The sequence below is a fragment of the Phaseolus vulgaris genome, chromosome 10 (genome assembly GCF_051622355.1).
Source record: "Phaseolus vulgaris cultivar YP4 chromosome 10, ASM5162235v1, whole genome shotgun sequence".
Taxonomy (NCBI): Eukaryota; Viridiplantae; Streptophyta; class Magnoliopsida; order Fabales; family Fabaceae; genus Phaseolus; species Phaseolus vulgaris.
In genome coordinates, this window is record NC_143507.1 from 21,461,969 (window position 1) to 21,534,057 (window position 72,089).

The 72,089-nt window shown below is 38.8% G+C and overlaps 3 protein-coding genes and 1 pseudogene across 4 annotated transcripts; 2 read left to right on the plus strand and 2 right to left on the minus strand.

Annotated features, from left to right (window-relative positions):
- Positions 1-11,668: 11,668 nt before the first annotated feature.
- LOC137817902 (uncharacterized) lies at positions 11,669-12,088 on the minus strand. Its single transcript, XM_068621127.1, has one exon. It carries the CDS (start codon positions 12,086-12,088, stop codon positions 11,669-11,671), a length of 420 nt encoding a protein of 139 aa, XP_068477228.1.
- Positions 12,089-26,855: 14,767 nt separating this feature from the next.
- LOC137817901 (uncharacterized) lies at positions 26,856-29,300 on the minus strand (annotated as a pseudogene).
- Positions 29,301-31,189: 1,889 nt separating this feature from the next.
- Positions 31,190-32,575, plus strand: LOC137818271 (protein transport protein Sec61 subunit beta). The gene is made up of 2 exons (XM_068621578.1): positions 31,190-31,340; positions 32,182-32,575. Exon 2 carries the CDS (start codon positions 32,185-32,187, stop codon positions 32,431-32,433), a length of 249 nt encoding a protein of 82 aa, XP_068477679.1. The 5' UTR covers positions 31,190-31,340; positions 32,182-32,184; the 3' UTR covers positions 32,434-32,575.
- Positions 32,576-38,985: 6,410 nt separating this feature from the next.
- Positions 38,986-43,365, plus strand: LOC137819020 (leucine-rich repeat receptor-like protein kinase PXC2). Of its 2 annotated transcripts, XM_068622717.2 has the most exons (4): positions 39,023-39,139; positions 39,260-39,378; positions 39,461-41,482; positions 41,662-43,365. In XM_068622717.2, exons 3-4 carry the CDS (start codon positions 39,984-39,986, stop codon positions 43,109-43,111), a joined length of 2,949 nt encoding a protein of 982 aa, XP_068478818.1. In that variant the 5' UTR covers positions 39,023-39,139; positions 39,260-39,378; positions 39,461-39,983; the 3' UTR covers positions 43,112-43,365. The 2 variants fall into 2 exon arrangements, with proteins under 2 accessions (XP_090152423.1, XP_068478818.1); XM_090296297.1 differs by having other exon boundaries at positions 38,986-40,491; positions 40,557-41,482.
- Positions 43,366-72,089: the final 28,724 nt, after the last annotated feature.

A 72,089-nucleotide genomic window follows, 5' to 3' on the forward strand; every position in this document is an offset into this window, starting at 1 on the left:
AGCCGCCTGGTGGAGCTATCCACAGCCCTCGTTATGATCGATGGGATATCCTCTGCTATGGTTTTGAGTTTGGCGGTCAGAGGTTCCCACATCCTTGTGACCTCGAGGGAAAGGTTCGCGGCTTGGAGAGGCGCCAGGGGGGCTTGTTGAGGGTTCTCGTCGCCACCTTCCTTAGCAACATTTTCAGTGTTTGTTTCCTGGCGTGGCGACGCAATCGGGGACTCGGTGATTAGGATTGGAGAGGTGTGAGCGACCTCATCCCCGATTGGAACGATTCCTGCAGCTGAAGTGTTGAAAGGAGGGCCCCCTCCTGCTGATATATGTGGTGTGGAGGCGCTCGGGGGGTCCTCCAAGAAATTTGGCTCTGGGGCCTCAGTTGCAGGTGGCGCAGTGGCCAATGGAACTGCTTGGACTGGTGGTGAAGGAACTTGTGGTGCTGGTGATGAGGGAGGAGGAGCGGGTGTTGATGGTGGTGTTGAAGCTGGAAGAGGGGGCGGGGCAGGTGGAGAAGATGGTGCCACCCTCTTCCTTTTCGTGACAAGGCCATCCTCTGTGACCTCGTCGTCCTCTTCCTCATCCTCTTGGACAACTTGGGGGGCTTTCCGCTTTGGCCTCTTAAGGACCAGTTTCTTTCGTTGGGTGGGCGCCTTAGGCGGTGATCGCCCCTGGATGATAGCCTTCTCGACCGCCGAGTTGGGAACCGTCTGGGAGCCGGTCGCCAACCCGTGGTTGCGGGCGAGCGCCTTTAAGTCGGCGAGCATGTTCTTACCCAACATGGTGTCTGCATGAAATGAAAGTGCATAAGTTAGCTCAAAGGAGAAAGGGGTAAGTGTACAAGACAATGAGACAGCAAAAGCAGGCATATGCAGAAAAGATAAAACCAAAGTCTTGTGTGTGTCGCACAAGACGCCCAGAAACAATATCAGAAGCAATGTCAAGACAAAGATGTAGCGTCCTAACCTATTTGGAATTCCAACTGGTCCTCAAAGAACTCGAAGGAAATCAAGGTGGGGATCAAGAATGTTATGTGGGCATCTGCCACCCTCTTCCAGAAGAGACAAAGGTCTCTGTCCAAAGCTCCCATGCTATCAGGACTTCTGGGCCTCCTGAAGCAGCTCTTGGACTCCTTTTTCCCCTTGTCCACCCAGTACAAGGGGAAACCGTCGAGAAGGGAAGTGTCTTTGTCATTTGCGCGAACCTGAATGAACTTCCCCTTCCAATCCTTGTACGACTGCTGGAAGATGGTGAAAATGGACCTCCCAGCAATGGCATTCAGGCTGACCCACAGGCGATCTCTTGGGTGTTTGGCCTCGAACAAGAATAAAAACACGTCCACTGACGCGGGCAACCCCAGGTGGGCGCACGTTATCTCGAAAGCTCGGACAAACGCCCAGCTGTTGGGGTGAAGCTGGGCAACAGCGATATTGAGCTCGGTTAAGAGTTCCCTCTCAAATCGAGTGAGAGGGAACCTGAGTTTGACCTTCTTGAAAAAAGTGGTGTAGGCGAAGCAGAAGGGCCCGTCGGCGCTCACTTTATCATCGGCGCACACTGGCAGAGTGGCGGGGCAAGGCAGCACCATCATTCTCTCATCGTGCTCCTTGTGGAACGATTGGTGGGCCTCGTCCCCATTGGTCAATCGCAGAACCGCTCCCGCGGTGTTCACCGATGACGTTTCCTTTAAGAGGGTTGAGTTAGCCCATGGGTATAACGTCTTGAAGTCTGGCAGTGGGATGGGGGCTCCTCCAGCGTTTGGTGGAGTCGCCTGGGCCAGAGCGGTTTGAGAAGACGCAGGCCTCACAGCCTGCGAAGAGGGAGCACCACGAACTTGCGTTGAGTCGTGTGCTTGTGAAGGAGGGTTTCACGCTGATGGAGGGGGGTTTGGGGTGATCTTCGTGCGAGTCATGATAGCAACTGCAAACGAAGAAGGAAGAAAAAATAATCAGGAGGGTTACAAAGGCTGACTCGATCATGAAAGGAAGGTGAAAGACGAACGAATGTGAGTTCGTTGCGACGATCGACAAAGCCCTAAGTTACGCAGAAGGAGAAATGGAAAAACAGCCCACAGCGTATGCACCAGACAGTTACAGGATGATGCAAATCGGTGAAAATGCAAGAAAACCCAGCAGATGAAGGAAAGTAGTTACCTTTCGATGATCGGGAGAATGTTGAAGGGAGGTGGTGATCTAGAGCGTCGAGGAACGTCGAGAGCTTTCGCAGAAGGAAATGAGAGCGTATGCAAGTGTGAAGAAAGTGATGGAACAGTAGGAGCGTAAGGGGTTTAAGGGTTTTTCGAAACGGTTTTGGGAAGCGCTAACGGCAGATGAAGATAGCCGTTGATGAGAGCCACGTGTCGAACGATGCGCGAAGGGTTTGGTGGAGCGTCAGAGCAGCAGAAAGTACTATCGCTTGGAATTCTGCGCCCATGCCACGTAGACCGGTGTTAACGAAGGCTTTTTCAGTCTTTTCGCTAGACAAGTCTTCGCTTAAGACTGGGGGGCTTGTGTACCGCCCTGGTAGTCGGGTGCGGTGACGTGGCATCCTGCTACAGTATAGGCGTGTTGACAAGGCGCCAGGTTGACAGTTGGGAAGGAAGTCGGGAGGCACGTGTAGTCGCTGATAGTTAAGTTAGCGTGTTCCGATCTCCAGCTTACCAAAATAGGCGATCGCCAGGTTGGGGATGAAGTCGCCAGATGCAGACTCAGGCGACCAGGCAGTCGGAGATCGCCAGAACAAGCACATCGCCGAAGATAAAGGAGAAGCAGATTATGAAGGCGGCCGGCGAGACCACAGGGAAGGTGTATGAAGGCCCTACCTCGCCAGTTTCAGTAGAGATCGCACTCCTGAGTTAGCTATGCACTGGGCAGTACCATGCATAGGTAACTTAGCCAAAATGAGAGTAGAAGCAGCGCCAAGTCAGGGAGCCTCCAGATGATGGCACGTGTACAGTTGGAAACGAGCCACGTGTCCAAGTCTGTAACTGCCAGGAGAGAGAAAACAACCAGGTATATAAGAGTTCCTAACAGATTTTCTAAGGTACGCACGTTCAGTTCATACACTTTACGCTTGCGAGTGACAGAGCTGTTTGTGAGAGAGATTTGCACGGTTCCAGTTCTTAGTATTTGGTGATACCGTCACTGACTTGAGCGTCGGAGTGCGATCGGCCGCAGCGGCGCCGTATCGTTTCTTTGCAGGTTCTTGAGATAGATCCAGAGGAGGAACAGAGGTGAGAAGCGGCGCGCACGTCGATCCTTTGACGAGGCATTCTCCAGCGCTCCGGTCAACAGGCAGGATCAAAACCGAAGCAACACAATTAAAATCTGAAAATACCGAACCAAAAACAACAAGGAAACAAGCTAAGACAAGGAAATAACAAAAGAAGAAAGGAAGGAGAAGAGAATGCTCATGAAGATGGATGTATGGTTGAATGATCACGCCACTAGAAGGATGGTTGCTCCTAGATGAGTGTGCTGCCGCCACTTGAGGACACCATGGATCCTTCAAGATAATACTAGAGAAGAAGGCTCAAAAGCTCTCCAATGATCACTCAAAATTTGAGTATAGTTTCTTTACTCTCAATTCCAATCTGAATTTTACAAAGGGAGCACCTCTATTTATAGCCTAAGGTGCTGAAATGCAAGCTACACAAATTCAAATTTCCCTCCTAAACTTGTTCTAGAACCGGTGCCAATTACAAGGCATGAGGAAGGTGTGACCTCTTCCTTCACTTTGGCACCTCCTATTCTACTCCTACACCTATCTACTAACGCACCCCCCTCCTAAAGCTCCTAATTAAATCCTACAAGATGCTATAACAAAAGAGGTTTCTAATGTTTCCCTCTAAGCACCTTCAACCAAAGAAATTACAAAAAGAGAAAATAATTGTCCCTTAGCTCCTAAAGCTTTGAACATGCTTCTTGTAAGCCTTTGAGGTGGGCTTTGACCTCCATGGGCGTCCTCTATTTGTGCCTCTACCTCTTCTTGATCTTGTTGATTGGCCTCCATGTCCACTTGAGCTTGATCTCCATCATACTCCCCGAGTTGGAGAGAATTCGACCACGAATTCTGGAGACCTACAGAAAAAGGAGTTAGATCGCTGACATTAAAAGTATGACTACCTAAGAATGTATCAGGCATGTCTAACTCATAAGCATTGTCATTAATCCTCTTGAGGATTTGGTAAGGTCCATCCCCTCGAGGCATTAGTTTGGACTTCCTTTGAGTAGGAAAGCGATCCTTCCTCAAGTGAAGCCAAACCCAATCGTCCTCATCAAACAACAATGCTTTTCTCCTTTTATTGGCAAGTTAAGCATACTTGCCAACCTTCTTCTCAATTCTCTTCTTGATGTCTTTATGCAAGGTTTTCACAAAAGAAGCCTTTTCATCCCCATCTTTGCACAAGACATCTTCAAGAAGGGGAATAAGAAGAAGATCAAGAGGTGTTAGGGGGTTAAACCCATAGACAACCTCAAAAGGAGAATGTGAGGTGGTAGAATTTACTACACGATTATATGAAAACTCAACATGGGGTAGTAAATTCTCCCACACTCTAGGATTCCCCGAAATAAAACATCTCAATAGTTGTCCCAAAGTTCTATTCACCACCTCGGTTTGACCACCAGTTTGTGGGTGGCAAGTGGTAGAAAATAAAAGCTTAGTCCCAAGCTTGCCCCACAAGGTCTTCCAAAAGTGACTCAAGAACTTGGGATCTCTATCGGACACTATAGACCTAGGAATCCCATGCAAGCGAACCACATCTTGGAAGAAGAGGTTTGCAATGTGGCATGAATCATCCACTTTGTGGCAAGGAATAAAGTGAGCCATCTTTGAAAAACGATCCACTATCACAAAAATGGAGTCCTTTCCCTTTGATGTCTTGGGTAAGCCTAAGATGAAATCCATAGATATATCTACCCAAGGCATTGAAGGGATAGGAAGAGGAGTATATAGACCATGGGGATGCATTTTAGACTTAGCTTTGCGGCAAGCTATGCATTTATCACACAAACTATGAACATGTTTATGCATATGAGGCCAAAAGAAATGCTCATGCAACACATCCAAAGTTTTAGCAACCCCAAAATGTCCCATTAAACCCCCCTCATGAGCTTCTCTAACAAGAGATAATCTAATAGAGCATTGAGGAACACAAAGACGTTTTCCTTTAAAAAGAAAGCCATCTTGTATAAAAAAGTCTTTCTATCCTCCCTTAAGACACTCTTGATAGATGAGAGAAAAATCAAAGTCATCATGATAAAGTTCCTTAATGTGATCAAAACCAAGATATTGAGAGCTTAAAAGATTTAGCAAAGTGTATCTTCTAGAAAGAGCATCTGCCACAATATTTACTTTGCCTTGCTTGTGTTTGATCACATAAGGAAATTGCTCAATGAATTCCACCCACTTAGCATGCCTCATGTTAAGTTTGTTTTGGCTTTTCAAATATTTAAGAGATTCATGATCACTATGTATCACAAACTCTTTGGGAAAAAGATAGTGTTGCCAAGTAAACAAAGCCCTAACAAGTGCATATAATTCCTTATCATAGGTGGAATAATTGAGATGACTTCCCTTTAATTTCTCACTAAAATAGGCTATGGGGTGGCCCTCTTGAAGGAGAACAGCCCCAATACCTATGCTTGAAGCATCACACTCAATCTCAAATGTCTTAGTGAAATTAGGAAGGGCCAAGATGGGAGCATTAGTCAATTTTTCTTTCAAAGTGTCAAAAGCATTTTGTTGTGCTTCTCCCCATTGAAAGACCACATCCTTTTTCACTATGTCATTGAGTGGTGCGGCAATGGTACCAAAGTTTGGGACAAATCTTCTATAGAAAGAAGCAAGTCCATGAAAACTTCGGACCTCATTCAAAGATTTCGGTGTAGGCCAATTTTGAATGGCCATCACCTTTGTTTTGTCCACATGGACCCCTTTGCACCAAAGAAATAATGTCCTTGCACCAATCTGATCTTGAGGTCTTGGAATCCTCAAATGAAAGATGTCAAAGCAAGCACACCAATCTCAAAAGCAACCACCACAAAACCAATGAAACAATAAAGACAAACAAGAAAAGGTATAAGCAAAGAGAGGTAATTGCAAAAGGAAAACTATATGTAAGACAAACTCAAAGAGTAAGGAATGAAAGACAATCAAGAAAAATAAAGAACTCAATGAGAAAGTAGGCACACAAAAGAATACTCAAGGAAAAGCACTAGAGTAGATGAAGAAAACAAAAAATTTAGCTACTAGAAATTTTATTTTTTTTATGCAAACTGTGCTTGATATTCACTGATTTAACTGGAATGATGTAGAGCGAACTGGATTATGAAATTTAAACCACAGAAACTTCAAGATGTTAACTCAATAATGGCACTGGAATCAATTAAAAACAGTAAGCCAATTAATTGAGATAAATTTTTCAAAATCGCTGCCAGATTACCGTATTCTTTTCGGCAGAATTGTACACTTTTTTTATTTTATTTATCATTTTTTGTGTACTTTGAATTTTTGAGTAATTCTTTTTTCTACTTTTTCTAACACTTTGAATATCACAAATCCAGAATTTTAGAATTTTCCAGTGAGTAAAACAATTGCAATAAGGAAAAACAGTAAGCACGTTTTCAGAAACAGAGGAATCCTAATAGGAATGAAAAACATAATTATGAACTAGCAAAGACATAATGGAAAATGATGTATAGGAGCTTGTATAGGTCTAGAATACAAGCATGAACTCAAACTAAAACAGAAAATGCACAAAGGATCAATATCAATTCAGAAAATTATATGACACCAAAGCAAGAAACAATAAAATCAACAAAAGTACTACTAGAAGTGATGACAATTATGGAAAAACAAGACTAAGACAAAACTTGTAAAGATTCAAAAAGGAAAATACTCAAACATATGATAGGCAAAAGAATTAAAACAGCAAGCAAACTCAAAATAAGCCTAAAACAGAAACTTAAATTGCAAGAAATTAAAAGAGCTCTTGAAATAAAGTGCTACACAACTCAACAATTAAACAAGAACACACCTAAACTCTTGATACCACATGATGTGATTCCACTAGCACAATTAGAATGATTCTTGACATTCTTAGGAATCATCTTGAGTTGGTTATGAGATAGGCACTTTATCATAGAATTGGTTCAAGGTTCTATGAACAAGAACTCACCAAAACTAGTGCCAAAACACAAACTCATATGGAAGTTCCAATTATAGTCAAATTGAACCGAACAAAAAGGAACAAAAGCTAAGCAAACTGAAATAGAATGCTGGAAAATAAGATGTACCGAACCAAAAGCTGGAAAATGAAGAAGAAAGATGAAGAACAACAAGAAACACAAAGGAACCGAAGCAACACAATTAAAATCTGAAAATACCGAACCAAAAACAACAAGGAAACAAGCTAAGACAAGGAAATAACAAAAGAAGAAAGGAAGGAGAAGAGAATGCTCATGAAGATGGATGTATGGTTGAATGATCACGCCACTAGAATGATGGTTGCTCCTAGATGAGTGTGCTGCCGCCACTTGAGGACACCATGGATCCTTCAAGATAATACTAGAGAAGAAGGCTCAAAAGCTCTCCAATGATCACTCAAAATTTGAGTATAGTTTCTTTACTCTCAATTCCAATCTGAATTTTACAAAGGGAGCACCTCTATTTATAGCCTAAGGTGCTGAAATGCAAGCTACACAAATTCAAATTTCCCTCCTAAACATGTTCTAGAACCGGTGCCAATTACAAGGCATGAGGAAGGTGTGACCTCTTCCTTCACTTTGGCACCTCCTATTCTACTCCTACACCTATCTACTAACGCACCTCCCCTCCTAAAGCTCCTAATTAAATCCTACAAGATGCTATAACAAAAGAGGTTTCTAATGTTTCCCTCTAAGCACCTTCAACCAAAGAAATTACAAAAAGAGAAAATAATTGTCCCCTAGCTCCTAAAGCTTTGAAAATGCTTCTTGTAAGCCTTTGAGGTGGGCTTTGACCTCCATGGGCATCCTCTATTTGTGCCTCTACCTCTTCTTGATCTTGTTGATTGGCCTCCATGTCCACTTGAGCTTGATCTCCATCATTTCTTCTTCCTCTTCTCAGTACATATTTATATTATTTAGTAAGAGAAACACACATGCTGACGTTTTCTCTCTCCACCACCATCGTTCTCTCCGACGAATGCAACGCCACCATCATCACCATTGATTTTGCTATTTTTTCATTATCCTTTCTCTGTTTCCATTGCCGATTTCTATTGTAGGCGTTGAATTAAAATTAAAAATCATTTTATTGATCAAAATATTGACTGTTATTTAAAATTGAATATAAATTACTTTTATTCTCAAAATATTGAAGCATATGATTAATTTCTTCTTGTGTAGATTTTATTAAATTATGATATAATCTCTTATGATACAATATTAAATTTATATTTATTTAACAACCATATTGATGATTTTATCCCCTTTTTAAATTATATCATGAAATGTATTTTACTTAATAATAACATTTTAAATTATTTATACGAGTTCTTGTCGATTGACTTTCTCGTCGGTTGGCCTTGGCGACAAGCTCTAGCCCTGGTCTGTCTCTTCTGGAATTTGCTCTGCGTTGTGTTGCACTGGAACGCGGCTCCGTTGAAACAGCTACCTGTTGATTACACTGTGACGATCAAGTCAGTAAAGGACTTACTAGAATTTAAGAAGTATTCGGTTGTGATTACTAGAAACAAGGCAAGGCTAGTTGCCAAAGGTTACAATCAAGAAGAAGGAATTGATAATGGTGAAACCTTTGCTCCTGTTGCAAGATTAGAAGTTGTAAGGTTGTTGGTGGTTTTTGCTTGTATGAGTGGATTCAAACTATTTCAAATGGATGTTAAGAGTGCTTTTCTCAATGGAATCATCAATGAAGAAGTCTATGTTGAGCAACCACCGGGCTTTGAAGATCATCAACATCCCAATCATGTTTATAAGCTGAAAAAGGCATTGTATGGGCTTAAGCAAGCTTCAAGGCAGTGGTATGAGAGGCTTAGTAACTTTCTTTTATCTAATGGCTATGAGAGAGGGATGATTGACAAAACTCTCTTCATCAAGAAGGCAAATTCTGAAATTATTTTGGTCCAAATTTATGTTGATGACATCATTTTTTGTGCTACCAAAGATAGTTTATGTGAGAAATTTGTGGCTGCCATGCAAGGTGAGTTTGAAATGTCCATGATGGGGGAGCTTTCATTCTTTCTTGGACTGCAGGTCAAGCAATCCAAAGATGGAATTTTCCTATGTCAATCAAAGTATTGCAAAGAAATTATCAAGAAATTTGAAATGGAAAGTTGAAAAGAAGCTAGCACACCTAGGCCTTCAAGTTGTTACATGGATGTTGAAGTTGCTGGAAGAGGGGTAGATCAAACAAAATATACATGATTAATTGGTTCCTTACTCTATCTCATAGCAAGTAGACCGAATATCATGTTTGTCGTGTGTCTATGTGCAAGATATCAAGCAAATCCAAAGGAATCTCATCCCAAGGCTAAAAAAAGAGTTCTCAAATATCTCAAAGAACAATCAATGTTGGTCTATGGTATCCTTCTCACTCTTCTATACACTTAATTAGATATTCAGATTCTGATTTTGTAGGATGTAAGCTAGAACGAAAAAGCACAAGTGGCACTTGTCATCTTCTTTGATCAAGTTTCATTTCTTGGCATAGCAAGAAACAAGCTTGTGTAGCTCTTTCCACTGTAAAAGTTGAATACATTGCTACTGGAAGTTGTTGTGCACAAATTCTTTGGCTTAAATAGCAGATAGCAGACTTTGGTTTGAAGATTAGCAAGGTTCCTTTGCTTTGTGACAATACAAGTGCTATAAATCTCACAAAATATCAGATTCAGCACTCAAGAACAAAGCACATTTAGATTCGTCATCACTTCATAAGAGATCATGTGAACAATGGAGATTGTGAGATGAAATTCATTTAAACAAGACTGCAACTTGCTGATATATTCACAAAACCTTTGCCAAAAGACACGTTTTTCTTTTTAAGAAATGAATTAGGCATTCTTGACTCTCAAAATCTTTCTTAAAATTGTTTTCTCTGCCTAAAGTCTATTTGTGAAGAAAAATAGGGGGAGAATATGGTTTATGTGTTATCCTACAAACTGCTATAACCTGCTATAACTCTGATTTAATGTTCTGTTGCAATCTGGTGTGTATGGTGTTATCGTTTGGTGTGTTTTAGATGAGTTTTTTGGCTGGTTTTTCTACTGTTATGATTGTGTAGAAAATTGATTTATGTGCCATCATAACCTACTATGAGAGATTCTCTGCATTGCATAGCTTTTTTTTTTTTTTTGCAGGTGTTGTTTTAGATTCAATCAAGATCAACACAAACAACCAGGGATTTGTCTTCATCAAATAGGGGGAGATTATTGATCAAGTGCTTTGAAGAATCCAAATCTAAGGTGTTTGATGAAAGGCTGGTAGAATAAAGTGTGATCCACTCCTTTGTTGAATCTATAACTGATGTGAATTAAAACCTTTTTTAAATTAAGTGTTTTTCCAACTAAGTGAAAAACAATCTGTTGTTTTGTCAAATCAACCGGTTGTTTTACTCTTAGGAGTTTTTGAAAAAGGTTGAAAGGTGTTTGGTTTGGTTGACTTAACTGTCAAGCCAAAACAATCGGTTGTTTCGTGATTTCAATCGATTGTTTCTTTGCAAATTCTAACATAATTCAATTTTGAATGGTGAATCTATTTTAAATGTTTTCTAACTGAATATGCTCCTTCATTAAATGCTCTGACCAATCTTTGGAAAATATAAATGGTTTGTTTATGTTTTCAAACATATAAGAAACAGCTTTGAGAAATTCAGTTAGACAAATTTGATTCTAAGATTTCAAGATTCACATTAAGCTTTGGATTTTCAAGAGAGAGTGGAATACGATTGCAATTGTATTCAATTCAGATTGTACTGTGATCATGTGTAATCCTTTCTAAACCTATTGTATTTCTGGTGTTGTGTTGCCAATGAGTATTGTGTGTTCTTGAGGTGTTCAAGATCAATACTTTTGGTGTGGTTTGCCAAAGGTAGTGTGTTTCTTTAAGGGTTCAAGGTATGACTTTGGTGGGTTGTGTTTTGTAATCTGGTTTGATTGCTTAGTGGATTACCCAGTGGTATTCTGGGGACTGGATGTAGCTCTTGGCTTAAGAGTGAACCAGTATAAGTTGTTTATGTGATTCTCTCTTACCCTGAACTCATTTTAATTCTGTTTTAAGGTTATTTGATACAAACAACTGAATGTGTCGAAGAAACAACCGATTGTTTTTCTATGTATTGCTGCATAATTGCTTGAGTTCTTGGCTAACTTGATTCCTGTTCTGGATTTATAAAAATAATTTTATTAAACCTAAAAAAGTTTTGAAAAACCCCCCTTTAAACAATTCAACCCCCCCCCCCCTCTTATTAAAGGTCATATATTCTTACATGATGCAGCAGTCATTGATGTTAAATCTTTCGATTCAGAGATGGCAGTGACCTTAGGCTGCCATGTTCTATCAAGACATTTTAATATCTTGATGTTCAGTTCCTCCTTGTCAAAATTCTTACCAAGACTCATCAAGTGATTCACTATGTGAGAGAACCTCTTATGCACATCACAAATGGTTTCTCCCTTCTACATTCTAAAAATTTCATACTCTTGTATAAGAGCATGCTTTCTAGCTCGCATGACATCGTTTGTCCCTTCATGTGTGACTTCAAGGATGTCCCACATTTCCTTTGCTGAGCTACACTGTGATACCCTGAAAAATTCATCACAACTCAAGGCAGAGGTTATTATATTCTTGGAAATCCAGTCAAATTTGGCTTTTTTACTTTCAACCTCAGTCCAATCAGATGAAGGTTTATCAATTAAAACCTCATCTCTTTTCACTTGAGGTATAAAGGGACCATTTTCAATTGTTTCCCATATACCCTTATCAGTTGAATGCATAAAGATTTTCATTCTCGCCTTCCTAAACTGGTAATTAACCCCAGAAAACAGTGGTGGCATGTTTATGGAAGCACCTTCCCCAAAAGGAAACTTGTCAGTCATGTAAAAAGATTTTACCAGAAAAAAACATAAACTTGAATATTTTTCAAGAACCTATCTCTTGATGCCAATTGTTAGAATAGATGGCTTAAACAAGAGGGGGGTGAATTGTTTATCAAAGATTTTCGCAAAACATGATTAAGATAGAACCTTTATCAAACAATCATAGATAAGCACTTAAGGAAAGCAATCCAACAATGATACAGAAAGTGTTACAGAATTTTAACCGATTGAAATTGCGTTTTAATCGGTTGTTTATACTAGCAACAGAAACAGAATTAACACAATCAGTTATAAGGTGTTAGAGAAAGAGAGATTTACACAAAAGTTTTATACTGGTTCACTCAACCTTGAGCTACATCCAGTTCTCAGAACAACCTCTGAGTTGCACTAGTAATCAAATCCAGATTACACAAACACACCACAAAGAGGTGACCTTGAAAACCACAAGACCCACTCACCCTCTTTACAACTCTACACACCTCAAGACATAACACCCTCTAACTTTGCAGGATTTTACACACTTACAGTTGTAATGAAAGAACAATTACAAGAACTTTGAAAGGGATAGAAAACACCTGAGATTATACAAAACAGGAAGCCCTATGATCAGATCTTGTACCAGTGCAAAGCTTTAACAACAATCTTGCAAAACCTTTGAAAACTTCTTTCAAAAACAAATCTCAATCTCTATTTCAAACTGTGTAAAAACTTGTCATTTGTTTTGAAAGAAAGGCTATATTTATAGCACTTGAAATCTAGTCGTTTAAGGCAACATTAATGAGCTAAAACAGTTTTGATCACATTCAAAACAGCTAAAACAGGTTTTCAAAAAACTGTTATCAAAACACACATTTAACCGGTTGAAACCACGATTTAACCGGTTGAATGGGTTAGGTAGTTACATAACCAATTCAAAAAACAGTTTCAAAACCTTTAAGTCAGCTAAGTGACAAACAGCCGATTATATCGATAAATCAACCGGTTGTTTTCCCTTTGCTTGGAAAAACACTTTGTTTATTTAAAACATATTGATTAAGCTTTGTGCAAGGATTAAGAATTGATCTTAACATAGATTCTAAACATCCTAATCTAAACCCAAACAAAAAGTAGCACAACTTCAAGCTTTAACTTGGATTTGAAACATCAAAGCTCCCATGCTCAACATATCAGACACTGCTTCTTCTGCACCAATGTAGGCAACAACTCGACAACGTATCTCAGTAAACATCCTTGCTGGATTCCTGATCAGTGGGTCGCTGAACGGTCCTGCCATGAATCTCTGCCTAAAGGCGTGGGTGGACCATCAAGGGTTCATCCTGGGTCTGGAGCTTCACTATGAACGCCCCAAACTTGTTCAAATAATCCTTTAGAGACTCATCTTGCCTCTGCTTCACGCTGAAAAGATCAAAGGAGACTGATGGTCGGGCCTAGTTAACAATGAATTGTTCCCTGAACAACTCAGAAAACTAGTCGAGGGAGGTGATGTGGCTGTCAAGAAGGCCACTGAACCACTACAGAGTTGTGCCTGTGAACGTACCTATGAACATCGTGCAATAGATGGCGTATGTTCCTCCTGAAATGATCATTTGGGCATTGAACGCTGTAAGATGGCTTTCGAGGTCTTTTACGCCCGTAAAAAAATATTGGGCGTTATGTAGTTAGTTGGTACGAGAGCGTCCATAATCGCCTACGAGAATGGCTTGGGGCGAGCTCTTAGAAGAGCAATCGGGCCTCGCTCCACTGTAGAGCATTCATCAAGTTGTTGTAAGTTCTTGCGCAATTCCTCGTTGGTCTTGCGCAACTCCTCACTGCTTACTTGTGAAACGTCTATCTCCACCATCAGCTGATCTTGCCTGAGCAAGTGCTCAGCTCGAGCTTCTGCCATAAGCTTTTCTTGCTCAGCTTTAGCTGTTGCCAACGCTTCTGTCACTGCATCTATACTTAGCCTTTCCTGCTCAGCTCTAGCCTCTCGTTGGATCCGCTCCTGCTCCCGCTTGTACTGCTCATTGGCTTCTTGGAGAGCCCTCACAGTTTCCATAAGTTGTTGTATAGTGGGGGCATTGTTCCCCTCAGATCCCAGTGGACCTTGCCTCGTGTTCCTCATTGCGTCAGAAAACTCAAACAAAACTGATAAAATTTTATCGGGCCCCACGGTGGGCGGCAAAAGTTCTTGTCGGTTGACTTCCTCGTCGGTTGACCTTGGCGACAAGCTCTAGCCCCGGTTTGTCTCTTCTGGAATCTGCTCTACGTCGTGTTGCGCTGGAACGCGGCTTCGTTGAAACAGAGGGGGCCCTACCTGTTGATTACACTTCGACGATCAAGTCAACAAAAGGCGTACTAGAATTTAAGAAGTATTCAGTTACAGTCTTAAAAACAACGTACCTTTACCTGGGGTCTAAAGCCCCTTTGACAACTTATCTCTTGTAACAGCTTACTCTCATGAGAATCTAATCTCAATTGAAAGCATACTCAACAGGAAAACATTTTATTTATGGGTGTCTTCTCTTCAGGTGCTGCAACAGAAAGGAATCTTATGATATGAATCCAAATAGAAATGACAATAAAATTGGGAATTTAAGGTTACGGAACAGAATAAATTCAAAACAATAACAATAAAAACCTGGATAAAGGAAGGCGCCACAAACAAAGTTTGATAAGCCTAAGGATGATCGCCACAAGAATTGGTGGATTCTTGATAAGATCGCAAGATACAGGGAAAAACCCTAACAGAGAAACACTCTCTAAAATTGTCAAAATATTCGTCCCCCTAATCTGAGTTTCAACAGTGTATAAATTACAAAGGTCTTTTCTTGTTTGTAAGAAAATAAGACGATACTACAATCCTTATATTTCAAGAATGATCATTTGTCCCAGTGGTTAGGTTGATACTCTGTACTTGGTCCTGAGTTCAAATCCTACAATAAAAGGAGACAAATCAGACACATTAAAAGTGCTACTCATATTGTACTTACTTGAAAGATCAATCTTGTAGGCATTGTCATTAATGATTTCTAACACTTGAAAAGGTCCATCCCGTGCTTTCTCACATAGTCAACCTTAACCTGTGTATCTTTATGCTTTAAAACAGAAATGTTAGGCATAGTTAACAAATATATTGGAGTTAAAGGATTTAATCCATACAAAATTTCAAATGGATCACAATTCGATGTGCTGTCAACAACCATATTGTAAGCAAACTCAACATGATGTAAACATAATTCTTGGATAGTGATCTTGCCGGTGACTTGATTGTCAAAGGACTCGCCACGTCAAACTTATGCCTTCCGCAAACACGTTCCAAGCGCTTCCTCAAAGAACCCCAAGCGTACCTGCGAAACACAACAAACGGCGCCTCTAGCGGCCGATTGCACTCCGACGCTCAAGTCAGCCACACAAAACCACCAAAGAACTAAGTACGAGGAATCTCTGGGAGACTCGTGTGCACTCTGTGATTCTCACTCTCTCTCTCTCTGTGTTAACGGGTAACTTGCACGAATGAAATCTTACCTCTGCATGAGCGTGGAATGCCTTTATATACCCTGCGGCGCGCCTAAGTTATTCACAAACGAAATAACTTCGCATGTTTCTTTCGCTGGATGTCTCATACAACCTCAGTGTGAATACCAGGTGTGGCCTGGCTAGCGCACGTACCAGGTGTTACCTATTGTGTGGGCGATCGCCCCTGCATTGCTCCATGCACGTTATGGGTTAGAGAGCCCCAACCACCGACTGGCTGCTAGCTCCCTTAGGCCACTCTCGTGCGCAGTACTATGAAGCACCTGATCTTCTCCTTCTTCCACTACTCTGCCGCACGAGACTCATACGCAACACTCTCGCTGGGAATTGCCTCTCGCTCCTAGCTTGCCTGTGCATGGCGCGACGACCGATCGTCTTACCTAAACGATGATCGTGCATCCCTTCTGACCACCGACCACCACCTTAACACCGATCACCCCCGGGTAACCCTCTCAACGACACACCACACATCAGCTTCCCTGGCCCACGTGTGCCACTAAGAGCGGTCCACGTGGCTATCTACTGCTGACGTCACCGACAACCGACCGCCGACCGGATCACACGCCCCCCAGTCTCGAGTTGTATACTTGTTTTCAGGGAAGAGACTAAGTGAGCGTCCTCAGCGGCCACGTGGCAAGTGACGCCACGTCACGTGCCACATCACGTGTTGTGCTTTAAGTGACTTTACGCTTTCCTCCCTTAATCTCGCGACACGTGTACGCTTCAACGGCTAACATGAAGCGTTGTTTGCACCTCTTCACGTTCAAAACTTATGCGCCTCCATTGTTCCATCACCTTCTCCAACACTTTCTCTCTGAAACCTTTCGACTCCCCGCTTGCGATTCATCATCCCCAATCTCAAGCTTCCAGGAACTACCAGCGATCGACAAAAGGTACCCCCTTTCTTCATCTATGCCGTATTTGGACATCTTTGACCGATTGCATCGTCCAATAAGTGCACTGTGCATACATTGTGGATTGTTTTTTCTTCTTTTGCACTGTACCAGGGTTTCCTCTGGTTTCTTCTTTTTTTGCGTTTTCACTTCTTCTTCCCCTTCGTCACTTTCGTTTCTCCATTCTCTTCACGCCGTAGTGCTTTCGTTCCCTTTGTCTTCCTCTTGTTTCTCATTGACCCTTCATTTTTTCTTTCTTTTCCACTGTAGCTAATGGCTCGCACAAAAACCACCGCACGCCTTGCTTCTCCTTCCGGTGCACAGCCTTCCGCCCGTGCACCATCGTCGTCTTCAACAAGCGCAATCCCTTCGGTGAGCGCGCAACCCAGAGCGCCTCTTGCTCCCCAAGACTACGCGCGAGCGTACCAGTGGGCTCCCCTCCATCTGCTCGCCGAAACCTCTAACCAACTTCCCGCTGATCATCTAGCCACCCTGCTCAAGAGTGACGCGGACGAGCCCTCAAGTGCCCTCGATAGGGAAGACGACAGACACCTGGGCATGTGCATCCCCCCCCCCGAGGCATGCCTGTATGCGTGGACGGGGTGCCCTTCACCTTCATCTACTCAGCCATCTTCAAAAGGCTGCGTCTCCGACTCCCTTTCACCTTCTTCGAGAAGGATCTCCTCACCGAGCTGAACGTGGCTCCGTGTCAACTCCACCCGAACGCTTGGGCATTCATCCGGGCGTTCGAAATCCTTTGCAACCATTTCGGACACCCTCCATCGACTGACGTCTTCCTCCATTTCTTCGAGGCCAAGAACCCCGGTGACAGGTCGTGGGTAAGCCTGAATGGTGTCTCAGGGAGGGTAATCTTGGGCCTATACCAACAATCCTTCAAGGATTGGAAGGGTAGGTTCTATATGATCACCTCCAACGAGCACAGCCCAACCCTACTCGAGGGCTTCCCCCTCTACTGGGTTCCCAAGGTAGAATTCAGGAAACCCCGGGGTTTGGAGGCCATGGCGCCATACAAGCGCGAGCTGTGTGGCCTTCTTTCGAGCCTGGGCACCAAGTTTGGCTCCTCCACCCTCATCAAGCACGAGTTTGATGCAGAGATGCTCAAGAAATACATTGGTTTTCCCTCTTATCTTCTCTCTGACTTGCTATTATTATTATTTTGAACATGCGCCTCGTGCTTGCTTGCCATACTCATTCATCTGCATATGCTAATCGCCTGTCTGAGCTTTGTTTTATTTTTTTCTCGGCTTCTTGCGCACTAACCTCTTGTTATGCTTACCTGGTGCAGATATGACTTCCACAAGGGAACGCCGGCAACAACTGATCGAGCTTGCCAAAATTCGACGAGCTGCCGGGTCGTTCTCTGGGGCGGAGGCGACCGCCGAACCCATTCCCGCTTTCCCCATCTCGGTCGTGCCAGCTGACGGCCCCGAGACCAGGGGCGATAAGAAGAGGAAACGGTCGGTGAAGGCTCCCACCACCGTCGTGACCATCGACGAGGAGAGCTCGGGGTCCCCCTTGGTCCAACGGAGGAAAAAGGGAACCGAGGGACCTGAGGAAGACGCCATCCCAATCCCTCAGGCTCAGGCCTCCCCTGCACGCCCTCCTTCTCCAACTCCTCTTCCTTCCCCGCTCCCTGCCAGACCACTCCCACTGCCTCAAGCAACTGGGAGCGGGGTTGCGCGCTCAGAGGGGACCTCTCGCCCTCCCACCTCCCCATGCCCTCAAGATTCTGCTACCACAACCGAGGGTGGTGGCGAGAGTTCCCTCCAAGCATCGGGTCAAGCGCTGAGGGGCTCTCCAGAGTCCTTCGCCTGACTAAGCAGCTGATTCAAGGACGCGAGCTAGTCAAGTGGAGTGCCAACGAAGTGGATCTCCATCTGGCGGGCCAGATGGTGCTTTCCCTCGAGTTCTCCACGTAGCATCGCCGTCTTAAGAAGCTGGAAGGTAAGATGAACGAGTTGCTCAACCAGAAGGAGTCGCTCCAAAGCGACTACGAGGCTCTTTAAAATACCAACGGCATGCTGAAGGACATGCTGGAGGAGGCCAAGAAAGGACGCGCCCTACAAGTCCAGGAGACCATCAAGGCGGAGATGCTGATGGGGGATGCCATCGCCGCTCTTGATGCTGATCTGCTGGAGACAACGGGAAGGACCCTCCAGCTCGAGACTGAGAATACCTTTCTGCGTCAACAGCTTGCAAAAGACCACCTCTCAGCAAAAGACCAAAAGCTCAAGGACGCTGAATCTGCCAACGCCACTCTGATCACCGAGAAGGTCGTGCTTGAGAACGAGAAGACCAAGCTTTGGGAAGAGGCTGCCGATACCTTCACCGACGGGTTCGACTTGGCCCTTGAGCAGGTGAAGTGCGTCTTCCCAGAGGCTAACTATTCTCAGTTCGCGATGGACTTCGAAGTGGTGGATGGCAAGATCGTCCGCCCTTGATTGCTTTTGATGTAGCTTTCTTTATTTTGTTCATAAACATTTGTCTTGTAAGAACTTTGACTGTATATATTAAATTCCTCTTTTCTCTTACTGCTCGTTCTGTTGTGTACCTCTTACTTAGCCTTTAGCTCTTGCTATGCACGATTAACTGTTTAACCTACACGAGCTTGGTACAAAACCTTGACTGTATTTGAACTTTTTCTTTTGACTTTGACCACAACTAACGACGTTTGATAACGCCGGAGCTTGGTTCGCTCAGGCCTACCGCGTAAGAACTTGTCCAAAAACTCTCAATATTGTTCTAACCACCCATGACCGATCAAAGCGCTACAGCCACTCATCAGTCATCGAGCCTCTGCTCCCACCTTATATCCATCTAGGTTGTGTGTCGCTCCAGCGCTAAGTGCATAGAGGACTTCGACCTCGATCGGTCGAGGATGATGCCTTGTCTTGGGGAAAAGAGTGTTTCTCGATAACCCCTCTTGCTTGCCCCAAGGCCATCAAACCTTATCTCGTCGGGTCGTACATCGTCCTTCTCACTCCTGGGGTGAGGAGGGTTTCTTGACTAAGAATTCTACTGCGCCAATTTTGATGTTATGCCACTTGGGTAAAGGTGTTTCTCGAAATCCCTCCTTCCCTTTATTGGACTTACTAACACCCCTGCCCTTTCGAACCTTAGTTGCCTACACTCACACCTGGGGTGAGGAGGTCTTTAAACCGACTGCCCTGCTCGCGCCTGGGGCAAGGAGGGTTTAACCGATTACCTGCGCTCGCGCCTGGGGCGAGTAGGATTTTAACTTAAAAACTTGCAAACCTTTCATACTGATAACTTCTTTTTTTTATTGGGTGGCCTCATTAAAACCCTCTTCTGGGAAAAAGAGTGCCCCCTGATCTGTTCAAGCTGTTTATACTAGCGCAAAGGCGCGACTACTTTACATTCTCAACTGAAATAGAACTTTAAATGCGTGGCATTCCACGTTCTGGGGATCGTCCCTCCGTCCAAAGTCTCTAGCCGATAGGCGCCATTCTCCAACGTCTCCACCACTCTAAACGGGCCAGTCCACTTAGGGGACAACTTATTCTCCAACTCGTGCTGATGTGCTTTCCTCATCACCAGGTTCCCTTCTTGGAACTGCCTCGGTCGCACCTTGGAGTTGTGCCTACGCTCCACCCTTCTCTTTACGGCTTCGGCACTAACCCTGGCCTCTTCTCGTACCTCATCCAGGAGGTCCAGGTTTACTTTCCTCTCCTCGTTGGACTCCTCGGCCACGAAATTTAGAAACCTTGGTGAGCTTTCTTGTATCTCCACAGGGATCATAGCGTCCGACCCATAGACCAAACTGAACGGTGTCTCATGGGTGCTAGATTATGGGGTGGTGTGATAGGTCCACACGATCCTGGGAACCTCCTCTGCCCACGTTCCCTTGGCCTTTTCCAACCTTCTCTTCAGCCCTCTGAGCAGTAATCGGTTGGCCGATTCCACCTGCCCGTTCGTTTGAGGGTGCTCCACCGAGGCAAACACCTGCTGTATTCCTATTTCTTCGCACAGGTTCTTTAGTTGGTGACTCGTAAACTGGGTACCATTGTCGGAGACCAAACGCTTGGGCACTCCGAAACGGCACACAATGTTCGTCCACACAAACTGTTGGACCTTGTGAGCGGTGATCTGCGCGACCGGCTCTGCCTCCACCCATTTCGTGAAATACTCTATGGCGACGATCAGAAACTTCATCTGCCTCACTGCTAAGGGAAAGGGTCACAGGATGTCGATTCCCCAGGTGTGGAACGGCCATGGGCTGTGAATCGACCTCAGCTCTTCAGGGGGCGCCTTGTGCCAATCTCCGTGCTGGTGGCACTGCTTGCAACGTTGAGCATACCCCACGCAGTCTTCTTTCAACATTGGCCAGTAGTACCCTGCGCGGAGAACTCTACTTGCCAAGGCGCGACCACCGATGTGGCTTCCACACACTCCCTCGTGGAGCTCTGACATGATCCTCGTGCACTACTCTCCGTGCACGCACACCAATACTGGATGGGTGAATCCAAACTTAAAGAGGTCCCCATCGATAAAGGTAAACTTACTCGACCTCTTCTTTACCCTTTTCGCCTCCGACGGGTCCAGCGGGAGCACCCCATCTGCCAAATATCGCTGGTACGGCGTTATCCACGTGTCAGTTCTTCCTACAGCGCAAACCTCCATTGCCTCATTGGTTCTTATTGGTCGCGCTCTCACCCTGGGCGCTCTCAAGGTTTCTTGAGTGAGAGACCGATGACCGATCGTTATGCGCTCCCTTGACTTGCACACTTGAAGTACTTGGTTGTCCGTTACGAACGCGCGAGGTACCTTCAAGGTAGGGATGGCAAAGCGGGGCGGGCCGTGCGGGCCAGCCCGCCGCCCGCTGGTAAAAAACACGGGGCGGGCTGACCTTTTCAACCTGCTAACCCGCATTAGCCCGCCCCGCATTAGCCCGCGGCCCGCGCGAGCAAGCAGCGGGGCGGGGCGGGCTGGCCCGCTAACCCGGAAGAAAAAAAAATGGATGAAAGTTCTTTTAAGGTGGCATCCAATGTTATTGAAATGGAAGAATGTCAATAATGTTTATGTTTAATGTTTTTGAATTAATGTTTATGTTTAATGTTTTGGAATTAGGTATTTTTAATGTTTTGGAAGTAGAAGAATAGTGATATTTGATACTTATCTTAATGTTTAATGTTTTGATGTTTGACTATGTTTGAAAAGGAAGAAAAATTAATTTAGGTTTGATAGTAACAAATACATAGGTTTAATTTGACAATTTTTTAAGAAAAAATGTAAAAAAATAATAATAATAATTTTAAAAAAAAAGAACGCGGGTTGGTCTGCAAACCCGCGGGCTAACTCTTATGCGGGGCGGGTCGAGAATTCTAGCCCGCAATAACTTTGCGAGGCGGGCCAAGCGCGGGGCGGGCTGACCCGCTTTGCCACCCCTACTTCAAGGTCTCTTGGATGACGGTCCTCTGCCTGCCCCCCTTGCCTGAGCTGGCTAGCTTAGCGAGCAAGTCAGCTCTGGCATTCTACTCTCTTGGTACGTGGACCAACTCAAACTCTGCAAAGGACGTCTTCAAGGTGTGCACATACTCGAGGTATGCAGCCATCTGTTGGTCTTTGGCCTGGAACTCTCCCGTTACCTGCCCGGTGACCAACAAGGAGTCGGTCTTGGCCAACAAACTCCTTGCTCCCATCTCCCTTGCCAGCAACATACCGGCGATCAAGGCCTCGTACTCCGCCTGGTTGTTGCTGGCCTTGAAAGCGAAGCGCAGAGACTGCTCGATCAGCACTCCGTTTGGGCCTTCCAGGATGACTCCAGTGCCACTTCCCTGTTGATTGGAGGTGCCATCCACTGATAAGACCCAATGAAAACCTAAGCCCTCCAAAGGTGCAGCGCCTGATGACAACTCGACGACGAAGTCCGCAAACACCTGCGCCTTGATCGGTCCTCGGTGCTCGTACCTTATATCGAACTCAGATAGCTCTACGGCCCACTTCACCATCCTCCCGGCTACGTCTGGCTTCTTGAGCACCTTCTGGATGGGAAGATCGGTCATCACTACAACCGTGAAGCTGTGAAAGTAATGGCTGAGCCTCCTCGCTGAGAACACCACCGTCAGAGCTGCCTTCTCCAGGGCCTGATACCTTACTTCAGGACCCTGGAGCACCTTACTCACAAAATAAATAGGTCTCTGGACCTGGTCTTGCTCTTGGACCAAAACTAAACTGACCGCCCTTTCCGTTACAGCAAAGTACAAGCGGAGAGGGGTGCCCTCCAGTGGCTTGCACAACACTGGTGGGCTTGCCAGATACCCTTTTAGCTTAATGAAAGCCTCCTCACACTCCTTAGTCCAAACGAACCTACTGTTCCGTTTGAGACACTGGAAGTAAGGATGACCCTTCTCTCCTCCGGCGGACATAAATCGTGACAATGCCGTCAACCGACCGGTGAGTTGCTGCACCTCCTTCACCGACGATGGGCTCCTCATTGCCATGATCGCCGCACACTTCTCGGGGTTCGCCTCGATTCCCCACTCTGTTAGGAGGAAGCCTAAAAACTTTCCCGCTTCCACGCCAAAAATACACTTCTCTGGGTTGAGCTTCAACCTATATTTGGCGATTGTTGCAAACAATTCCTCCAGATCAGTGACATGCTGCTCCTTCTCTCGCGAGGTTACCACCAAGTCATCGACGTAAGCCTGTACATTCCTTCCTAGCATTGGTGAGAGCACCCTATCCATCAACCTCTGATAGGTGGCCCCCGCGTTCTTCAGCCCGAAGGGCATTACCTTGTAACAGTAACAAGACCGCTCGGTCATGAACGCAGTCTTGCACTCGTCCATCGGATGCATCCTGATCTGGTTATAGCCTGAGAATGCATCCAGGAAACTCATAAGCTGGCATCCCGACGCGCTATCCACCAAGGCGTCTATGCTGGGTAGGGGATAGCAGTCCTTTGGGCATGCCTTGTTTAGATCGGTGAAATCCACGCACATCCTCCACTTACCATTTGACTTCTTCACCAGTACCACATTAGCCAGCCATTCTGGGTACTGGATTTCTCTGATGTGCCCCGCGGCCAAGAGTTTGCGGGTCTCTTCGTGGATTACCTGCCTTCTTTCCTCATTGAACTTCCTCCTCCTTTGGCGCACCGGTCGGATCTGGGGGTCCATTGCAAGACGATGGCAGAGGAAGTCCAGGTCAATGCCTGGCATGTCCGAGGCTGACCACGCAAACGCGTCCAGATGCCTCTCAATCACCTCGGCGATCTGTCTTCGCGTGTCGTCGCTGAGCGATCCCCCCAGCTTAAACCTCTTTTCTTGGATCTCCATCTCCACCCACCCCTCAACAGGGTGGGACCTCCATTCACTGGTGATGACCGCCCTCGCGATTCCGGACTCGCGAGGAGTGATCATGCTGTCTTCCTCAGTTTCAGCTGGGGTCATCCCCGAGCCCCCCAACACTGCTTCCTCCATCTCCAGATGCCCCTTACCACCTCCACTCCCGATCGCCTCTCGCCTGCACCCGGCGGTGGTGTCATGGTGACATAGCACACGCTTCTCTGTTGCTTGAGGTTGTTCTCATAGCAGCGCCTAGCTTCCTTCTGGTCCGACTTGATGGTGTTCACTACCCCCTCCATCGATGGCAGCTTCAACTTCATGTGCCTCGTCGACGGTACGGCACCCAACCTGTTGAGAGTCGGTCTTCCCAACAGTATGTTGTAGGTAGATGGGGCATTCACCACTAGGTACTTGATCTTCTCGGTGCGAGCCCCGGCCCCATCGGTAAACGTGGTTCTCAGCTCGATGTAGCCTCGCACCTCCACTTGGTCCCCTGCGAAACCATATAAGCACCCCGGGTGTGGCCTTAGATAATCGAGGGGTAGCTGTAGCTTGTTGAACGTCGGCCAAAACATCACGTCCGCCGAGCTTCCTTGGTCTACAAGGACCCTGTGCACTTTTCTCCCTGCCGTGACGAGGGAGATAACAATAGGATCGTTGTCGTGTGGCACAACGTCCTGGAGATCCGCCTTGGTGAAGGTGATGTCAACGTCGGGGGAGCGATCTTCTTCCACCGAGTCGACCGCCATCACCGAGCGTGCGTACCTCTTCCTCTGAGAGGTCGTACATCCTCCTCCAGAGAAGCCTCCCGCAATCGTGTGCACCTCCCCGTGCACCGGCACTTCGTGCTGCGGATCCTCCGCTGGTGGTCCCGACGCCCGATCACCTTGCTTCTCCCGCAAGTAATTGCTCAGGAAACCACTTTTCACCAACTCCGCGAGTTGGTGTCCTAACGCCAAGCAAGTGTGGAGTGAGTGGCCATAGGCCTGGTGAAACTCACACCACACGTTCTTTTTTCGTCCCAGCACCTTGTCAGTCTTCTCCGGTGCTCGCAGACGTGCCGCTATGGCTGGAATGGCGATCAGCTCCGCCAATTCCACCACAAAGTCGAATCTAGGGGGTGTGTTGCTCTCCCTCGCGCGCCCCTACCCTGGCCAGTCCTAGGTTCATAAGGGCGGGGCTTTCCCTGGGCCCTCTTTCCTTCTTTGGCCTCGTGCACCCTCATTGGCTGCTGAGACCTATTCGGGCCTGCGCGCGATTTGGCCGGGATCGCGCTTTCCCTCTTCTCAGAAACAGCTGTTTCTGCCACGATGTGCGCCACAGCACGACGCCTAATCTCCGCGAAGGTGCTGGGGCGGTTCCTGATCAAAGATTCACTGAAAGGGCCCGCCAGAACCCCTTTCTTGAACGCATGTACCAGCATATCCTCATCTTTGCTGGGCAGCCTCACCACCTGAGCCCCAAAACGGCTAAGGTAGTCCCGGAGGGACTCGCCCTGGTTCTGGCGCACGTCGAACAGGTCGTACGACACCACTGGGGGTGCCCTGTTGACGATATACTGCTCCATGAACAGCTTCGAGAACTGCTGAAACGAAGTGATGTGGCCATCTGGTAGGCTCACGAACCACTCCAAAGCGATCCCACTCAATGTGCTCATGAACAGTTTGCAGTACACCGCGTCTGAGCCCCCAGAAAGCATCATCTGGGTGTGAAACGCTGTCAGATGCGTTTCTGGGTCCTCCACCCCTGTAAACGAGGCTTTCACCCCCACCAAGCCTGATGGCACCACTGCACCCATGATCTCATATGAGAATGGCATGGGGAAAGCCCTGGGGGGAGACGGTGGCGGCGCCACTCTCTCTTCCGCCACCCGCTCCTTCTGCGCCTGCAAAGTCTTGCGCAATTCTTTGTTAACGTGATCCAGCTCTTCATTCCTTCCCTGGGATGCAGTCAAATCTGCTTGCATCCTTTCTTGCTCCATTCTTGATGCCGCCACATCATCTTGCAGCGCTCGCATCATTTCCAAGACTTGCGCCATTGTCACAGCTCCCTCTTCAGCTGATGGCGTGGGTGAAGTTTGCCTTGTCTGCCTCATTTTCTCAGCAAGAATCTCAAGAACAAACGACGAAAACTAGCAGCATGGTGGATGGGATCACAAACTCACACGGGCCCCACGGTGGGCGCCAAATGATCTTGCCGGTGACTTGATTGTCAAAGGACTCGCCACGTCAAACTTATGCCTTCCGCAAACACGTTCCAAGCGCTTCCTCAAAGAACCCCAAGCGTACCTGCGAAACACAACAAACGGCGCCTCTAGCGGCCGATTGCACTCTGACGCTCAAGTCAGCCACACAAAACCACCAAAGAACTAAGTACGAGGAATCTCTGGGAGACTCGTGTGCACTCTGTGATTCTCACGCTCTCTCTCTGTGTTAACGGGTAACTTGCACGAATGAAATCTTACCTCTGCATGAGCGTGGAATGCCTTTATATACCCTGCGGCACGCCTAAGTTATTCACATACGAAGTAACTTCGCATGTTTCTTTCGCTGGATGTCTCGTACAACCTCAGTGTGAATACCAGGTGTGGCCTGGCTAGCGCACGTACTAGGTGTTACCTACTGTGTGCGCGATCGCCCTTGCATTGCTCCATGCACGTTATGGGTTAGAGAGCCCCAACCACCGACTGGATGCTAGCTCCCTTAGGCCACTCTCGTGCGCAGTACTATGAAGCACCTGATCTTCTCCTTCTTCCACTACTCTGCCGCACGAGACTCATACGCAACACTCTCGCTGGGAATTGCCTCTCGCTCCTAGCTTGCCTGTGCATGGCGCGACGACCGATCGTCTTACCTAAACGATGATCGTGCATCCCTTCTGACCACCGACCACCACCTTAACACCGATCACCCCCGGGTAACCCTCTCAACGACACACCACACATCAGCTTCTCTGGCCCACGTGTGCAACTAAGAGTGGTCCACGTGGCTATCTACTGCTGACGTCACCGACAACCGACCGCCGACCGGATCAGATAGCCATCACCTTTTCATAATCTACATGAACTCCTTTGGTACTTACCACAAAACACAAGAATGCAATTTGTTCAGTACAAAATGTGCATTTCTCAAGATTAGCATACAACTTTTTTGTTCTAAGAATATTTAAAACAACACACAAATGTTCCTCATGTAATTCCAAACTAGTGCTATAGATCAAGATGTCATCAAAATACACCACAAAAAAATTTCCCAAAAATTCTCTCAAAACATAGTTCATTAATCTCATAAAAGTGCTTGAGGCATTTGTTAGCCCAAATAGTAACACACGCCAGTCATACAATCCATATTTTGTTGTAAAGACAGTTTTCCATTCATTCTCATTCCTAATCCTAATTTGATGGCAACCACTTCTTAAGTCAATTTTTGAAAATATACAAACACCATACAATTCATCCAATAAATCATCTAACCTGGGAATAAGGTGTATATACTTTATGGTAATGTTATTGAGTGCTCTACAATCTGTGCACATCCTCCAATAACCATCATTTTTAGGCACCAAAATTACTGGAACAGCACATGGGCTCATGGTCTCTTGTACCCATCCTTTGTTCATCAATTCTTCAATTTGAGTTTGGATTTCCTGCAAAACAGAATCAACACTAGGAAGAAAATTAATTTGGTTAGAATGGTCAGCAACCAAAGTGTTGTTTTTGCAATAAGGTAAATAAAGAGGTTTGCTAGAAAGTAGCAACTTCTTCACTTCATTCACTTTCAGTAATCCACTCATTTTTCTCTCATGTGTTTCTCTCTTTTTAAGTGTTTCACTCTTACTCTGTTTAGGTGTTTCACTCATCTCTCTTTTCTCTTGGACTCTCTTTTCTCTCAATTTGATTTGATCCTCACACACCTCTCTAGGAGATAAGGGTTTGAGAATGATCTTCTTATTATTCTGCATGAAAGAGATTTTATTGGTGAAACCATCATGAATAGCCTTGGTGTCAAACTGCCACGACCTCCCTAACAAAATGTGAGTTGCCTCCATTGGAACCACATCACACAAGACATTGTCATTATATTATCCTATGGATAGGTTCACCTCCACTTGCTTACTCACTGTCATCTCTCCATCTTCACTAAGCCATTGAAGCTTGTATGGCCTTGGGTGCGGTTTTGTCTCCAAATTCAATTTGGTAACTAGTCTTGAGCTAGCTACATTGGTGCAACTTTCTCCATCAACTATGAGTGAACATATTTTCCCTTGAGTGGAACATCTAGTATGGAAAATATTTTCCCATTGGGTTTGGTCCAAAACTTGCATTTTGCTTCCTAAAAGCCTTCGAATCATCAACAAATCACCCTCCAATGTATCCAACTCCACCTCTACCTCTTCCTTCTCTTCTTCACTTGAAGGTTCACTGACTATTTGTGTCTTTAATAAATTGATCATATTCTTTTTTGTTGGACATTCTGAAGCATAATGTCCTTTTCCCAAGCATTTGAAACATTTTACCTCACTTGTTTTCCTTTTAGGTGGTGAGTTACTATATCTATGAGGTGACTTCCCACTTGAAGAAGTGACTGAACTTGAGGGAACTCCTTTATCCTTCATCGCCTTATCCTTCCAATAGAAATTTTTATTATTGTTAGAACTCCTCATGATTCCCTTCCTCTTGAGTTGTTGTTCTACTTGGTTAGCCTTGTGCAACAACTCTTTCATGTCAACATACTCTTGCAACTCCACAACATCCCTAATATCATGATTCAATCCATTCAAAAATCTTGCCATGATTGCTTTGTTTTCTTCATTCTTTCCAGCTCTAATCATGGTTACCTCTATCTCTTTAAAATACTCTTCCACACTTTTATTTCCTTGAGTCATTCTTTGAAGTTTGAGTTGCAAATCCCTATTGTAGCTTGTTGGAATATATCTCTTCCTCATAATCCTTTTCATTTCTGTCCAAGTATTCACCATGGGTTCCTCATATCTAATTATCTCCCTTTGGTATTTATTCCACCAAGTTAAGGCATAATGTGAAAATTCAGTTGCTGCCAACTTCATCTTCTGCTCCTCATTATACTCATTGCAAGCAAACACATTCTCCACTTTAATTTCCCACTCCAAGTAAGCATCAGGATCACTTTTCCCATTGAATGTGGGAATATTTAATTTTATTCCATCAATTCTCAGAGTTCTTTGTTCTCCGTCATTTTCTTTTCTCCTCCTCCTATCTCCTCCTCTATTTTCTGGATTTACTTGTTGTGCTTGCTCCATTTGATCCAACCTCTCATGGAGTCCATCACTTTGTTGTTTCATTATCCTTTCCAAGTGTTGTGTTAAGGCTTGCATCTGTAGTTGAGACAGTCCACTATCTGACGGTTCCCCTGCCATGCTCAAGTAAACAGATTACAAATAACAATAAGTTTGGGCCTCACACCACTTTCTCACGTGTTTACACTCAACACTCGTGTTTCACACAATAAGGCTTTTTTTTTTCCTAATGATCACACTGCCTTTTACCACTCTTTCTCTACTTAAGGTTCTTACAAGAATCAAACAATCAATAATCCAGAATCACTTTCAAAAGTAGCAATCAGAATCAATTAAAAATAATAGTAAAGAACAAAATAGTGAAGAATAATTTCACTATCAACAAACAAGCAAGACAATTAAAAAACAGCAAGCAAAAACAATATATAGAGAAAATAAAATATGTAGACAGGACACTTTTAGAACTTTTAACAAACACAAAGTATGCACTGACTAAGAACTATTTTTTTTTTCTGTTTTCCTCTTGTTTTTTTTTTCTATTTCTGTTTTCCTCTTCTTCTTCCCTTTTTTATTTCTTTTCTTTTCTTTTTTTCTTCTATTTCTTCTTCTTTCTTTTTTCCTTTTTTTTCTATTTCTGCTTTTTTTTTAAAAAAAAATTAAAAAAATGAACAGTACCGTGAACAGTACCCCGTGAACAGTAATGAGGGGAAAAAAAAATACAGGATGCACAATTATATTATGACTCAAACCTTTGCTCTGAATACCTACTGATATGAATCCAAATAGAAATGACAATAAAATTGGGAATTTAGGGTTACGGAACAGAATAAATTCAAAACAGTAACAATAAAAACCTGGATAAAGGAAGGCGCCACAAACAAAGTTTGATAAGCCTAAGGATGATCGCCACAAGAATTGGTGGATTCTTGATAAGATCGCAAGATACAGGGAAAAACCCTAACAGAGAAACACTCTCTAAAATTGTCAAAATATTCGTCCCCCTAATCTGAGTTTCAACAGTGTATAAATTACAAAGGTCTTTTCTTGTTTGTAAGAAAATAAGACGATACTACAATCCTTATATTTCAAGAATGATCATTTGTCCCAGTGGTTAGGTTGATACTTTGTATTTGGTCCCAGTGTTTGGATGTCCGCATCATCTTATCTCTAAAGAGAGCATAAAATAATAACAGAACAACCACCAACATCAGGGGAATACTCTGCCCACGTGAGCACCCTACTCATGGTGCAACTTAATCATTGGTCATGCATGCAACTTAATCATTATGTGTCCTAAAACACATGTACTCAAGTTAAAAGAAACATTTACTTGACCTAGGCACCACATGTGTTATGCGTACCCCTAAGTTCAAAAATACCCTTTACTAGTGATCATATAATATGTCACAACAGATTTACCAACTAAACTGGACCCAACTCATGACTCAATAGCCAAGCTGACCTACTCACCCAATATATCGAGATCGAGCTACTAAACACTTTTTCCAATACAATAAATATATTCTTTTTTCAGTAATCGATTAGTTGTATTTTGTGAATAACTTCTTATTCAATATCTTAACTTATCATTTTTAAGAAATTATTTAATATTATTTTATTAGGATAACATTGTCTTCATAAATTCCGATTAAGATAAAATATATTCGTAATCTTCTAAATTAACATATTTTGTTTCCTTATCTAGGAGGATTGACTCTTAAATAAATAAGGAGATAAGAATGTAATTTGTCTGTTATTAATGCAATTATTTCTTGCTTCCGTTGAAGTTTTCCCTTATTTCTTTTACTATTTTTTGTTTCTTTCAAAAAAATGTTATTATACGTTAATTGTTTTAAATTAAAATCCCTCTCATATATCTATTTTTTCTCCCTTTTAAAAATATTTCAGAAACAATTAGATGGCTCAAAACGAAATTTTTATTAGAAGATATCAATAATCAGCAAAACATGGTGACATGGCATAATGTTATTGGTTGTTTTGACGTGGACTAAGCAAAGTCAAATTTCTGCTTCTATATATATATATATATATATATATATATATATATATATATATATATATATATATATATATATATATATTATTGTAAGGCCACACAGTGGTAACGTGAAACGAGTTGGTGGCCGTAGCTCTATATCTCCGGCGAGTTTTTCTCTCAAATCTGCAGCAACCACCAACACCAGTCACCGGAAATTCCTTCCAAGGTTTCTTTATTTCCAGGTAGTATTGCTGATAATATATATGAGCTTTTTCTTTTAAATGTTAGGGTTTTGAAATTGATTTTGTGTATCCTTCAACTGTTATACTTCGATGCTTTCTTTTGTGTGTCGTTTAATTTTTATAAATGTGAATGTAGTATTTATTTTCACGTTTTGAATTGTTCCATTTGTTAACTGTTAGTGTTAACTGTGATGTTATGGATCCAATTTCGTTTTGCCTTCTGTTGTACCAGAGGGATACATCGATTTTTAGGTTTTAGTTTTTATGATTGGTTAATAGAGGGGTACATGGATCGGGAAAATAGATCGTTTTTGTTTTTGGGTTCTGGGTAGGTTTGTGATGTAGAGAAGATTAGAGTCTGCAGATCTGGAATCCTAATTTTATTAGTACTGTTGGGTGATGTAGTTTTGGATGCGGTTTTTTAAAAGAAAAAGGCAGATGCAGTTTTTGGATGCATTTTCATAAATGCTTTTAGCGTTGTTCTTCTATCAGGATTACTGTTTCATCTCAGTAATCTCTATATTGACCTTTGATGCAAGCTTTTACTCTGTGAATTACTTTGGTGAAGCATAAATGAATGACTTTGAAGAGATGGTTGTTAAAATTAAATGTATACATGTCAAATATTGAATTTGAATTAGAGATACATTGCTTTTTCATTCATTTTAGAGTTGAGTTCTTGACATTTTCTTTCGATATCTAACTAACTTGAGTTCCGATTTGTTCTGGAGGGGCGACTGAGTTAGCTGTGAGAAGATTTAGTTGAAGTAGTTGATTTGAGGTTTTGTATTTTGTTTTTTTATTTAAGATTCCTAATGTATGTATGAAACGTGTGTCTCAGAAAATGGCTTTAGGTGGAACAGCTCCCCCAAGAGGAAGTGCAGCAGCTACTGCAAACATGAGGAGAAGGAGAACAACCAGTGGTGGGGCCTCTGGAGGAGCGGCTGGAAATATGCTCCAATTTTACACTGATGATGCTCCTGGACTCAAGATCTCCCCAAATGTGGTTCTTGTAATGAGCATTGGCTTTATAGCATTTGTTGCCGTCCTTCATGTGATGGGCAAGCTGTATTTTGTGCGTAGGGAGGCTTAGAGAAAAGATTTAGGTCCATTTTTGGATTTTTAATACACAGTCTCTCTTATGAAACAGACTCAAATCTTTTCCTTGCTTTTGTATTCATTTTTAAATGTAAAAACTGTTTAAATACTTTGGTAGTAAGAAGTATTTTGTTACATCTTTTCGTTTTTTCAATTGGTGATGTGTTTTAATTTCAGGCGCATAACTGAGATGAAAATTGAAGTATTAAAAGTTATGCTGTAGATTTATTTCTAACCAGGTTAACTTTTATATTTTGTTCTCCGTTGATCAGTAAGAAATCCATGCATAGTTTCTAGATTTTACAGACCTTTTATTCAAATTTACGAGGCTGAAGGTGTTACTCTTGTAATAATGACTTGGACTGGTTTCTGGCAGCATGCATCTCCAAGGAGCTAACTTGCTCTAACTCTGAAATTTTGGATTTCAGCTGTTTTTGTGGGAACAATCTGTTTGAGAATTATCTAGTGTGTCTGAGAATATTTGTTTAAATTTACCAAAAAGAAACTGTTTTCTTTTTTATTTTATATATCTAGATGTCGTTTATGATTATTTTTCTAAAAGTTGATTTTATGTTTGAGAACAAAAAAAAATTGAGTTACTCTCAAATTTCGTAACAACTTTTTTTTTCTTTTTCTTACTTATTTTTCTTAATTTACTAAATAAAAGTTGATTTTGTTCTTCCACCTAAAAAGAAAATTAATTATATTTATTGTTTTAGTAAATTTATTTAAACGAAACTTAATTTTGATTATAGTGACGAGTGGGAACAAGGCAGCCATTTTTATTATTATTTATATATAATTATATTTAATATTAAAATTGAATAAATAATATTTTATTCAACACATTATATTATCATTATAGTTTATTTTAATAAATACGAATACATGTAAGAAAACACATAATGTAGTAATATATCTATCGATTATTCAATTTAGTTTTATTTTGATTAAATATAAATTTTTACAATGCTAATTATCACCAATAAAAATAAAAACATAGTATGAAGCACTAATAACAATTTTGTTACCTGCATTTTCTATTGATTGAGTCAAATGTCAAATAGATGTCAATCTCATTTCTCGAACAATATTTGTCATATGAAGAGTGTTGTTTCTCCTTTCTATTTCTAACATTTAGTCTTCAAATTTGTGTTTGTTGAGTGTTAATATTTTATCACTTATATTTTTCATTTTATTATATAATCTATTAAAATGTAGAAAAATAATAATAAACATTAAAAAATTATTTACAAAATTATAAAAATTAAATATTTATATTTGCTTTTAATTAGACAATTTTAAAATTCTAAATAATTTTTTTAAATAAGATTATATAATTTTTTAATACTATTTTTTTGATAAAATTACAATAAAGAAAACTAAGTTAATAAATAATAAGATAAACATAGAAGGGTATTGAAATATTAATTTCAAGTAAATTTCATATTTGTTAATAATACTAATTTATCTGCAAAGAAACTTATGTGATATTTCTTTATCATAAAATTGAAGAAAAAAAGAGAAAACACCCAAAATATGAAATGAATCAATTTTAAATGCAAATGATAACATTGTAAAAGACTTTCTTTAATTGATTTCATAAAACTGTTTTTATTTATAAAAAAACTCACAAATTACAACACAATAAAATTGAAAATTTATAACTATTAATAAAACATGAAAAATATACTATCAACTTATTCCTAATATTTATTCCTTTCTTCAATTATTTTCACTCTTTTTTTTATTAATTTTATTATATATTTTTTTTAATATATCAGCTTTCCATAAAATCAAGATGTTGTTACAAAATTTTACATTAGTTAATGTAAAAGGATAATATATTTATTCTCTTTTTTAGTCTTTGATGTTGTACTCACCTATTAAATATAAGTCTTTTATATACACTTGGAAAAGTGCTCAAATATATGAATACATTTTCTTTTCTCAAACTCTCACTCTGTTTTTACTCTTTTTACCCCTTACCTTCTTCTCCCTTCCCAGTTAATTATCATCAAAACAATACACCATTGATGTTATCAATTTTCTTACAATCTTTATTTATCTTCACAACAGTTTTTTATTTCAAAAAATTATTTTGATTATACAATTGTCAAAATAAGTATTTAATTTTATAATGTATTATATTTTTAAGATGTATTTAAAAGTTAACTTTAGTGTTTATAGTTTATTTTTTACTTTTAAAGTATAATAAGAATAAAATAAAATATAAAAAATATGTATATCATAGGAATAAATGTACACTATTTTATTTGAATTTTTTTAAATTCCACTATATATCCATATAACAATCATAATTTTTTTCAAAAGTTTTGTTTATTCCAGTAATTATTATTAAAATCATGTAATAGCAAGAAAGTTCTAAAAAATTTCTTACGTAAAAGATAAACTTAAATTTTTTTTTTTATGTTTCATTGTTACTTATAATAAAACCACTATGATTAAATTTTAAATAGGAATGAAATTTGAAAAAATGCCCTTAACACTCTTCTGAAAATAATACGGTTTTGTAATGGTTTAAATTTATTTAAAACTACAAACTCAATAGAAAATAATTAAATAGAATTTGAGTTTCATATTTTTTTATAATTTTTAATATTTTAGGTAAATATATATATATATATATATATATATATATATTTATTGGTAATAGTTAAAATTTATTTAAAATTACAAACTCAACCGAGAAAATAATTAAATAGAATTTGAGTTTCATATATTTTTTTAATAACTTTTAATATTTAATCAATTATCAAAATTTAACCAATATTTTTCCATTAGGTCTATACACAACCAATAATATATGACAATCATGGTAACACATGTGACACCATAAACAATAAACACAAATTTGAATATAGTTTAGTTAATGCTATGTATAATCTTATTTAAATCCATAAAATTGTTACCGAAAAGTGTCTTATGAGGACTTTCATCATGTTCCCTCTACCTCCTCTTGTTGAGTTCTTCTTATCCCTTTAGTCACATGTTTCAATCACAATTTCATAAGACAAATGTCAAATTAGTGTTTTACAAATTAAAATGCACATAAAGAGAATTACCGATTGTTGTGATGGTGCACGCAACTCCTTTTGTTGAGTCTTTCCCCTCCCTCTAGTCACAAACTTCAATTACAATTTCATAAGACAAAGGTCAAATTAGGGTTTCACAAAGATTAATCAAAACATAGAAAGAGAAAGAGAAAGAGAAGTGAAAATGAAAGTATGATTTTACATGAAAAGGGAAAGGATAAAGAAAAGAAAGTGGGAAGTAGGGTAAAAAAAGGATGTAGGAAGTAGGTACGTGGAAAGGAAAAAGAGTGAAAGTGGAAAGTATGGCACGTGGTTTTATGTGTAGTGGATAATCATAAAAATTGTTCTTAAAACAATTTTAAAACTGCTACAAGAGTCTCTTAAACAGTTTTTTTCAAATTTAATATTAACTCTTTTTTTTAGTTTTAAACTTAAATAATTATAAAATGACGAAATAACAAAAATAAAATAATAAAATGTGTACCGTCCCGTCCCCGGGCGTTGACCAAAGTCAAAGTCAACGATTAAGTCAAAGTCAACATATAGTGGGACCACTTGAGGAGTCCAAGGAAGGAAGTCAACAGACTGACCGCTTGGGGGCGTCGCCAAGACAAGGCGTCGCCAAGACGAGGCATCGCCAAGAGAAGGCGTCGCCAAAGTAAGGCGTCGCCAAGACGAGGCGTCGCCAAGAGAAGGCGTCACCAAAGTAAGGCGTCGCCAGAAGAGGGTATCACCAGGTTGAAGCATCGTCGGGTTAAGACGCAGCCCAGAACAGTAATAAAAAGAAGAGAAAGGAGGCTTCAAGGCCATAGTTCTAGTACCAGTAGAGAGTAACCTCACTCGTGAAGTACCCATGCCACCGATGGGAGATCCTGGGGCCGATACAACCCATGAGAGGGCCACGCCCAGGGGAGAACTACGTGCATGATGGTACGAGAGAAAGGTAGATACACTCCTAGGACGAATGACTAGAGGCTGGGGCACATGAGTTGGCACCCAGAGAGTCATCCCCCACGCCAGATGCACTTTGAGGAAAGAGGACTCACACAATGGAATAACCCTAAGTTGGATTACGGCGTTGTGAGGCCCTCTGTGTAGAGCAGCGGTCAAGTCAGAAGAACACGTGACAATAAGCACTGAAAACATCAAGGCTTTCCTAAAAGTTCGCTAAGGTACGCATTAATTCAGTTAAGTTTCGAACGTTTCAAGGCATGTTTTTATACGCTTTCAATGCGCTTTAATGCGCTTTAAATGTGGGAGGTGTATAAAAAGGGGCTTTGGAACGTTTGAAAGAGGGGGAGTTTTGACCTAATTCTCACAATTTACACAGAGTCACAAACCCTAGTTGTTTCACGACGCACCCACTGTACGCACGGACAATTAGGGCAACACAACATTAGTTACTCAGTATTTTCGACCACCTTCAGAGCATCCAGTCACGATGTTCAATACGGAGGTGCGTCACCTTTGATGTTTCTCGCTAGCTGACTTGATCGTCGGAGTGCAAACGGCCGCGAGGGCGCCCCTTTTGTTCACTTCTTTTCAGGTACTCACAGACGGAGCAGAACGAAGGTGCCCTAGCTCGTGAGGACAAGCCACGCATAAAGACGACCCTGGTCAACCTGCGGGAACAAAATGAAATATTGATATAAAAATAAAATAGGAACAATTTTTTATATAACCAAAAACAGTTATAATGGGAAATCCCCTCTATATATAGGTATGGATACTACCAATGATATTTCTTTTATTAATTCAACATTATAACATAGATTACGAGTAACAAATATCATATTGCTAACTACCATAAAACCTAAACATCGTATCTATTTTTTATAATTGATAAAATAGTAAAAATTATATAAAAAAATATGAATGATGGATTAATGAAGATATTGGTTAACAATAATTTTATTTCTTTTGAATAATACGCAAAAAGACATCTCAAATATCAATTTGTATTAAAATTTGTATTTATAATATATTTTTATTTATTAAAATAAATTATAAATCTACACTCTTAATATAAATACACGAATAATAATATTTTATTTTATTTTAAATATTATTTTACCTACAATTTATCATTTATTCAGACTATTGACAAATCCTAAGTACTATATAAGATTCAAATTCTCTAATTTTTCAAGTAAAAATCATGCAATTTAACTATTCATATTAATTAACAAAATTTTAAATTTACTAATTTTATAAAAAATAAATTTATGAAATTTTACTTAAATCTCTACTATATTTTAAAAGAATTATAAAAATAAAAAATTAAATATATTAATAAAAGTAAAATCAATAATTAATTGTATCCACTAAAATACAGGCTACAAATTGTAAACAGTTTTTTTTTAAAATTATTATGGGAATCATAAGGTATAGATTATAATAATAATTGATGGTAATAAATATAAAAAAAAATATTAAAGCATTTAATTTTTAGAATTATTTGAAAGGTACTCGGAGAACGGAGGAGTCCAAGATTCCTGCTAATGCTAAGCAACTTCTAAACTCTTGCAGTTCACCATGTCCTTGTTGAAGTTAGTGATGAAATCTACATGGAAATTCCAGACGATTATTTCCGTCAGATTTTACAGACATTATTTAAAGTTGTCAACAGCTGATTAGTGTACTTAAACATTGGCTAAAAATTTTCTTAACAAATTTGCATAATTTCAAATGCATTCTCAACTTGTTTTTCAATTAAAGGTTTTTCATTATTGATTTCTTAATTCAGATCCTAAGGTGTGGTACTGTCATTAGCAAGATATTTTCTACTTGTGTGGATCTTTTTATTTGCATGAACTAAACTTTAATTTTGTTCTGCGATGAAAAAAAATCTATTATTCCAATTTGAGATCAATTTCAACATGTTGCACACTTTTTTTATATACCTTCAATGGATAACCTCCTTTCAAAAATATGGAATCTGCAACTTCTGATATTGCATGACGCATTGATTCCAACCCATTGAACCACTTTTTTTTGTTGGTTTCCTTCTTGTGAACATGTCCAGTGAGTAGCATTATGCTGTAACTTTACACATCTTTTTGATAGATAACACGTATAAGAAGAATTATTGTTAAAAACTCTTTCTTTACATTAAAAAAATAATTTAAAGATTTGTATTTGCTAGACTCATTTTAATTTTTAAAAAGAAGTTGAACAATTGGAGCGAAAAGTTGCTGAAATCCTTTAACTTGATGTTAACACAGAAGGACTTAAAAAACAGAATTAACAACTTGCAACGATGTTCACTGTTATTAATTATTTTTTTAATATAGCTTTCTCTTGCTCCTACTTGCAAAAGAGCATGAGCATGAATAATAAGGATCATAATCATGCGTCCGAACCACGTCAGATGAAAAAGTTGTCTTAAAGCACAACAATCTTGTTCACACCCATGATTCTGGTTTGACCCACAGAGCCATATGCCACGCCATGCACACCATAGCAACTTCCCCCATAGGCCATGCCAAAGCACACAATAGAAAAAAGCTTCTCTCCTGTCACACTCTCTCTTTCACTCTTTCTCTTTAAATTTATCACTTTACTCTCTTTTTCAGAACCAGAAGAAGATGAACACCAACAACAAGTCCTAGAAAAACAGGACTTTGATCGGAACCATGGTTTTTTGTACTCACTTTCTCTTTCAATCTCTCTGCCTTCTGTCAGCTTCTTATTCTTAGCTCTGCTCCCTATCCATGCTCTTTTAGCAGCTTCTATAAAACAAACTCTTCTTGGTTCCAATTTCAGCTCACAAGGCTCAACTCAACCCCGCCCTCAAGTTTTAACCACTGTTTTATTCATGTCATATGGATATTACATTCTCAAGAAGGCTTCTAGAGTTTTCCTTCACCATGTCACTGTATATGGTGAGATCTCTTGTTTCTGCTTTGCTTGTGTAATTTCACTGCACTTTTCTCTACAAATACCAACTATTTGTTTTCTTTTTAGAAACACTGTGTTGCGTCACCCCACTTGAAAAATATATTCAAAACTTCTTCTCTTCTGTGAGTGCAATGATCACCATTCCTCCTTGGAATTCTGAAGTTTGAAAAGCAGAAAGTGAGTTTTCTGAAGTTACTTTACTTTGTTCTTTTTTTTTTCACCCTCACATGGTTACTGTCTTCTGTCTAGTATAGTCTCTTCTTTCGTTTGTTTTTACTGCTCTTTTTGTTTATATCCACCGAGGATTTGATTGTTACTCCCACTTTTTTGTGTCCTTTCTACTGCTACTGTTGCAGTAGTATAATAACACTAGCACCTTTGTGCCTCTCTCTCTCATTATTTTTCTTGCACTTGAAACTTTCTTATACTTGTGCGTGATAAGGTGGTTGTTTGTTTTCCTTTGGTTTATACACTATGCTTTATTGGGACCCGCCAACCTTTATCTACCGTATGTAAGCAAAATGGAATGGCAGTGCGTTTCTGTAAGGAAATAGTTGCTTTCTGAAAAATTCATGAAGCGCTCCACTGAATGCATTGCTACAATATAGATATTACTCTGATGAAGCGAGTGCAATTCATCCCATTCCTATCGCTTTGTTTTGTTTTTTGTTATCCATTCCTAGTGATCTCAATAAATCCTTCTTTCAACGATGATGTGTTGGGGTTGATTACGTTCAAGGCTGGTCTAGAAGATCCAAAAGGAAAACTCTCTACGTGGAATGCAGATGATTATAGTCCCTGCAACTGGGTTGGTGTCAAATGTGATCCTGTAAACAATAGGGTGTCTTCTCTTGTTCTTGATGGATTCTCGCTTTCTGGTCACATTGATAGAGGCCTTTTGAAACTGCAGTTCCTTCAGATTCTGTCCCTTTCTAGGAACAACTTCAAAGGGACCATTGCTCCTGACCTTCTCGGCATTGGTGATTTACAAGTTGTTGATTTGAGTGAGAACAACCTCTCTGGGCTAATTCCAAATGAGATTTTCCAGCAATGTTGGTCTCTGAGAGTATTATCATTTGCCAACAACAACCTCACAGGTAAAATTCCTGATTCTTTGAGCTCCTGCTACTCTTTGGCAGTTGTGAACTTTTCCTCTAATCAGATACATGGGGAACTGCCATCTGGAATGTGGTTTTTGAGGAGACTACAATCAATTGATCTTTCAAACAACTTGCTGGAGGGAGAGATTCCAGAAGGAATTCGGAATCTTATTGATTTGAGGGAGTTGAGGCTAGGGAGGAACCTCTTCACTGGTAAGATTCCCGAGCATATTGGAGACTGCTTGCTTTTGAAGATGGTTGATTTCAGTGGCAATTCTCTCTCTGGGAGACTTCCTGAGTCAATGCAAAAGCTCTCCTCATGCACATTCCTCAGCCTGCAAGGGAATTCATTCACAGGTGGAATTCCACATTGGATTGGAGAAATGAAAAGTCTAGATATATTGGATCTTTCTGCGAATAGATTTTCCGGTTGGATTCCAAAGTCAATAGGAAATCTTGACTTGCTGAGTAGGTTGAATCTTTCAAGGAATCAGATCACGGGAAACCTGCCAGAGTTGATGGTAAACTGCATTAAGCTTTTGACTCTTGACATCAGCCACAATCACTTGGCAGGCCATCTTCCTTCATGGATATTTAGGATGGGTTTACAAAGTATCTCTATTTCTGGGAATAGCTTCAGTGAGGGAAATTATCCCTCACTTACTTCCATTCCTGTATCTTTTCACGGCCTTCAGGTTTTGGATTTGTCATCAAATGCATTTTCTGGCCAACTTCCATTTGGAATTGGAGGTCTTGGTAGCTTGCATGTCTTGAATTTGTCCACCAACAATATCTCAGGTTCTATTCCTGTGAGTATAGGAGAACTTAAATCTTTGTACATTCTTGACTTAAGTGACAACAAGCTTAATGGAAGCATTCCTTCTGAAATAGAAGGGGCAATATCAGTCAGTGAAATGAGGCTACAAAAGAACTTCCTAAGTGGGAGAATTCCAGCCCAAATTGACAAGTGTTCAGAACTAACATTTCTGTAAGCACTCTATCATTGCTTCCATTTTTCATGCTTTATTCTTCATAATATAATTTACTTGAGTTGTTTCATAAACCTTTCCTTGGTTCTATTTTAGTTATGAAAATTGAAATACCGTGTTTGAGTCTACAATTTTTTCTGATTATTTCCCCTTTCTGCATTTCAATGGAATGTTACAGGAATTTATCTCACAACAAGCTTATTGGCTCAATCCCTTCAGCCATAGCAAACCTAACCAATCTTCAGGATGTGGATTTCTCATGGAATGAACTCTCTGGAAGCTTACCAAAGGAGTTGACAAATCTTTCCAACCTTTTCTCGTTTAATGTTTCGTACAACCACCTTCAAGGTGAGCTACCAGTGGGTGGCTTCTTCAATACCATCTCTCCTTCATCTGTCTCTGGTAATCCATTGTTATGTGGTTCTGTTGTTAATCACTCATGCCCTTCTGTTCATCCAAAGCCTATTGTGCTAAATCCCAATTCTTCTTACTCCAATCCTGGCTCTTCCGTACAAAACCATCACCATAAGATTATGCTCAGTATCTCTGTCCTTATTGCTATTGGTGCTGCTATTTTTATTGTCATTGGCGTGGTGGTTGTTACTGTTCTAAATATTCACGTGAGGTCTTCAATTTCTCTTTCTGCTGCTCCATTTATATTCTCTGGAGGTGAGGACTATAGCGGTTCACCAGGGAATGATCCAAAGTGTGGCAAGCTTGTGATGTTTTATGGTGATGCGGAATTTGCTGATGGTACTCATAATCTTCTTAACAAAGACAGTGAAATAGGTCGCGGTGGATTTGGAGTTGTTTATTGCACTGTCCTTAGAGATGGTCATTATGTTGCAATCAAGAAGCTTACAGTGTCCACCTTAACCAAGTTACAAGAAGACTTTGAGAGAGAGGTTAAAATGCTTGGGAAAATCAAGCATCAAAATCTTGTGGCACTTGAAGGTTATTATTGGACTCCATCCTTGCAGCTCCTAATTTATGAGTACCTAGCCAGAGGGAGTTTGCAAAAGCTTCTACATGATGATGATGATAGTAGCAAAAATACACTTTCTTGGAGAAAAAGGTTCAAGATCATTCTTGGAATTGCAAGAGGGTTGGCCCATTTGCACCAAATGGAGCTAATTCATTATAATTTAAAGTCAACAAATGTCTTCATAGATTGTTCTGATGAGCCAAAGATAGGAGACTTTGGCTTGGTGAGGCTACTGCCAATGCTAGATCCTTGTGTTTTGAGCAGCAAAATTCAAAGTGCACTTGGATACATGGCTCCTGAGTTTGCTTGCCGCACAGTCAAGATAACTGAGAAGTGTGACGTATATAGTTTTGGAATTTTGATTTTGGAGGTGGTGACAGGAAAAAGACCAGTGGAATACATGGAGGATGATGTGGTTGTTCTTTGTGACAAGGTGAGGAGTGCATTGGATGATGGCAAAGTGGAGCAATGTGTTGATGAAAATCTTAAGGGTAATTTTGCTGCAGAGGAAGCAGTTCCTGTGATAAAATTGGGGTTGGTTTGTGCATCACAAGTGCCCTCAAAGCGTCCAGACATGGCTGAGGTAATCAATATATTGGAGTTGATCCAATGCCCTTCTGAAGGACAAGAGGAAATACAATGAATTTTAAGTTATAGTGATTGAGACATAACACATATTGCATACCTGGTGAAGAACAATCCAGTTTGCTTGCTTTAATGCTATACAACATAAATCATGCAAAGAATATTCACTCAATTTCTTTCCAACTTTTGTTTCTTGCTTCTGTTGTTGTAAGTTTTGTTATTTTTACCTTTTCTTTTACTTTTGGTCATTTCAAGTTGTACTTCTGGATTTTTCTTCACCAGTTTGGCTGCTAATACAATAGTGTTTCAATAGTTCTCTTTCCCTACAAAGCATGAATTTCATTTTCTAAACATGAATATTCGTTGCATTTTTGTTTGCTTTATGTTCTTCTGGGACAAACTGTGTTTCATGCTGGTACGAAACCCACATATCTGGTTAATGCACCCTACTAAACAGCATCCATCCATGCAAAACTGGGTGAAAAAAACACTGATCACTCAATTTCACTGGTTTATTAAAGAAAACAAAATTACATTTACTATTTATAAAAATTTCTTTAATTTTATATTTTAAAACAGTATTTGATTTTCTTAATTTTTTTATTTAAATTTTAGTTAATATAATAATTTTAAAACAAAATAAAAGAATGAATACCCTTTTATTAAAAATATAAGACGGATAATTTTCATTTATTAAAAATAATAAAAATATAATTCTTATGTTAAAACTAGAGAGAATGTAGGTGTTATTTAGTTTATCTTCTAAGAAAATAAGTGCAATCTCCTCTTTATTTAATTTAGTTCAATTGAAAGGTTAAGCTTAACCTATTAAAAAAATTGAGTCTAAGTTTAATTTATGTAAGTAATTAATTACTTTTTCTTTTATGATTTTTTTTGTAGATTATTTTTCATCTTTATCAATATAGCATCTAAAACTATTTTATACATAAATTAATTTTAATCAATGAAAAAATATTATTTTTTATTTTATTCTTCTAAAAATATTTATAGAAAACTTATACAGTTAGGAAATAAATTGGACAAGTTAACATAGTGATTAAATGCCTTGCACATGTATATATAATGAAAAATCCATTTTTTATTATTTAACTATAGATTAATCTCTTCATCTTTTCCACATGAAACAAAGACCTTGGAAATTTTGGAAAAACCAAATGAATGGGGAACAAAGACAAAGGAACTTGCAAAGAAGAGTAAGATGATAAAAATATATGCCACGAATCCCACAAATAATAATGCCCAAGAGAGGGAATGTGAAAGAAAAAGAAAAAGTAAAGTGAAAAAGCACTCACTTGCTTTCTTAACACTTAAAGCTAGAATAGGACTCAATTTTGATTCCTCATAGTTAAACGTACTACTAATAATTTACTTAATTGTCTAAGTGTCCCCTTTAATAATTATAAAAAAAATTAAGCAATTTTATTGATAGCATTAATTTGATCGATAACGTATTTCTATTTTAAAGTCATTTTTAAGTTTTTAAGATACCAAATTTTTTAAGTTTCTATTTTATTTTTTTTGTAAACGGTACCTTTTTTTTTTTTCTCTCTACATAGTTTAGTCCTTTGAATTTCAATAATCTCCGTTGAATCTCCAATAATATAATTGTGTAATTTTAGTTTCTTGATAAATTATTAATCAATAACGAAAATCCTAGTAATTTGAAATCATACATTTATTTACAATCTGTATTAACAAAATTAAAACTTAAGTAACGTAAAATATAACTTTAGGAGAAAGCAAAAAGTAAGGTCTAAACATGCTTTTATTCTCCATAAAATTAGTGATTTTTTCTATTGCGATTTTTGTAATTTTAATCTCTTTAAAATTGAAAATCATTGGTTTAATTTTTAGTATTATATGATGTTACTTAACTGCTGATTTATTAATCAAAAGGTCAAGTGGGGTACAATACTTTGTAATATAATATCATTTATAGAAACCTAAAAAACTCTTCAAATATATAAAATAAATGTTATTTATCTATCCTAAAAGAAATATTGTAAACTAAAAATAGTGGTTTAAAAATTTAGAGAAATGAAAATGAAAAATGAAATTAAAAGTAAAATTTACACATTTTATAAAAATTAAAAACAAATATTTTAAAATCTACAAAAATTAAAAAATATATAAATTTTAAAAATTTAATTAAACCATTTATTTAATTAGCCAATGTATAGCTGGCTACTAATTATTTTTCCAATCCAATTATTTTGAGAAAAAATAATCTAAAAGTAACAATTAGTGTGTTTATTGGTTATTAATTATTCTGTGAAAAATCACAATTGAATAATTAAAGTGATTTTGGTAAAAACAAGAGTTGAAAAGAGAATCCTATAACTAAGACGATGATTTTCTTGGACATCATGAAAGTGTTCAAAAGCAGCACCAACTAACTTACTTTTTCAAATGCCAACATTTGGTGCAGTGCTTTGTAATCATAACCATCTTCAACACCCTCCACTGTTTATCATTACTGCTGTCTAATTCAATGCACACACTCTAACATTCTTCACTACATCTTAATTGATGATTTACATTTATACTACCATCCTCTAATTAAGATGATTATGCATACACTAAAGCCCATTAAAATTATTGTAATTGACTTTTTAATTGTAGTGATTATTGCTGTCTTATTCCAGAGTGCACACACAAAATATTAATGTAGAAATATGTCTCTAAAAGTATAATATCATAATTTAATATAATTAATAATTAAAATAATGATTAGGAATCTCACGTTGATTAAATATATTATATAAGTAGATGTCGGATCTTATCTTATATAAACTTAAATTAAATTAGATTTAAAATTTATTTTTTAATATGATATTAAAATTTTCAAAATGTATGAATATGTAAGAAATATGAAGTTAGAAATCTAAATCGACAAATCCATTTCTTAATAATAACTATATTTTCATATAGATATTATTATAACCAATGTTAAAAGGTGTGGACAATTTGTCCTTCTGATATTTTAATTTTTTAATTCAAATATATGTAATATTATTTGTTCTTTCTAAAATATTAGTTTGTCCTCCTATTAAATACAATAGGTCTATTGAATTTGTAAGATGGTAAAAAATAAATAGTGTACTCTATATCCAATTATATATGTACTTTTGAAATTAATAATATTTATTTTTTTATAGTATAAAAGTGTGTAAAAGACAATTATAATTTATTTAAACTTAAATATTTTAGATTTCTTGTCATGAAATTATATACTTGTTTACGAAAATTAATATCTTTTATAAATATTATAAACTATTTTCTTATCTCTGTTAAAACAATTTTCTAGATCCACCACTAATTTAAAGTACACATAAAAATAGAAGCAATAATTAGATGCAAGTTTTAATGACACACACATATATAATTAAAATAATAAATTTAAACATTAAAAATTTAAAAAAAGAATAATGTTTTAAGTATTTTTTATTGACTCGTGATTTGATTTTTACTGATTTTTCATATTTTAGACCCATTTTTTGTAAGCTAGTTTTTTTTCTTTTTCTAAAAAATTGACCATTATATTAATATAATATGAGAATATCGGAGTACAATGGTGTAATTCTTTTCAAATATAATATTATTTAATAAAATTATATATTTTTTCAAATAAATAACATATAATTTTTTTTATATTAATACAAATTTATTTAATAACTTGTTTAAATAAATTAAAATTGAAAAAATATTACCTTTTCAAAATATGTTGAAATATATTAAAACAGACAAAATATTGCCTTTTCAAAATATATTGAAATATGGATCATTTTTATTTTATTATTCAATTTTAATAAAATTTGACATACATAATTAGGATGATATAGAATTATAATTTAACAATTAGATAAAATTTATTTTTTATTATTTTTACTTTAAGTAATAAGAAAAGATGTTCATTATAATCTCACATACAGATTTGATACTATCAAATATTTATGAAATACTTAAATATGAAATTCTTCAATTCAATGAAAACGAGTTTAATTTATTCTTATAAAATACAAAATATTCTTATTTATATATTATAAAAATTAATTTATTTATAATAAAATGAGATATCGAATAATATAAATAAAGATAATTTTTTTTTTATAAAAGTTTTAATATTTAAGCTAAAACACAATCAAATAAAGACAAATCTTACTTATTAACTAATTTATAAAAATAAATCAAACTTAAATGAATTCTATAATATAATATTAAAATCTATCATAATAAAAATGATTTATTGTACTATGTACGCTATGAAGTTGTCACGGGAACACATAGATTATTACGACCGAGTTATGCTAAATATCACTTTCTAACCATAGTTATTGGTAGAAATAATTAAGGAACGTAGTTGTTTGTAGAAATACTTAAGGAGAAGTATGTGCAAGGTTCACTGTACAACCAAGAAAACCAAATTATTGCAATAAAATGTGAGTTGATTCTACCCCACACCACACCTTTCACCTTTTGGCTTCTTAGTGGAGACACAATCATACTCAACCCATACCCTTGCCAAGGACGAACTGTACCTGTACCTGTATGCAATTGCATGCATGCTTCTTTATTATACACAAAACTTAAAAAGATAACATACTCTTTCAAATATATTTACTGCAAAAACTATTTCTTTTAAATTTGTCTTAAAATATGTTGTATCTTTCCCTATTAGCACATATTATAAGCATAATTTTTTTTTATTAATATATTATAATAATTTTGTAAACATATAGGTCACTTTTCTTCAATTTAGTTAAACTTAAACTACTTTGCAAAATAGTGCTAAACTTTATCCAAAATTTATTAAAAAATTAATAATTATGTTATTTATGTACGAAATCCAATAAAGATGAAAGGAAATATAAAAATACAATAGAAAAATTATTACAATATATATTAAATTAAGGTTTACATTCATTTATATATATTATATATATATATATATTATGAAAGATTTTATATGATTTATTAAGAAATGAATTTTAATTTAACTTTATAAAATCTAATCATAAAATAAGATTTACACTTATATATATATATATATATTATAAAGATTTATGTCTTTAGTGGATATGTGATCTTTAACTAAAAGTATTTATCGTCCTAGAGTTGAAAAGAGAGAAAGAGAAGTTAAATAATGAGAAACATATGTGTGGATGAGCAATCGAATGCATTTATGAATATTTGATTATTTTTTTTTAGAAGTTTTGAGCATTTTATAAATAGAAATGTATTGACATGGGTGGGGTATGTCATAGGAAGGGTGTTTCAAAAACCTAATGATAGTAATTTATAATGAGAAAGGTAGTTGAGTACATGAGGCCTACTTATGAACACTATATGATTGTCCTAATAGCTTGAACAACACTAAAGGGGAATAAAATTGTTTGTGCCTACAAGAAAAGAAAATAAAGAAGCATAAGAAAAAAAGCAATAACCAAACAAACACTAACATGATTAACATCCATAGTGCCTCTTCAGACGTGATGTCCCCGTATCTCATGCTTTCAAATCTCAAGTGCGATTAAAGGGTCCCTCACTTCTAAATATAAAATAAATAAATATTATTTGGATCAATGTTGTGGGAATATTTGCACAATATGTTGTAATCATATTGAAACATTAAAAAATGGTTTTTTTTTTGCTAATGGTTGAGTTGGGAAGGAGAACATTGGATTTTAAATGGCCATATGTATATAATCGAAGTTTTTTTTCATGAATATTATCTAGATGGTATCTTAAAGTTTACAATAAAAAGTTAATCTATGCTTTGCGTGATTTTTCGCTGGTAAAATATATTTTTAAGACTATCATATGAATTCAATTTGAAAGAAGTGATCGACCTTCGTGTATTACGATAGACTTTACTATTAATTACTGGATCAAGAGACTTGATTTTATAACTAAGATCTTGATTTTTTAAAATAATAAATATATTCCAATAAACTTTTTGGATAAGTATAAGATTAATTGCGTTGATTTTAAGTTTAATTACACTTAGTTTCTCATTCTTTGAATGATGTATGAACTTAATTGTATTAATTAACAATTTTTCATGTTTAAGGAAAATAGTAACAAATCACTTATTTTTAGTTATATTATTTTATCAGCAGAGAATAAAATAAACTGATAGGACTTTTCAAGAATACTTAAATCAAAGTTCAAATCTAAGTAAACTCGCAAAAGACGTACATACCAAAAAGTATATCTAATCTCAATCAATTTACAAACATAAACCTCTATTGTGCCTCTTCAACTAATACAACTATCCAAACTGAGAAACCACTAGACAAAACCCACATATGCTCACAGGACAACAACTACACAGGTTGAGGTTCTGAAACAGCTCAGAACAATAATCCAAATAACTGGAAATGTTTATTTCAATGAACTATATGTCCACAACTATATAATGGCATATTCAAACGTTCCAACAGAATTAAAGGAACAAAACAAGTGATTCTTATTTATGCAGCCACAAGCACGATGGTTCCTAGTGAGCAGAATCTCAATCACTTGTGAAGAAACTTAAAAATTCTGAAACAAAGGAGAACACAAACAAAGGCAGAAAACTATTTAGAATGAAGGATGAGACTCACGTTTTGCCTGCCTTCTCTCTTATTCCCCCACCTCTCATATTCACGTAGTCCTTTTTCCATTTAGGCTCTAACCGTTTTCTTGTGGATCTCCTCAATCAATCCATATTTGAGAAGTTTGTTATGCCCTCCTGGTCCACATGTTCCCGTTGATGTGTATTTTCCTCTTTGGCATATTGTTGCGTCGTATCAGGTTCAAGCACACTTGGTTCACGCAAATGCACATCAACTTTTGTAGTGGTTGAAGCTCAGAGAATTGTAAATTCATTCAAATTATGATAAAGTTGGGCAAGTCCACAAAACACCATTGTGACTTCTCCATCTATGTGTTTCCTTTTGTCCAAATTCCTCCATTAACCCCCATCCTTTGTCTCATTATTGTATGTCCATCCAGAGTAATCAAAGGTATGCACAATAGGTGCTTGGTTACCAATGCTTGCATTGTCAATGTTATTAGCCATAATTGTTTGCACCTTCTCTTTGCGCCTATTTATGCAACAAATAACATAACTCTTGCCCACCTCTACTAGAAAAACAAAGATAAAAGATAACATATAACATTGTGATGTACCTACTCGAGACAAATTACTTAAATACTTGATACAAAGATGAAACTGATGGCTAAAACCTAAAAAGCTATTTATAGTTTATTAAATTGAGACATTGTAAAGAGTACAAGATCCAATAAGAATAGGAGAATGAAATGTATCACACTTTATATTTCATCAAAATCCATGCTTTCAATTTAGGCAAGTGGAAAAGTTCACCCTCATCAACCTTCCCGTCTCTAAACACACATTGTTTCTATGGTCCCAAATACTCTAGAAAATAACTATCCATACCTTTTTCCCTTTTTCCGCACCAAATTTTGCATATGATTCAGCTTAGAAAGCTAAAATTGTTCAAAATTGGCACCACATGTTATTATGCTATACAAAATGTTATATAAAAATTATTTATTGGATCTTTAATTAAAAAGATTTGGATTATTATTTGTTGATTTTTAAATGACTTAAATTATCATTCTTCTTAATGTTTAATAGAATTTTTTTTTGTTTGGATATTTTAAATTAGAGGGATTGATTGAATCCATAATTGACTTTACAGTGTAAGATTTTCTTCATTTATCAATTTATTTTCTTAAGAAAATATTTTTGAAGAGGTGTTGTAACTACATAATCAATTACACTAATAGCTAAATTCTAACTCCATAATTTTGTTTGAAGAAATTCAAAGTAGACTCTAACTCCATAATTTTGTTTCAAAGTAACTCACCACAATAATTATAGTGACAAAATCATTAATGTGAAAGTATGACTGAAATCACAACCAAGAGTAAGGTGAATATTGGTTTAAAAAATGGACCTCTTGCGATTAAAATTGTCTTTTGAAATTTTTTATATAAAGAATAAGAATAGAAAGTAACAATATTACAATGAAGAAAAGAAAATTATAATAATATGGTCAAGATAAAAAAAATATAGAAACACACGTATTTTTATACTAGTTTAATTCCACAAGAATTTACATCTAATTGAATTCAGATAACTTTAGTTGGATTTTCTACTAAATTCTTGAATTAATTACAAACAATATATGTAACTAAAACAATAATTACACAACACTTCTTCAAATACTCTTTAAAAAGAACCACTTAATTACCTACAAACACACCAGGCACAAGTGAATTAATAAAAATACAAAGAAAAGAAAATATATCACTTGAAAAAATGAATATTTTCCAAAATTATAGTAAAAATCTGTAACATGTTAAAACTCTTGACTACTCTTGAGCAAATCATTTTAACAAAGTGTTGACAAAACTTCTTCATAAAAACTCTCTTTAGAAAGCTACAAAACTTCTTTTAAAAAAATTATTAAAAGTGTGCTCGATTGACAAATGTGGAATTATTTTTAAAGAGTTTTCAAAATACAATACTATAAGTGAAATAATGATATTACATCATTTAACTACTTTATCTAATTTACTTACAAAGGTCACTTATTTCAAAAGTAAAATATCTGCCCCCATTTAATCAACTACACAAATCATATATAATTGCAAAACTATTTATTTATGCTTTTACATTTAATTAAGTTATGTAATGCCATAAAGTATTCCATCAAATCTTACGCCTTTAAATACGTAGATTACTGGTAAACATGAGTTATGATTTATACAGTCTTACCTTTATATCTCACACACCCCTCACACTCATTATTAATGGATAACTTAAAATAAGTTAGTATAAAAATATAAATTTAACTACATTTTTCATATCCAATTTTCGGTTTCATTTATAACCAAAAGGACAAAATCAAACATATTTTTAATAGCTAATAACATTAAAATAAGTAAATACTAATAATATAAACTAATATATATATATATATATAACTTTTAACATTAATTTTAATAATATATACTAATATAAGTAATTAACGACATAGATTAGTACGGAATAAATTTTATATTATTACTCTATATTTATTATTAATAGTAATATATAATATTAATTTATTAACATTACTATGTATTTATTAAAAAAATATTAGTAAATATAAATTAATATATTTTAACCTGAATATATTTATCAATATTATTTTTTATATTTATTAATAATTACTATAAAAAAATTATAATTTTATTAGGAGTTTATTAGCAAAGGTTATTATAACCTCTAAGACATGCACTGTAGAAGTTTTCTAAACCCTTAGTAAAACACAAATATTTAGTTGAGGTTTTTTAAACTTCTGATAAACCTCAATGTTTTTTAATAAGTGCCTAGCAAAATATTTTTTATTTTTTTTCTTTCTCCTCTCTTAGTTTAATTTTTTTCCTGTCTCCTTTCTTAGTTTATTCTTTTTTTTCTAATCTAATGTCACTACAAAAAAATTACTTTTAATGGGGATTATATTTGGAGTTACCAACGATTTTAATTCCTGTTAAGTGCGTTACCCGCAGTTTGCTTTTCTCCTGGAAGATCCAACGTCGCTATTCCCGACGGTTTTGAAAATCTCCACAATTCTCGGCGGTTTTGAAAACCCCTGCTATTCCCAGCAGTTTTGTAAACCTCCGCTATTTTCGACGGTTTTGAAAACCCCCACTATTACCGACGGTTTTGAAACCCCCGCTACGTCTAGGAGGTGCATATATAAAAAAGTAAGTGACAAATAATAAAAATGTCAAACCAAAATAAGCCAGTAATTTTGTCAAATCCTATGTTCTTCTTCTATCACCTAACACTAATTCATCTTATTCTTTAAATTACTTACTAATTCATTATTTCATTAATCTTATTCATTTTGAATTCATTATTTCATTAATCTTATTCATTAGTGATCAATATTAGAATAATAAACAATACCTTGGTAAACAAGACCATCAACTTTGCATTGAGCATCATTTCCCATCAAAACAAGACCATTATAAATTGGTTCATATGTGGTAAACCAATCTCTATTGTGAGACATATGAAAAGTACAACCAAAATCAAGAATCCATTCATTTTTAGACCTTTGTTCAGTGTTGGAAGCTACAAAACAATCCCCATCAGATTCAGTTTCAACAATACTAGCTTCCACAAATTTTTCAGGTTGTTTACCATTTCCCTTATCTTCTCTATCTTGCTTATTTTTCAATTTATAACATTCAGAGATCTCGTGCCCCTTTTTCTTGCAATAACAACAATATTTGGAGTTCTTGCCTCTAGATTTTGACCTAGATTTATACTTATTGTTCCTTCCTTTCTCTTGGTTTCTCCCTCTAACTACTAATCCTTCACCAGAACTTTGAGAATGAATTTGAGTATCAAATTTTTTCTTTGGCTAGTAAATTAGTCTTGACATCATCAAAGCTTAAGGTAAGATAATTACCGTATAACATAATTTCTTTGAATTGTCGATGCGAGGGTGGTAGAGAAACAATAAGTAGAACGACTTTATCCTCATCATCAATTTTAACATCCAAATTTTCCAAATCAATTATGATGGAATTAAATTCATCAAGGTGAGATTGGATGGGAGTACCTTCGGACATTTAGAGACTCCAATTTACTCCATATGCCTGCTGTAGTTTTCTCGTTGATGACCTCACGCAACACCTCACGGGACAAGCATAACTGGATTGCAGACAATGCCTTTTCATCCATCTCATCCCACTGCTCCTCCATCATAGTGGTTGGCCTCGTCATTTTACCTGTCAGAACTTTCTTTAAACCATTTTGGGTGAGAACAGTTAGCATTTGGACTCGCCAGACAGCAAAGCTGATTTTACCATCAAATTTCTCAATATCCAATTTCGACATTATTGAACAACAAATCCTGGTCGAATTATCGAAAAGCTCTGATGCCAATTTGTAGGGATATCGTGTGCGGAAGCGTAATAATTTCAACAAAAGATTATGAGAAATTAAAGTAACAAGTAAAGTGAGAATGATACCATAATTTTTAGGTGGAAAACCCCTTTAAATTGAGGTAAAAAAACCACCCGGGAGAGAGCCAAAACTTCCACTATAATGGTACTGGGAGTACAATGAATTCCTCTCTAGCTAATAGATAAATAGCCCCAAAACAAATTCTCTCTATATGGGTTAAACACTTACACCCAAGAGAAGAAATAGAGAGTATAGGAAAAGAGAGAGGAAGCAAGTGTGTGTTGCTGTTTGTTGTGTGTTACATTGCTTGAAGGAAGCCACTATATATAGTGGTTCTAGGAGACAACAATAATAAAATCAATTAATGGTAAGTAACCTCCCTTTGATGACAATTAATTGTAGTAAGAAACCTCCATTTAATTACAATTAATTGTGGCAAGTAACCTCCCAATTATGTCAAGAAAACGGAAAGGTGAGTCATAACCCACAGAAAGGCAATTGAAGACAGTCCAGTAGCTTGTTCATAAGTGCTCTTGTGGTACCAATCGTTCAGAATAATGCTTCTGTCAAAGTCATAGGTAAAGGGTTCAAGGTCACGGGGTGCCACACGAATTAGTCTATATAGCGCCGCTTCCCTTTGCATTCCATAGTGAGCATGGTAAAGATATGTACCAAGCTGTAACATAAAAGATTCAAGCAAATAAGACACTAAGATTTGTTTTGGTGTTATGTATGAAAGAATTGAACAACAAACAACAAACAAAAGATAAGGAATTAATAGTAAAAGACCTTATACTACAGAGATTGTAGCTTTCTTCATATAGGAGACAAAAAAAAATGATAACATGTGTAACAGTGTCATTACAGATCAGGGCACCAAGTGTTTTTGGAAACACTTCAATCACCAGCAGATACTAGATACAAAAAATATTTGTGATTCCTTCAAATCTGGTAGCATCATCAACACTTACACAATACTAGATTCCAAGTGTAGTAAAGTAATATATTTCTTATATCAATGTAATTATTTTGTATTAATACGAAATTATACTTATATGATATTACAAAACTCTAGAAAGTAAATAAAAAAAAAGTTGAAGAACAATAGTGTATTAGTGTAAGGTTGTTTGAGAAAATCGTTGGGCAAATTTGGGTTCAACATTTTTATTATTTGGCACCTACCTTTTTATATATGCACCTCTTAGAAGTAGTGGGGTTTTTTAAATCACCAGGAATAGCGGGGGTTTTCAAACCGCCAAGAATAGCAGGGGTTTTCAAACCGTCGGAAATAGCGGGGATTTCCAAACTGTTGGATTTCCAAGCTTTTGTTGAGCTTGGCCTGAATGTTAAGAACACTAATAAGAAGAACTTCAAATCTTTTGGTCATTGACCATTCCTCCTATTGATGGCATCTTTATTTGCTTGTTGAGATGACCACTAGCGCAGAAATGCTAATCAAATGCGGCTATTTTACATTTACAAATGCGGTTATAGAGCCGCATTTGATCAACACGCAGTTGTAAATAAGAGAAATACAAATGCGGCTATAGAGCCGCATTTGTAAATGCGATTTACGAATGCGGTTATTTGAAATAACCGCATTTGTATATTCTTTTGAATGAGCTCGCATTTGTATATTCTTCTGAATAAGTTAGGGTTTTAGGGGCACGTTGTTGGTGAACAGTGGAAGGGGAGAAGAGGAAACACGGCAGCTGCGGTGAGTGCGGCGGCGGAAGCGGTGGCGGAGCGGCGAGAGCGAAATGCGACAGCGGCGGAAGCAATGGAAGAGTACACCTTCAAAATGCAGAGCGAAACCCATTAAAAACGAAAGCAATATGGAAAGCGAAAGCCATTGGAGTTCAATGCAGTTGTTAGGAGCAATGGAAACAAGAGAATAAGGGGCAATGCAGTTACGTACCTCCGAAAATGAAGAACTTCGCAACCAGAGAAAACGAAGAACAGATATGAGCGCAAACGAAGAATGAACGAAACTGTTGAGCGCCTAAAATTTTTAGGGTAAAAATCATTTACAAATGCGGTTATTTAAATAACCGCATTTGTAAATCAAGCGTTTTGATTTACAAATGCGGTTATTCAAATAACCGCATTTGTAAATCAAGCGTTTTGATTTACAAATGCGGTTATTCAAATAACCGCATTTGTAAATCAAGCGTTTTGATTTACAAATGCGGTTATTCAAATAACCGCATTTGTAAATGGAAGCTCTTGATTTACAAATGCGGTTATTTAAATAACCGCATTTGTAAATCAAAATAATTTCAAAAATGCCACCGCGTTTTTTACGAATGCGTTTAAGCGCTGAACCGCATTAAATAAGGAGCGTTCTTTTCTTATTTTTGTACTAGTGGACCCTTCAAATTTAGCATCCTTGGTCATCTTCATGTATTTTTGGGTCACATCACTGTTCCACTACCCATCTATTCTCATACCTGTCGTTTTAAATTATTAGATAACTTTTAATTTATTAGATAACTTAAGAAATGAACTTTTCTTTGGTGCTTAGTTTTCTAACTTATTTCTATTCCTTTTGACTTTTACTAATTGTTATTTGGTAATTTTATTTGATATTTATAAAATTATAAATTTTTGTAAGACAAAAGAAAATGTGTATCCTTTTTGATATTGAATACTTGATAATATCATGTGTTTTGGTTGTGATTTTTATTTTTTAACCCCCTGAAAAAAAAAAGAACTCGAACCCCCCCCCCCCCCCCCCCCGCCCAACACACACGGTGCTTATATCTTCCTCTCTCTCCCCCTTCTCTCTTCAATTTCTCTCCCATACCTCGTCTATTCCAAAATCTGATCACGACATGTTATAGCTAAGGAGTCAGGGGGTACATTTCTACCTGATCCGATTTCAAATTGAGTAAGTTCATTTTTACTCTAAAGTTTCCTTATTCTCTATTTTTCTCTATGATTTAGTCATCAATCTTAGTCGGGCCAATTGAGAAAAGTGTTTCTCTCAACTAAATTAAGCTCATACTAAAACTTGATAATATTTGGATAACTTGCTATAGCTTCCTAAATTTTGGATTTGTTCCCCTGTTTGAGATAGAATTTCCATCAGTGGAATTTCAGGAAAGGGAAACCTTTAATTTTCAAAAGCACCCTAGGCTAGAAGATCTAGATGTGGAGAGCATGTGGTCCCAATATTCAATTTCTCTTGCAGGGATGTTGTTTGATAAAATTGTTTGGTTTTATGTTGTATGAACATGTATAAATATTATATTTTGATAGTTAGAAATTTAAATATTATTTTTGATGTTGGAAAAGTTCTTGAATGGTATGAATTTTTAAATGTGATGTAATTAAATGATGTATTATATATGAATGATAAAAATTGTATAATATTGATGTCATACATTTGGGATAATGTATGAGTTGTTGTTTGATGGCATTAAGTATGAAAAACCTATGCTTAACGGAGATCTTCTGACTTCATTGATGATCTAAGTCACATAGACTAAGATATCAAGTCGTGAGAAGCAGAAGAGAGAGTTCATACAAACCGAGTTACCCTGATCCTTTCTATTAGATTTGTTGGTAATCTTTGGATTAGGTGTTAGTCTTTGGTATGGGCATACTTAATGAGTCTTCCAGAAGACGAAGTGGGATTGAAATGAAATCCAATGTTTGTGGTTGAAAATAGATCCATGTGTGGCCTATATGAATGATGAAATTGGTATTGAAATTTTTTATGACAACATTTAAAGAAATATTTATAAATGATTAGTTTGATTGGTTCTTTTTGCATGAATTAAATATGTTATGAAACTTCTTTTCAATAGCATACCCTTGCTTTTCTTGATGTGTTTGAATTGCGATGACTGTACTACGTACATGAGCAAATGATTGTACAGGTGTCGGAGGGTCTGGAGGGCTTTTGGATGTAGTTTTAAACCTTATATTTTTAATATTTGTATTTTTGTAAGTCATAATCTTATAATAGAAATATTTTGAAAAACTCCAAGTTTATATAGAAATCAGTATAACTTGTATTGTAATAGTTAGATATATTTTCTGGGGTGTTACATTTAATGGTATCAGAGCGGTTCATCTTAGGATGACCTAAGGGTAGTGGGTTTATTGTGTTTCTTTTGCGTGTAGATTTTGTTTAAGTCTAGCTTCAAGATTTAGTTAAAAGTTTCTAATAGGGTGTTTAACAAGGTTGTTTTTTTTAAGTCTTGTTTGTAGTTTCTAATAGAGATGAAAGTATTAATAATGAAAAGAATCTCGATAAAGTGGTGAGGGTGCACACTCATGGCTAAATCAAGATAATTTTCTCTCTTAATTATAAAAGTACAGTGTATTTTTTTTGTATATGTTTTGAGATGATTATTTCTATATTATGTGAAGTTGATATTGACCACATGTTTATTTTAGGGAAATAAATATAATCAAATAAAGATAAATATTACGTGTTTGATAAGTAGTACTTCAGAAGAGTGGAGTTTTATACACAGTTTTCCAGAGTAAGTGTCAAAGTTGTATTCAAAGATAAAAGTGGAATTTTCCTTGGCCTGGTGCTTGAGCAAGGTTGGCGTTAATGAAACCTTATAAAATGGCTTCATCTAAGTAGTAAAGTTGAAAAATTAGATTGGATAATATAGATGGTTGGATCAAGTATGCTACCATAAGAAATATCAATATTGTTGGTAAAGAAGAAGGATGAGGAATCTATATTATGTGAGGATTTTTTTAAAGATAAATGAGATTGTTGAGGGATAATAGTATGATGGATCAAGTTGCATGAAACATCAATGTTTTCCAAGTAGACATGAGATTCAGGTATCCAAAACTTTAAGTAAAAAGTGAAGATGTGTATAAGACAACCTATAGATCCAAATATGATTGGTAAGAGTGAGTAACAATGTCGTTATAAGGCTAGCATGGAAACAAAGAGTTATGTGGATTTAATTTATTGTTACAGGAGGTTAATTAGTTGCAATCAATATTGTAAGAATTTTAAGTATTTGTTTGATCAGAAGAGACTATACACGGGACAAAAGATATTGGTGAAGTTATTAAGGGAGTAAGATTCCAAGTTTGTGTATCATCTGGGGAAGGAAGATTTGGTTGAAACTACCATGAGCAAGGAGACATTTCAAGTGTTTGACGTAATGGTTAAAGACTCAAATTAATGGAGAGTTAATAACTAAGTGGATTAAGAATTTCATTATGGAAGTAAGAAGGGAATTATGAGTTTAAGATAAGTTGGTTGTATTTGCAAATAAGAGGTTAGAGAATATAGTCTAGTATAAAAGTTATAAGAATGAGTTAATGTGCATCACACATAACTAAGATAATATTTGAAGAAGTTTTTTTAATGGTTCAACATAAATAGGAAGTGGCTCCATAGATCTTTTTTTTTTGTCTGACCTATAAAAGACTGAAGTGGAGTATCAAAGACTTGGGATAATGTTACAAACATTGGACGTGACTAAGTATAAATAAAATTGTTTTTGTTATATTTGTGGTTCCTTTTCCACAGACAATGAGAGTACATAATGGAATCTAGATTGTGGTAGACCGCGTAATGATTTTAGTGGAAGTATTATCCTAGGAAAGGAAATGTTGTTATAGATGGTTAAAGTCACAAGGATACATAAGTATCAACACTTAAGATTATATGGTTGGAGTTGAGTGGAAGTTTCAACAGTTTAAATTTGGAAGTTGTCGTGCATTTGTTATAACTAACGAGTTTTTAGAAAAAGTGAGAGTAAGGAAATTTGTGAAATTGAATTTAAAGATTTCTAAGATTATTATATACTGATGAAACTAAAGAGTTCTCTTTGGGAAACAAATGGTATTAAGATTTAGAAACAAAATATGTGCCCTAAGGATGAAAAATTGTAGATGGGTCATTTAAGAGTTACGAAAGCAAGTTCAATAACATCTAAGTATGATCCAAGGGTATCAAGATTCCAAGAAGCTTATTTGGTGACATGGTACGAAGGAGGATAAAGTGAAGTATGTAATTACTTGTCTATCTGTCAAAAATAAATAAATCAAAGGTCGAACAAATAATGACTAGGAAGTATGTTAACATAGTTTTGACATTCACGGGATAAAAGTCAAATAATATTTCCATGAGTTTTATCACCTACTTGTCACATACAGTGAAAAAAAAAACTCAATATAAGTAATATGGGATAGATTAATGAAGACTACGCATGTTCTACCTATGGAAGAGAATTATATGCTTGAGGTTATGTAGATAATTGGGTGAGCTAGGAGGTCTCAGTTTTACAAAAGTGGGGAATAGGTGACATTGAATTTTGTATATAATGTTAAGCTGAGTTATGCTTATCTTTTTACAAGGGTGAGGATGAATCCTTTAGCCCGTGGTATTGGGAGGAGTGAGATGGTGGTAGATATTACTCTTAGTTATAAGCAGAGGTCTCTAGTAATTGATGTTGCACGTCCTTCTGAATATGATAATATTATATCTCGAAATTAAAGAACAAAATAAGCTACTGATGTTGACACCCACATATGACCATTAGAAAGTAAAAGTGGTTCGCCCAATAAATATGGGAAGAATTCATTTTGATTTAGTTATACCGATCTCAAGGTTCCATGGATTCCATTTCTTTGGAATTTGGTGTTCCTTATATTAGTATAAGCTTGGATTGGATAACATGAGTGTTATCAGAGATATGGTTGCAGAGAGGTTGGTGTGAGATGTCTTTGTTAATGTTAAGAATACAACAAAGTCGTGGATCATTGAGTTAGGTCACAACAAAATCTCTAAGTCAATTTGACAAGAATCTTTCAGCAAAAATATTGCAAAATACTCGAAGGTTAGGGGGTTGATACAACCCAAGTAGCTATGAAGATGACCAAGGAAGCAAAAGACAAAGCACATGGTAAACAATCATCTCAACGACCAATTCATAACCCCACCAAGGATCACATGGACCTCACTAGAGGAGCTGAGCATAAACCATCACACCAACTATTCTTCCTTTTGGTCTTCTTATAAGATACAAATATGTTGTAAATAATTTGGGCTTTCTTTAGGAGTCCAAATAGCAAATATAGGCTAGAATAAGGTACCTTTAGCATAATAGGGGTGTGGGTAGCATTTTAGCTTGTTCCTAGCCCTTTTGGAAGGCATTTTGACCTAGTTTATAGAAGGACAAGTCAAACCCTAAGGCTGCCCATTTTTTCCCTTTTCTCATCCTATCCCTTTAGCTTGTTCTCCAAGGCTCCTTCATCTATAAATAGGAGGGCTACCCAGTGTATTTTACAAGTTGAAATTAATAGAAGAAGAGTTACTTTGCATATATTGTGTGAGGTGTTAGTGAGGTTTGAATTCCTCTTAGCATTTAGGTCTTATCTTGTGAGTATTGAGAGCTCTCAAGTGGCGGCTATCTTCACTTATCTTGGAGGCCAATCACATTCCAAGTGGCGTGTTCCACTTCTCAAATTCATCACATAAGTTTTCTCCTTCCTTCATCTATTCTTCCATTGTCATTCCATTTTTACTCTTTGTATCATGTTCTTTTTTGGTTTTCCTTGTTTCCATTTGGCAATTCTATTTTGGTTTTTTTCCTTGTTCTTTAATTTCACACCTTCTAGCATCATTTTCACCTTATAATTGTCTTTTCCTTTTGCCTTTGTGAAATGAACCTTCACATGTACTTAACCACTTGGTTAAGTTAATGTCCAATGGGGATTTTCCTAAGGACTTCACTCTTAAATTCCTAAAATCTCAATCTAAGTATAGTGTCACACCATAAAATGAACAATCCTAAAATCAACTCATATCAGGGGTTGACCTAGATCGTTTGTTTAAGATGGAGGAAAAAGACATCGAAGCATTCATTGATATGCACCAAGAGGAACTTAGTCGAGAAAAAAAAACTCAACGTAATTTTCATCGCTTCACTTATCAGCAACTGTGAGTTAAAATTTGAGAACTATGATGATTAAAGACATCTTCAATCAGGTAGACATCTTATACAGATAAATGAAGAAGACCTTTAAGTTTCTTTATGAGTAATCATGACTTTTTTAGAGTTACGTAATTCCTTGGTGTAAGGGGAGAAATCATATCTAAGAAGATGACTCCAAAGTTCATAGGTCTTTAATATATTCTCAAGAGAATAGATTCTACTGCTTATAAACGTAGTTTGTCTCTTTCGTTAATGAACATTCATTATGTCTTTCGTGTATCGTAACTAAAGAAATATATATAATTGGTCGCAATCATATTCTAATGTCTAATTTAATTAAAAAAATATCTCTCTTTTAAAGTGAAATCAGTTAAATTTTTAGGTTCTCAAGTAAGGTAATTTCAAGGTAGAAACATCAACATAGTCAAAGTATTATGAAATCTAATATGTTGTGATTTCACTTGAGGAATAAAAGAGAAAATTACATAATGTTGTTGTGGATAATTGTAACCCCCTGGAAAAAAGAAGAAGAAAGAACCCGAACCCTCCCTGAACACACACGGTGCTTATCTCTTTCTCTCTCCTCATTCCTCTTTATCCCTTCTCTCTTCAATTTCTCTCCCATACCTCATCTATTCCAAAATTTGATCACGACATGTCATAGCTGAGGAGTCAGGGTACATTTCTACCCGATCATATTTTTAAACAGAGTAAGTTCATTTTTACTCTAAAGTTTCCTTATTCTTCGTTTTTCTCTATTATTTAGTCATCAATCTTAGTCGGGCCAATTGAGAGAAGTATTTTTCTCAACTTGATTAAGCTCATACTAAAATTTGATAATATTTGGATAATTTGCTATATGTTCCTAAATTTTGGAGTGGTTCCCCTGTTTGAAGTAGAATTTTCATAAGTCAAATTTCAGGTAAGGGAAGCTAACTTTACTTTTCAAAAGCACCCTAGGCTAGAAGATCTGGATGTGGAGGGGACGTGGTCCCAATATTCAATTTCTCTTGCAGGGATGTTGTTTGATAAAATTGTTTGGTTTTATGTTGTGTGAACATGTATAAATATCATATTTTGATAGTTTGAAAGTTAAATATTATATTTTGATAGTTTGAAAGTTAAATATTATTTTTGATAGTTCTTGAATGGTGTGAATTTTTAAATGTTATGTGATTGAATGATGTATTATATATGAATGATGAAAATTGTATAATATTGATGTCATACATTTTGGATAATGTATGAGTTGTTGTTTGATGGCATTAAGTATGAAAAGCCTATGTTTAACAGAGAACATTTGGCTTCATTGATGATCTAAGTCACGTAGACTAAGATATCAAGTGGCGAGAAGCTGAGAGGGAGTTCATACACACCGGGTCCCGCTGTAGACACTCGGTATTGGATGTTTGAACATACCTTGATCCTTTCTATTGGATTCGGTGGTAATCTTTTAATCAAGTGTTAGTCTCTGGTAGGGGCATACTTAATGAGTCTTCCGAAAGACAAAGTGGGATTGAAATGAAATCCAATGATTGTGATTAAAAATAGATCCATGTGTGGTCTATAGGAATGACGAAATTGGTATTGAAATTTTAGATGACAACATTTAAAGAAATGTTTATAAATTATTAGTTTGATTGGTTCTTTTGACATGAATTAAATATGTTATGAAACTTCTTTTCATTAGCATACCCTTGTTTTTCTTGCATTGTTTGAACTACTATGACTTACAACGTACACGAGCATATGATCATACAGTTGTCGGAGGGTCTAGAGGGCTTTAAGATGTAATTTTAAACCTTATATTTTTAATATTTGTATTTTTGTAAGTTATAATCTTATAATAAAAATATTTTGAAAAACTCAATGTTTATATATAAATTGGTATAACTTGTAATAGTTAGATTATTTTATGAGGTGTTACAATTTTTGTAAAAATATTATTTAATTAATATTTGAAATAGTAGGAAAATGTACATATGAGCACGGATATGAGTATACCAATTACATATATGAATAGAGATGAGAATAAATTTATACTTAGTACATAAAAATGAAATAGTCAAATTGACAGCGACCTTTGATTAGGTATTGTACCGATCATGTAATCGGAAGTGATGACGTGGCAGCAAGCGATAATATAGGCGTGTTGAACGGGACACCTGGCTGACAGAAGGGAAGCACATCAGGAAGTTTGTGTAGTCGCCAATTGTTAGCTTGGCGTTCTCCGATCCCTAGTATGTTTAACCGGCGGTCACCAGGCTTGCGCCATAGCCGCCGTATGTGAGTTTTAGGCGATCAAGTGGTTAGAGACCGCCTAGAGGGGCACATCGCCGAAAGATCAGGAAGGCTTGCTTAAGGCTTTCAAGGGGTACAAGTACGAAGGACGAGATTATCAGATGATCATTCCCTAGCCAGAGGTCGAGGCAAGGGAATAGTTTCCCAGAACATGCACGATGTGCAAGTGAAGCAGATCGTGATAGCGGCAGGCGAGACCACAGAGAAGGTGTGCATGGTGACACCCCGTACTCGCCGCTTAAGGGGTCGCGCTCCAAGGAATTTATGCACCAAGTTACTCCTTGCATGGGTAACTTAGTCGAATAGCTTGAAGAGTAGAGGTGACGCTCAAGTAGAAGGGGGCTCCAGATGGTGACACGTGTACAGCTGGATGCGAGCCACGTGTCCAGAGGTGTAACCGTCAGGAGAGATAAAGTGCTCAGGTATGTAAGGAACTCTTAACAGACTTTGAGGTACGCTTTTCAGAACACTGAGATTCACTGCGCACGGTTCCTTGAGTTTTGATATTCTCTCTGAGTATTTGGTGATTCCGTCACTGACTTGAGCGTCAGAGCGCGATCGGCCGCAGTGGCGCCACTCTGTTTTCTGCAGGTTCTTGCGAAGAATTGAGGTGTGGAGGACAGAAGCTAACGTGGTGCGAAGCTGATCCAGAAGGAGAAACCTTTAACATGGCAAGGCTCTTGCACTCAGGTCAACCGGCAGGATCATCAGGCGCCCACCGTGGGGCCGTGTAAAACTTGTTTCCCATCCACAGCGTGAGTTCTTGAAGTTTTTGCGATTCTTGTGTGATTGTGTGCTGGTGCAACCATTTTCGGAGTTTTCCACCGTTTGTTCGAGCTTTCAATCGGTAGTCTGGAGTTTTCCACCGTTTGTTCGAACTTTCAATCGGTAGTTTGAAGTTTTTCACTGTTGTTTGAGCTTTCAATCGGTGAATCGAAGTTTTTACCGTTCGTTCGAGTTTCTGATCGGTGAATCGGAAGTTTTGGTGGAGAAGCGGTAGGTTCGTGTTGAGATTGCAAGTTTCTGTGGAGGTTTTTGCATCCGAATCAATTCCGTGCTGTTGTGGTTGCGTTCTTGGAAGTTCTTTGGAGTTGAAGAGTTTTTGACCGATTGATTGCTTCCGCTGGTGAAGGTTTTGGTCGCTGAAGTTTGATTTGTTGATTTTTCATGAGAAAGATGAGAAGTACGCGTTCAAGTCCCGTTGTGCCAGCTGCTGCAGAAGGCGCCATGACCATGGCGCAAATGATGGAGATCATGCGTGCGTTGCAGGCAAATGTGGAGGCATCGCGCGTAGAGCAGGCGAAGATGCATGAAGACCTGGTCGCCTCTCAGGCCAGAAACGAGGAGCTTAGCAAGCTCACTGAGGAATTGCGTCAGGCTCTTCACGAGCAGAGAGGATGCACAACCGTTGAAGAGGTTGCGCCGTCATCGCCACCGCACGTTTTTCCGATGCCGTTTGCTCAGGTGATCACGGACACGGCGATTCCTGTGAGCGTGGTACCTGTGAAAGCTTCTCTCACCGGCGTGGAGGATCCTGAAGCACATCTCACTGCGTTCCACACGCAGATGATGCTGTCAGGAGGCTCAGATGTTGTCTATTGCAAGATGTTTATGAGCACACTTCAGGGAACAGCGCTGGAATGGTTTGTTAGCCTGCCTACCGGTCACATAACCAATTTCCAGCAGTTTTCGAAGCTTTTCGTTGACCAGTACATTGTGAACAAGGCGCCACCTAGGGTGTCTTATGACCTGTTCGACGTGAGGCAGTATCAGGGAGAGTCCCTCAGGGACTATCTGAATCGTTTCGGGGCACAGATGGTCCGCTCGCCTGCCAAAGACGAGGAGATGTTGGTATACGCCTTCAAAAAGGGCGTGCTACCTGGACCTTTCTGCGAGGCGCTGATTAGGGGCCACCCCGCCACGTTTGCTGAAGTTAGGCGACTTGCTGTGGCCCACATCGCCGACGAGAGTGAGGTCACCGAAAAGAGAGGGAGTGTGGCTCTTGCTAGGCCACGGGCCCAGACTAGAATCCAGCCGCAGAGGGTGCTGGAGACGGCGGCGGCTAAGAAGGATCAGAGGACTCGCCATCCTTACGATCCAAAGAAAAACAAGGGAAGGGGTCCAGGGCGCCCCAGGGAGTTCAATCGCCCACCCAGGTACAAGTTTGTCATGGGGTTGGCGGACCTGATCGCCATTCCCAACATAGCAGCCAGGCTTAAGGCGCCTGAGAAAGTTGGCGACAAGGTGTTAGGACCAAAATCGAATGCATGGTGCGAATTCCACCAGAGTTTTGGTCACACCCTTGATTCGTGTTTGGCTCTGGGTTACCAGCTCGACGACTTGGTCAAGAGTGGCTTCTTGAATGACTACCTGCTGGACAAGAGGACGGGGGGTGCGTCGAGCTCTCAGCCGGCGAGCAGTGAGGGTCAGCAGCATGAGATGCCCACTCATGGCGAGATCCACACCATCGCTGGAGGCTTCTCAGGTGGTGGATGTACTGCGTCACAGAGGAAGAAATATGCAAGGTAAGTGATGGCAGTAGATGTGTTCAAAGATCACTCGCCAGATGTGGACATTACGTTCACGAAGGAGGATCTCAGGGACGTTGTGCCTCATGACAACGATCCCATAGTTGTCTCGCTAGTCACGGCGGGAAGGAAGGTCCACCGGGTACTGGTGGACCAAGGAAGCTCGACAGATGTAATGTTCTGGCCGACTTTCACCAAGCTGCAATTACCCCTTGACCAGTGAAGGCCCTATGGAGGATGCTTATATGGGTTCGCTGGCGACCAGGTGGAGGTCAGGGGGTACATTGAGTTGAGAACTACGTTCACAGACGAGGCGACCTCGAGGACGGAGAAGATCAAGTACCTCGTCGTGAATGCCCCCTCGGCTTATAACATTCTGTTGGGAAGGCCGACCCTCAACAGAATAGGAGTTGTGCCCTCAACCAGGCACATGAAGGTTAAGTTGCCATCGATGGAGGGGGTGGTGATCACCATAAGATCTGACCAAAAGGAGGCAAAGAAGTGCTACGAAAACAGCCTCAAGAATAAGAGGTCGGTGAGCTACATCACCACGACGCCGCCTCCCGGTGTGAAGCCCAGGCCAACAGAATGGCGAGTTGTTGATGCGGCGATGGAAGTGACCGCCGGAGGCGATGTCATCATGGTAGATGCTGAGGTTGAGGGAAAGAGCGCCGGACGGGAAGAAGAAGCGAGAAACCTAGAGGAAGCGAGGGAGTCGGGAATCGCCAGGGCGGTGATCGCCAGGGAAACCAGGCCCAAACCCGTCGAGGAGTGGCTCGAGAGGGAGATCGGGGGCAAGGTCTTCAAGTTGGGAAGATCTTTGGAAGGTGAGCTCCAAGACCAGATCGCCAAGGTGATAGAACGGCATCTGGATGCTTTTGCATGGTCTGCTTCAGACATGCCGGGAATCGACCCCGATTTCTTGTGTCACCATTTGGCAATGGACACACAGGTCAGACCAGTGCGACAGAGAAGAAGGAAGTTTAATGAGGAGAGGAGACAGGCGATTAGGGATGAAACGCAAAAGCTCCTCGCCGCAGGCCATATCAGGGAGGTCCAGTACCCTAAATGGTTAGCTAATGTCGTGCTGGTAAAGAAGAGCAACGGGAAGTGGCGCATGTGCGTCGACTTCACAGACCTAAACAAGGCTTGTCCAAAGGATTCATACCCTTTGCCAAGTATAAATGCCCTGGTCGACAACGCAGTAGGGTGCAAGTTGCTGAGCTTTCTGGACGCCTTCTCGGGGTACAACCAGATAAAGATGCATCCCATGGATGAAGAGAAGACCGCCTTCATGACTGAGAGATCGTGCTACTGCTACAAGGTGATGCCCTTCAGGCTGAAGAACGCGGGGGCCACGTACCAAGGTTGATGGATAAGGTACTTGCACCGATGCTGGGAAGGAATGTGCAAGCGTACGTAGATGATATGGTCGTGACTTCGCTAGAGAAAAGCAAGCACATCTCAGATCTGGAGGAGCTGTTTACCACAATCGCCAAGTTCAAATTAAAGCTAAACCCCGAGAAGTGCATTTTTGGCGTAGAGGCAGAGAAGTTCTTGGGTTTCCTCTTAACTGAAAGAGGAATAGAGGCAAATCCTGATAAGTGTGCTGCCATCTTGGCGATGAGGAGCCCGACTACCGTGAAGGAGGTGCAGCAGCTTATAGGTCGGATGGCCGCCCTATCTCGTTTCGTGTCAGCTAGTGGAGAGAAAGGCCATCCGTATTTCCAATGCTTAAGGCGAAACAATAAGTTTGTCTGTTCGAAGGAATGCGAAGAAGCTTTCGTGAAGCTTAAAGAGTACCTGGCGAGCCCGCCGGTTTTGTGCAAACCTTTGGTAAGAACCCCTCTCAGGTTGTATTTTGCTGTAACTGAGAGGGCGGTGAGTGCGGTGCTCGCCCAAGATCAAGACCAGGCTCAGAAACCTATCTACTTCGTTAGCAAGGTGTTACAAGGCCCAGAAGTAAGGTATCAGGCCTTGGAGAAAGCTACACTGGCGGTCGTATTCTCGGCGAGGAGGTTGCGCCACTATTTTCACAGTTTTACAGTGCTGGTGATGACCGACTTGCCTATCCAGAAAGTCTTAAAGAAGCCCGATGTAGCCGGGAGAATGGTGAAGTGGGCAGTGGAGCTGTCGGAGTTCGACATCAAATACGAACCCCGAAGACCGATCAAGGGGTAGATTTTCGCTGATTTTGTGGTCGAGCTCTCGTCGGAGGCAGCACGAGTTGAGGGGGACGATTTTCATTGGGTACTTTCGGTGGACGGATCGTCTAACCAGCAGGGTAGTGGTGCTGGAGTCATTCTAGAAGGGCCCAACGGCGTGCTGATAGAACAATCCCTGAGGTTTGCCTTCAGAGCTAGCAACAATCAAGCAGAATATGAGGCGTTGATCGCAGGCATCTTGTTGGCTAAGGAGATGGGGGCTAGGGTGTTGATGGCTAAGAGTGACTCATTGTTGGTCACGGGACAAGTAACAGGCGAGTTCCAGGCCAAGGATCTACAAATGGCGGCTTACTTGGAGTATGTGCAGGAGTTGAAGGGTTCCTTTGCCTCGTTTGAGGTGGTGCATGTACCCAGAGAGCAAAATGCCCGAGCTGACTTGCTAGCCAAGCTCGCCAGTTCAGGCAAGGGGAGTAGGTAGAGGACAGTTATTCAAGAAACTCTGAAGACGCCAAGGCGTTTGTGGCAGACCACCAGGTTCTTCAGATAAGCAAGTCGACGGAGAAAGCGGCGAGGAGTCACAGGTCCTTGACCCAGGAGACCTTGAGATCGCCGAGAATAAGAGCATGTCGAGGGGAAAGGGTGAACGTGGCGCAGGTCTGCGCTACGGATAAGCCGGACACATGGATAACGCAATACCAGCGCTGCCTGGCAGATGGCGTTCTCCTGCTGGATCCGACGGAGGCTAGGAAGATAAAGAAGAATTCCAGCAAGTTCACCATGATCGACGGCGAGCTGTACAGGTTTGGGTTTACACACCCACTCCTAGAATGTGTGCACGGAGAAAAATGCACTAGAATTATGGCCGAGCTCCATGAAGGTATATGTGGAGTCACGTCGAGGGTCGAGCTCTGGCTGCAAGAACTCTCCGTGCATGTTATTACTGGCCAACGATGAGGGAGGACTACAAGAAGTATGCACAATGTTGCAAGCAATGTCAGCAGCACGCCGATTGGCACAAGGCGCCTCCAGAAGAGCTGAAGTCAATTTACAGCCCTTGGCCGTTTCATACTTGGGGAATTGACATTCTGGGACCTTTCCCATTGGCGGTCAGGCAGATGAAGTACTTGGTGGTGGCGATTGAATACTTCACCAAGTGGATCGAAGCGGAGCCAGTAGCCCAGATCACCGCACATAAGATCGAAAGCTTTGTATGGAAGAATCTCGTGTGCCGGTTTGGTGTGCCTAAACGCCTGGTGTCGGACAATGGAACTCAGTTTGCGAGTCACCTGTTGAAGAAGCTGTGCGAAGAGGTGGGAATACAGCAGGTGTTTGCATCCGTCGAGCACCCACAGACAAATGGCCAAGTAGAGTCTGCCAATCGGGTGTTGCTGAGAGGTTTAAAGAGAAGACTGGAGAAAGCTAAGGGATCGTGGGCTGAAGAGGTACCCCGCATAGTTTGGGCGTACCATACCACTGAACAGTCAGGAACCCACAAGACCCCGTTTAGCATGGTCTATGGATGTGACACGATGATTCCAGTTGAAATCCAGGAAAGCTCGCCGAGATTCCAAAACTTTGTGGCAGAAGACTCGAACAAAGAAAGAAGATTGAATCTGGATTTACTGGATGAGGTCAGGGAGGAGGCAAGAGTAAAGGCCGGGGCAGTAAAGAGGAGGATTGAGTGAAGGTATAACTCTAAGGTGATGCCAAGGCAATTTAGAGAAGGCGATCTGGTGATGAGGAAGGCCCATCAGTACGAGATGGAGAACAAGTTATCGCCTAAGTGGACGGGACCGTTCAGAATAACCGAGGTGCTCGGGAACGGCGCCTACCGCTCAGAGACGTTAGAAGGAGGGGCGATTCCTCGCACTTGGAACGCCACACACCTCAAATTATATTACAGTTAAAGCTTTGTAAGTAAAAACGAACATGAAGAGATTTACAAGCTTTCTGTTAAAACAGTTTGAAGGGGGCACTCTTTTTTCCTAAGGAGGGTTTTTAATGAGGTCACCCAATAAAGAAGAGTTTTCAAAGTTTAAAGCTTCTAAGATTGCATGCTTGTTGTTTCGAAAGTTTTAGAAAAAAGACCTTATCACTCGTACGTGATCTAAGGCAACAGCAAAGTTATATTGCATGCTTTCAGTTAAAAGTTTTAAAGTCCCCATCGTTTTTCGGCGATTGGCGGCATCAGTTAAAAGTTTTAAAGTCCCCATCGTTTTTCGGCGATCGGCGACAGTAGTTAAAGTTTTAAAGTCCTCATCGTCTTTCGGCGATCGGAGGCACCAGTGATGATTAAAGACCTCAACGCTCTCGTGCGTCTTGAGGCAAGAAGAGAAAAAGACCTCCTCGCCCTTGAGCGAGTGCAGGCGAGAAAGAGAAAAAGACCTCCTCGCCTTTGAGCGAGTGCAGGCGAGAAAGAGAAAAAGTCCTCCTCGACTTTGAGCGAGTGCAGGCAAGAAAAAGTCCTCCTCGACTTTGAGCGAGTGTAGGCAAGAAGAAGTCCTCCTCGCCTTTGAGCGAGTGCAGGCGAGAACAGAAGAAGTCCTCATCGCCTTTGAGCGAGTGCAGGCGAGAATAGAAGAAGTCCTCCTCGCCTTTGAGCAAGTGCAGGCAAGAACAGATTGAAAGACCTATCTGCACAACCAGATAGAGGCAAGATTAAAAGTCCTCAGCGCGTCCAGGGGGGAGGAGATGTACACCCAGGGCAAGCTAAGGCACCAGAAAAAGTCCTTCTCACCTCAGAGTGAGTTCAGGCAAGATGAACTGAAAAGTCAGGGCTGTCCGTGACCTTAAACGGTGGGAAGGGAAGGAAAACGCCTTTTCCGCTTTAAATGAAACATCAATATTGACTCAGTAAGACCAGAGAAAGCTTCCACGCTTGTAGGCGGTGTGAAGACAGATAAAATCCTTCTCGTCTTGAACGAGTTCAGGTATGGCGTGAAGGGTGAAAGAAGTTAAAAAGATAGCTAAGGTAGGTTCAAAGAGAACACCTCACTATCCAGCTCATTGCTCTGAAACTCAGGGAGGTAGAGAAGGATCCGAAAGGCGCCTCTACCTCCCAGATGAGGGAACAATGGTCAAGTTATGAAGGCAAGAAAGTTCACATCGCCAGAACCCT

Coding starts and splice junctions, on each gene's coding strand:
- LOC137817902 (XM_068621127.1), bottom strand. CDS start 12,088: ATGACTGACAAGTTTCCTTTTGGGGAAGGTGCTTCCATAAACATGCCA.
- LOC137819020 (XM_068622717.2), top strand. CDS start 39,984: ATGCATTGCTACAATATAGATATTACTCTGATGAAGCGAGTGCAATTC. Junction 41,483..41,661: donor TGTTCAGAACTAACATTTCT/GTAAGCACTCTA, acceptor GGAATGTTACAG/GAATTTATCTCACAACAAGC.
- LOC137818271 (XM_068621578.1), top strand. CDS start 32,185: ATGGCTTTAGGTGGAACAGCTCCCCCAAGAGGAAGTGCAGCAGCTACT.